The sequence below is a fragment of the Dipteris shenzhenensis genome, chromosome 18 (assembly GCF_047967505.1).
Source record: "Dipteris shenzhenensis isolate YYH24624 ecotype China chromosome 18, Dip_SZ_1.0, whole genome shotgun sequence".
Lineage (NCBI taxonomy): Eukaryota > Viridiplantae > Streptophyta > Polypodiopsida > Gleicheniales > Dipteridaceae > Dipteris > Dipteris shenzhenensis.
In genome coordinates, this window is record NC_141613.1 from 22,366,868 (window position 1) to 22,438,956 (window position 72,089).

The 72,089-nt window shown below is 42.9% G+C and overlaps 1 protein-coding gene across 1 annotated transcript; it reads right to left on the bottom strand.

The window, feature by feature from the left end:
* Nucleotides 1–16,493: 16,493 nt before the first annotated feature.
* On the bottom strand, nucleotides 16,494–56,690 carry LOC147890955 (DExH-box ATP-dependent RNA helicase DExH3-like). The gene is made up of 19 exons (XM_087389841.1): nucleotides 55,806–56,690; nucleotides 47,379–47,533; nucleotides 47,147–47,234; nucleotides 46,811–47,032; nucleotides 46,620–46,715; nucleotides 46,347–46,535; nucleotides 45,968–46,127; nucleotides 45,692–45,822; nucleotides 41,831–42,001; nucleotides 41,403–41,675; nucleotides 41,034–41,228; nucleotides 39,957–40,160; nucleotides 39,756–39,825; nucleotides 32,997–33,145; nucleotides 28,241–28,549; nucleotides 27,919–27,978; nucleotides 25,958–26,110; nucleotides 25,701–25,811; nucleotides 16,494–17,727 (listed from the first exon to the last, which is right to left on the bottom strand). Exons 1-19 carry the CDS (start codon nucleotides 56,181–56,183, stop codon nucleotides 17,356–17,358), a joined length of 3,486 nt encoding a protein of 1,161 aa, XP_087245967.1. The 5' UTR covers nucleotides 56,184–56,690; the 3' UTR covers nucleotides 16,494–17,355.
* Between the last annotated feature and the right edge of the window lie 15,399 nt (nucleotides 56,691–72,089).

The window sequence follows — 72,089 nt, forward strand, 5'->3', positions numbered from 1 at the left end:
CTTCCACTAGGTAGAAGAGGACTTCTTTCTCTTTTTTGTGTGTGTATAATGGGGTCTATGAAGAAGTCCATAATTACTAAGACAATGGTAGAGGAGGCTTCATTACATGACATCATAAGTATTGGTCTTGGTTTGTAAGCAATAATTGCATTCACAAATAGGACCCATAAAATGCATAAAGGGCATAAAGTCAAAAAAATTCCATTTGCAGAGGAATGTGCAAAGCTCTTTTGTGGAATTCAAGGGTTGATAAAAGAGGAAATAGTAGGCTTTTAAGTAAAATGAATACATTTACCTAGATGTATGTACGTTATGTTTGAGGATTAAGTGTTAGTACAAAGGTGGCACTTCCAATGGTTGCCTTTAATTTCTGGTTCAAGGTAAAGTTGACATCCTTTTAGTGTTGGCATTAATTTTAAAGCATCTCTTTATTTATGGTTCTATTAGTATTCTCTTTATGTCATTTCTTAGGGAACTATGGAAAATATTATGATGCCAATCCATGCCAGAGGTGAGCATAGAGAGTCAATTCAGCCTAATGATTGAGTAGAACATTTACATAGTTGAATGATAAATTAGTCATCCAATAATAACTTCAGCTAAATTATGTACCCATGTTGCTATTAATATTCCAAGAGATTTACCACTTTTGCAGATGATGAAAGCCAACAAATGTAGACAATCCTCTTTTTTGCAACTACTTGTTTCATGGTGTAGTATTCCAATGCATATCAACATGAACTTCTATTCTAGGAAGCCACAAAAGATAGTTTTCTTTGGTACTAACTCCAATGGTGTCTGATAATGTTTTTATGTTTCTATAAACTTCATCATACACTCTTTTCCTTTTTTTAAAATTTTGCTCTTTGGCAAATTCAAAATTGTTTTGTAGTATCTCCTCTCAGAACATCAATGGTGGGATATTTTGACCAACTTGTCATTTGTCCCTTTGTACAATTCTATGAGATCTACCTTAAGCGACATCTTTCATCCCTATTAAAAGTAGTGTCTCCTGACTCTTTTGTATTATTTTGTGAAATTGTACTCTATGAAAACATAGGGGTAGGTAAAAATGGCAGTTTCATGGGGCTCTTGCTGCAACTCGTTTGCGAAGGTTGGGCTTGGTGTAAGAGATGCTATTGTTAATCTCTAGGTCTTTATAAGAGCACCTCTTACATGAGGCTGAAGCATGTGATGAATTGGAATAAGAGCTCATGCAAATGACCATTTCTATCGATCCCCCTCTTTTCATTGAGTACAACTTTGCAAAAAGTACAACAGCATTAATTTTGAAGAGCTTCAAGTTTTGTGAGGTACTACTCAATATGGTTGGAAGGATAAGTTTATCTTGGATTTGGTAAAGTTTTGTAGATTGACAAATGAAAGCGTATTAATATTTAATCTAGATATCTCAACATTGATGCCATTAGAGGAGATAGTACAAAACAAATTTGAACTATCATTGTACAAGAAATTGGAGAAAGATAAAAATTGTACAATGAAACAAATGGTCACATAATAATATTGGTTTCTACTAGAGCATGTCCTAAAGAAATTCACCTTTAAGGGGTGTCCTAGATGTTATTTCATGTTGCCCTGCATTGTGATGTTGCACTCATGAAATAATCATTTAAGAAAGCGAAGATTTTTCATGTGTATTGTCTTCTATCATGTAGAACAACAATAAATCTCTTAAATGTATATGCAACATTCTCTTTGCTATCACAATGCCACAGTGGATGTCACCAAGTAACACTCTTTCTCTGATGAAGTGCTCTCTGACATCAATGTGCTTTGTCCTGGAGTGATATACTAGATTCTTGGCTAATGCTTGAGACGATTGATTATCATGTTATATTGTTGTCTTTGTCTCATCAAAGTAATCTATTTCTTACAATAGTCTTTTGACCGATATAATATATTCTTGCCTAATGCTTGAGATGATTGATTTGTTGTTGTCCTTGACTCATCAAAGTAATCTATTTTTGACAATAGTCTTTTGATTTATATAGACTCACATGCACCTGTTGTGAGTGCCCTATATTCTACTTCTATTGAAGACAAGGAAATAGTTGGGTGTTTGTTTGACAACCATGATATAGCACCTTTACAAAGGAAAAAAGCATGTTCTCTACCTCTAATGTATCTCAAGACTCTTTTGGCTAGCATTCTAGTGAGACTATTTTAGATTTGCCATAAATTGTGTAAGTGGATTTAGTACATAGCAAGGGATCTTTCATAAGTTTCAAACTCTATTCCATGGGAGTGGTTGCAATCTTGCAATCTGCCATATGAAACTTTTTCAAGAGACTGTCCACATATTTTAGCTGACTCATGAAGATGCTATTTGAGTCTCTCCATAACTCAATACCAAGACAATGGTGCATAAGTCCAAGATCTTTCATGTCGAACGTTGCAGATAAGTCTTGTTTTAGTTTGCTGATGAAGCTATCATTCCGTCATGTCACAATTAGATCATCTACATACAAAAGTGCAATAGTGATGTCTTCTCCTTAAATTTTGTAGTAGAGAGTATGATCTACATTGGACCTCATGTATCCCAAATTAGAAAAATACTTGTCAATTCTATTGTACCAACTTTGCGGTGCTTGTTTTAGGCCGTAGAGACTTTTCTTGAGATGGCGAACTTGATTTAGATAGAGACTTTTCTTGAGATGGCAAATCTGATTCTCTTTCCCTGGTTCAACATCACCTGCTGGTTGATGCATGTAGACTTTTGGGTAGCCATTGAGAAAAACTTTCTTAACATCTAGCTAGTACACATTCCATCTTTTGAGTGTTGCTAGTGATATTAAGAACCGTATGGAATCCATCTTTGCTTACTAAAGCATAAGTCTCATCATAATCCTAACCATATTGCTGTGCAAATCCTTTTGCAACTAGTCTGGCTTTGCATCTTTTAATGCTTACATAGAGATTATACTTCAATTTGTAAACCCATTTGTTTTCTATGGCCTTCTTTCCTGGTAAAAGGTCGCATAATTCCCAAGTGTTGTTTTTATACAAAGCTTCCATTTCTTTATTTATAGTAGTCTGCCACTCTAGCTTGTTAACTGCATCTTCGAAGTACATTGGCTCTTATGTAGCCATTATGGTAGTCATATGGTTTCAACTTGAATTGCTTTACCTTTCTGAGCATATGTCAATCTGGCTGGTGGTCTGCTTTCTCTAGTAGATTGTCTAAGTTTCTAGTCTTCTCGAGGTGTCTTTGGTAATTCTTACTCTTCTTCATCAACATTTTTGTAGGTGACTCAGTAATCAGTGTGTCTATCTCCTGTGTATTTGATGTTTTCCATTCTGATTCTTCATAAAAGATTACATCTCTAGAGATTATGACCTTTCGGTTGATGGGATCATACAACTTGTATACTTTTCTCTCTTCACTGTAGCTAGCCATGATGCATTTTCATGACTTACATCCAACTATCTGCATTGATCGTCATGTATGTGGGCATATGATATGCAACTAAAGATGTGGAGATGCCCAATGCATGGCTTGTAACTAGTGAATGCTTCATAAGGTGTCATACCTTGAATGATTTGGTTAGAAGCCAATTAAGCAAGTAGCTCACAGTGGCAATTGCTCTTGCCCAATATTGATTCGGAAGATGTTTCTCACTTAGCATTGCTCTCGCACTGTCAGCTAAAGTACCGTTCTTCCTTTCAGCTCTTGCATTCTATTGAGGAGTATCTACACAAGTGAATTTTCGTAAAGTGCCATTACTTTTGCAAAAGTTCATGAATGCTAAAGACATGTATTCACCTCCTCTGTCGGATCTCATGACTTTGATCTTCTCCCTAACCATGGCTTTGAATTCTTGAAATCTGGAAAAGACTTCAGATTTCTCCTTCAAAAAGTAGACCCAATAATATGTACCATAGTCATCGATGAAAGTTAGGTAGTAAAGTAAACCATTGATGTGTGGGTCTGTGCATAACCCCATACATCTATGGCAATCTCTTTAATAGTGTCCAAACTTTTAACAATTGCATTGAATGTTTGACACATTGGTGGTGGATGCATGCCCTAATCATTGAAATCTTCCTCTGTTGGAATGATTTCCTCTTGGATGCTGATATTGATGTTGATGCAGATGTTGATGTTGTTGATGTTGATTTTGTTGATGATGATCACTTCATTGAGATGCTCTACCTTTGCCTTTACTTCTATCTAAAGCTGTGAATTCTTGATTATTAGAATGACCTTTGCATGAGTGAATGGATTGGGTCTTGTGTTCTTCACCAGGTAATACTGACTGTAATTCTTCCAATGTTGGAGTTTGCCATTGAATGGCAATACTTTGGACTAAATTCTCATATCCCTCTCCTAGTCCATTTAGGATTACTTGAACCATTTTTGTGGGGTTCATAGCCTCTCTTGCTATTTGATTGTTGTAATTCTTCATTTTGAGTATGTAAGCATGATTAATTTCATTGCTGTTGCAAAAACCCTGGTTGATTTGGTTTCTCAATGTGAGAATCCTAGATGTATTCTTAGACTCGTAAAGAGCTGTGAACATATCCCATGCTTCTTTTCATGTCTTCACTATTTGAGCTATACATCTTCCACATTCTTCTTGATCAAATGATATGCATATTTGTCTTTCGTGTCCCATTATTCTGCTTAAGCTCGGGCAACGACAGGATCTACTACAAGTGCAGAAACTATTGGTATAGGTCTAGATCTCATTCCTGGTGTTGTGGCAATGGTGGGAGTGGATGCTAGATCGCCCAATGGTCTAGGTGTAGACCCTTTGACATACTCCCATTCATGTTGAAGTACAAGAATGGTCTACATTCGGTATTTCCATGTGCCATAGTTGGAGTTGTCTAGCTTAGTAGATGCCTCCAAATTGAGGTTCCTAGTGGTAGACATGGTTCAAGAAATGTATTCAATCTGCTATGAAAAACATTGTCTGAATCAACTACAAAACACTAGCTATATCAGGTGCAATTTGAATTGTCGGTGAAGGCTTGTGTGGAAAATGATGTCGGGAATAGCCAAGAGGCTTTACAAAGCTCAATTAAAGTGTACAATGCCAAAAAAATACTCGATAGGCTTTACAATGGTGGCATGTGAATGTAAAATGAACAAATGTGCAATTTGCCCGCTAATCAATAGGCCAATGTCTCTAAAATCTCTCAAGTCTACTCACTGAACTGATGGTGGTGGTCAGGTTTCAGGAAATGTAATGATGTGAAACCGCATGTGAGGGAAGGGACTGACTACAAGTAGGAACTATTTGCAAATTTTTGGGCATGGCTTCAATTGGTTGCTTTGGAGTTCTCTCCTCTAAAGATGAACCATGCTACTCTAATATAGATCTAGACCAACCGTCGAGCGATGAAAAAGTAGCAAATAATTCATTTATTTGTTCATTTTAGATGCTAGGTCAAATGCGTCAATGTAGAGGCTATTGTGCATGCAAGAAGTGGATTTTTCACTGAGGCTAAAATTTTTGTGATACTTGTGCCAAAATGTGTGCATGATGTGACGAGTGTCTAGAGCACAAAAAAGTGAGTGTTTTTCCTATTAGGAGCACCCTCAAGTTCTTCCTAGATCAAGGGATATTGCTTGATTGCTTGATCAAGCTGGAGTGGCAAAAAGGGTACAAATGATGATGTGGCAAGAGGGATCACATGCAAAAACAATGCATGTGAAGAGGTGTGCTAGTAGAGCATTAGATGATGTGGTAACCTAGTTCACATGTAGTGCCTAACAAGAGGTAGTGTGCTTGACAGGGGATTGCCATGTGGAAGTGCTGAGGTGGTTGTCAATGGTGATGTGGCAGTCACTGATGATGTGGTAGATGATTGGACCAGTTGATGTGGTTAGTGACATGGCATGGATGCTGTGGCAACTGATTATGTAGGGTGATGTGGCCTGATGATGTGGTGGGCTAATGTGGATGTGAGATGTGTCATTGATGATGTGTGAGTAGAGTTGGCCCTACTAATGTGGTAGATTAGCCTACGTGGTAGGATGGGATGCCATGTGGTACTTTTCTTACCAAACCCCGCTATGGGTGACCAGATGGCCACGTGTACCTTACCTTGGTGATAAGGTCACCAAAATCTTGTGAGATTCCATTCGAAATCTTAAGATTCTATTGCCGTGTTGTGGACGTCTTCACTTCTATTTGTAGCCCCGCCAATCAAGAAGGGCACATGAGTCATTGTGTCGCCGTCGTAGAGAGTCACCCATAGTGCTGGCTAGAAGTACGTTAGTGTTTGGCCATGGCTTGGCCCTTTTGGGCTTTGTGTTTTAGTAGACGGGTGTGGGTCAGTTGGTCAATTCTAGAGCCGTGCCAATGGCACTTTGCTTTGACAGAGCATTGTCACTGATGGGTCATTGGTTACGTGAGCCCATTGAATACATGGTTTGGAGAGCCTATCGTGAGGCGCAGAGCTTGGAGGTTTTTGATGAGCAAGTTGATGAAGACGAATGAGTACTACCCTTGGCATCCAAGTCAATGGAGCTAGGCTTATAGAGGATAAGGTTGCATGTAGGAAAGCTTAGAGGTGTGCCTTAGAGGTGTGCTCTATGGTTGTAAGGATGTTGCATGCACTCTGTGGCCGTCGACGTTCCTTGTAGCTACGTTAGGAGCTACTACTGAGAGGCTGCCTTAGGAGCCAGACAGCTATAGATAGTTGCATGAGCTTTGGATCATGGAAGTTAATGAAGGCAGTTGTTGCATAGCTAGGTTGTTGGCTGTCATTTGGACTTTGGCACTTTGGTTGATGGAGAGGAGCCTATTGGATCATTGTTGTAGATTTAGAGTTACAGTGTAGCTCTAATAGTTGGCCGGTCGTTTGATTGTTTTGGCTTAGTTGAAAGAGTAGTAGGCAGTGTTGATGGAGAGGCTGGTGCTTGCAGCATGTTGATGGGCTCGTTGGAGAGGCTCTTGCATGAAGGCTCATTAGCATTGCCTGTGTGTTGAGGCACAAAGCTCGTTTTGGTGGTGGCTTGCTTGCCCTTGCAGTTGGAGCCGAGTTGCACACTAAATCTCTCTCATATCTTTTTCTCTCAGAAATGAACACTCAAAAGGAAAACTCTCTCTCTCTCACACGAAATCACCCTTTCTTTCTCTTTCTCATAGATCTCTTGAAACATAATGAATGAAATCTCTTGAAGAGAAAATGGTTGGAAATGAACGGAACTTTACTCAAGAGTCTCTCTTACTCGAAACTAATAAACCAATGAATGAAAATTTCTCTATCACTCAATGGAAGTGAAAGGATGCTCACTCAATAGCTCTCAATCAATCTCTCACATGAAGGATGGCACGTTAGCAAAAGGCAGAACCATGCTCTGATACCATGAACAAATATGGAGAGAGGAGAGGAGAAGAGTGGAGATGCGGAGAGAGAGCACAGCTAGAGAGCACACCACAAATGACTAATTGTACACTAGATTTAGTTGAACATGATGAATATATACAAACCCCTTGAGGGTTAGGGTTTTTAACCCTTTCCTTTTTAGCACTCTATGTGTTAGTGCTATGCACAATATTAAACACATGATGTTGATATGAATCCTCAACACCTCCTTAGGCCTCGAATTTCTAATGTCCTTTCTGTGGACACTAGTCCCACTTTGATGTGCACCAGATCATCTTTGGAAAATGTTATGGAGGTGCACGAGCAATCCACTCCAAGTGCTTATATTGGACATGGAGTTTTGATTTTGTTTCTCTTCCTCCTATGTCTCCTCTCATCTCTTACCCGCTCTTTTGGCTCTCCCATCTTAAAACACATTATTGAGCGAGAAGGAGACTATGCACTAGCATTTCATGGGATGTAGTAGTCAAGTATTTGTGATATATTTGAGTGAAATTGACAAAGAATACAAAATGTTCTGCATACATATATCCAAATACACTGATATAGTCAATTCATATTTATAAACCATATCACATATAACTTTTATTTTTTATAAGTTATTACATGCATAATATTTCAAGTTTTATAGAATGCATAAGACCCAAGTGCATGATGTTTCAAACCTCCAATATTAGACAATATGTGGTGCATGAAATTTAATTTTTTACAAATTCTCACATGTAATATGATGCAAGATATGTCATGTGTTATAATGGAATACATCACATTTTCTCGAATCAAGGTGGGCCAAAAAATGGATTATATTACATCATGACTCATGGTTACAAATGGAGACGTCAATCCACAAGATTTAGTGCAAAACCATCATTTCAATGGGCTACATGATTGGCAATTACATATTGTGAGTCTCTAATTGATGGTTTCTCTCTTCCAAGGTTGTTTGCCATCATCTTGTCACCTATATTTTATGCAATGGAATCTAAAAGAGATTTGGCCAACCAAGCATGCACCACTTTTGAAGTTTTTGTGTGCAGTGAAGAAACTCTGCACCATTTTAGGGAATCTAAATGAGTGTGCAAAGTTAGATTACACACTACATTTGCCTCATATTGTAAAAGTGCATGACTCTAGTGGAAGCCAATGTTTTGGAGCATGGTCTTGCTTGTGCTTGAACAACCAATCTACCCAATCATCCTTGGTCTCCACATATTTTTGTTTCAACTTCCTAAGGGCTGTCTTGTGGTCCTTAGAAATGTCTTGCACCATTCCCCAATGAATGCGTCTAATTGGACATGTAACATTTGTTGTAAAATCTAATAGGATATTTCCTAAGGTGCAAGTGTATGTGGAACCATTGAGCCTTGTGCACACATGCTAATCCAAAGAGTAGAGCATGGATCAAATTGTGCATATTGGTGCAAAAGTTGATCCTCTATACCGTGTCCCCTATGATTGATGTCTTCTAGCTTGCCTTTCACCTTTGCTCTCATCTCTAGAACTCCCTTCAATGACCTATCCATATAATTCCTGAAGGATGAACAACATGAGAAAAAAATAAAGACCATTGAGGAATGGTGTGATGGTCCATATGGGCTCCTCTCAAGTCATAGCAATAACTCAAACGAGGATAGGGAAACACTGTCTACTTAGGGACTTGTCATCTACAAGCCCAAATCCAATCTTTTTAATGATACAAATATCCTTCTCTTTTTAGTGACGTGGATCTCCATCTTTGTGATGAATGTCACAAAAGTCACATTTTTTATGTGAGTACCCATTGATGTAGCTTCTATGCTTCATCTCCTTGCACATTCCCTTTCAAGGTTAGATTGACGACTTTCTCAACTTGCTAGTCCTCCCCTCAACCATCTTAAAATTTAATGTAGATTCCTTCTGACAACTCTCAACCTTGAGGGGTGTCTTGTCAGATCATAGTACTTAACTCTTATGCTCAGCCCATATTGAATTCCACCATTCCCTTTGTGATGTCTTGACATCAGTATAGTAAATCATAGTATTGCAACACATTCTTCCCAAAACCTATGTCATGACATTACCAATGTACAATTCAACCAACCCAAGGTGATGCTATTAGGTTCTCATTCCATATATTGATAATCTCATTGTTTGAGAATCTATATCTAGAAACCCCGTTGTTTCCTCTACAACCTTGGTCTTCAAATTCTCCAACCTATCACTACTTTTTATTGGTTTGTTTCTCAACATATTATATATTTGCTTTAGCGGTTACTCTCAAAGCATCTACTTAACTAGCTTGCATTGAGCTTTTATTAACATCGCACTAGAATTTCCCTTAAAGCTAACTAACTAAAACTTGACTTCATCTCATAGGACAAGTTTTTGAAAGTTTGCAAATTGCCTTTTATTTACATATGGCAAGCCATAAGATCCATGTGTTAGTCCAGCTTGTGGCCTACAAATTTGTATTTAATGGATGTCTTCCATGATGCTCAGCTACCATACCCAATGTGCATTCCCAATGTGCATTACGCATTTATTAGACAAGGTAATTCTAACACACAATGACATATAAACACGATTTCATGCATGCATGACATATGAAACATGTATGAAACATGCATGAGACATGAATGCAAAAGTGCATGCATGATGGTGGACATGTCTCAAAGAATGCAAAAGCTCATGAATGCAACATTCATTTTATAAATGTAAGAGACATGCAAGAAAATGGGAAAAAAAGAAAAACAAAAACCTTTAAGAGATCCTAGGCACTACAACTAAGAATTAATCACATCTAGACCCTTTCCTTATGAGCAAAGGAACCAAAAAACCACTCCCTAGGCTAGGCTATTTAGATTAGGAGATCCTAGGCACTACAACTAAGAATCAGTCACATCTAGACCCTTTCCTTATGAGAAAAGGAGCCCAAAAACCACTCCCTAGGCTAGACTATAGGGTGATCTTAGATTAGAGAAGAAAATTACCTTTCAAATCTAAGTAGTAGAAAAAAATCCTTATATAGTTCTATCAATAGTATCATTGTTGGTTATACTAGTACTACCATCGGAACTGTATCATTTCTTACCCAATTTACTATCAATATTTTTAAATTTATTGACAATATTAAGAATTTTTACCATCAATATTTAGCACATTACTGATAGCTGAATAATTTTGTACTAGTGGAAAGAGGAACTTTGGAAGGAGATGTGCCAAAGGGTATAGGTTGGTCAACTCTACGACACACATGAAGTCATCACAATACCCTCCTTTTAGCATCTACATCTACTTAGGATGATTATTTCTAAGATGTTCAGCCATATGTGTGCATGGAACCAACTCCATCCACTACCCTAGGAGATGATGAAAAATACATAGTAGGAGTTCAACGACCATGCAAATTTGTAGGTCAATCCCTTATCATGCAGCTCTTCCATCTACATCAGCATAGACTGATTTTAGTGATGTACAACCATCACATACAACCATCACATGATTTCATGGAGTAGGATGCAGTTAGTATGATGCCCTTCCATCTTAATTAATATGAGATTACTTTTGATTATAGGGATGAGTCTCCACATTTTAACCATGCAATATGAAAATAAGCCATCAACATGAGGCTCTTTCATCTCCATTAAATTCCAAAGGTTCATGCTGCAATGCATCGTTTATGAACTGAGCCTTCATAAGTTGTGACTAGCAGATTAGTCCTCGAGACCTCAGTTATGCCATAGTGCATCATACTTGGATTCATTTATTACCATGCTTTCATATGAGTAGATCATTCCTTAGCAAGAGTTCAATCGTTCCATTTATTATTAGGATTTGCCATAGAGCAAATTGTGGAATGACAGTGTTGAGCATTCATTCATGATTGTTTTGCATAGGCCATACATGACTATCAGTTTGTCCAACAACATTCCTTCATGTCATTTTAGCATTTGGTAGCCATGCTATTGGGACATCTCATGATTTCTATTTACAATTATGGTCATAAGTCCTTCTTAAAGTGGAGTTCCTTTATGATCTTACAATAGGTTCAATTGCATCTAATGTCAATGATTCCCTTGTAGCTTATAACATGCCCCAACAATACCCTATAAGGCACTCCAAACATGCACCTCATTGGATTCATAGCAATGGAGCATGTTCAACAGTTTAGAAAGAGAATCCTCAGCTTCTCTACATGAGGGGTTACAGAGATATCTAGAGTAAAATCATCAATGAAGACCTTGAGATCCTCTGAGAGGAGGTTCCTAAACAAATTACTAATGAAACTTTTCTAAAAAAATCATTGAGATCCTCTAAGTGGAGTTGTTTAAACACATCATTGATGAAAATTTTATATGAACCAAGAGTGTTACATAAAAGGCTATGGATATGAATCTAAGGATAGTTACCTTGTTTATACCTAGTAGTCCACATAGACTTGGACTATTATAGATCTTTTCTTGGAATGATGACCATTGGAGAGCACCACATTGATATAGCTAAGAAGATTATGTCATCTTTATAGAGTTTATTATTTTTTGCATAGCAAACTCCTTATACTGTGTCTAATAGCCATCGACATGGTTGTTAGATTGGTTTGGTGGGGCAATCTAATGCCCCACCTTCATTGGGTGGACCTATTTGAGGTCTCAATACAGGAACACCAAACATCATGGAATCTAGTGCACAGGTTTATTATATGGTCCTACATGGCAGAGTCCCAAGCCTCATAAATGTTCTTGGGGTCTTCATCTATCCTAGAATTTATGATTTGGACTGCATCTCGGACCTTTGGTTCTTTTCTCCTAAAAGATTTGATTGACATCATCAAGTCTAGACTTAGTGGAGGAGGTCTAAGAACTTTTCTCGTCTCCCTCTTTGTTACCGGTTGAATTGGATCCATTGGCTTTTGCCGACCCTATCATGTCTAGATAAGCATTTAGGACAATTCATTAATTTTCACAACCTAGGATGAGGTTTTTGGTGGGGATGTCTACTAAAATTCTACCAAGATGATCCATGGCCTTTCGAGGAGGACTGAATACTGAGCTCATCCTCCTTCCATACGAATGGAAATGAGTTAAAGTATGAAAACCTTCAATTGCAAAAATTGAGTTAGCATGCCTTTGATTGTGACACTCTAATTGTTCATCATCCTCAATGCTTAGAGAGCTTGATTGGATAGCTTCAACCCAAGCTTCACTAATGTCTCAAGGTTTATCACATTGACAACCGAGCTAGCATCCACTACCACATCTCTAATTACATATCCTTCAATTAAGATGCCGATCTGTGGACAACTTTGCTGAATTGTTGTTAGATCCATGGTGGGCAATCAAGGTGGAATAAGAGTCCCAATCCTTTGGTTCAATGTTTAGGCACAACATCATGGTGGCTGATAGCATAGTCATGGATACTTGCAATTAAGCTAGGCCACTGATGACTATATGGTTGAAAATGTGATAGATCTTTCCTTTCATACTAATGCTTGGGCATCCTATGAGTAGGCAAGACGTGATTTCAAGTAAAGGGGACTTGCTCTTGACCATATTTCCATTCAATTGAAGTTGAATGATTCCATCCATGGGTTCTCATCAAGATTCTCATATATGACTCGGGTACTAGGCCTAGTTGATTTTCTTCTGAATCTAGACTTTTGAGTAGTCGATTTTAGATTTGGGAGACTTGAATGCAGCTTCTAGAGGGGAGCTTTAGGGTCGAATTGAGAATTCTTAGTCAAGGTCTTACATCCAAACTAGGTACAATCATAAATGTAGGATCACACAAAACCTGCTTGCCCTTCCCTTTGTAGTTGAGAGTGGATTAGGTGTATACCTTAAACTCTAGGTCAAGAGCTATGAGTTCATAGGATGCAAAGTAAATTGTGGTTAAAATTTGACCACTAAAGCTCTAGTTTCAAAGTTGGCAGTGAACATACGCACCCAATTTGGCCATTGAAGCTCCAAGTCGATTGAATGTGGGCAATCTTGGAAGCAATCTTAGGGAAGGGATTACCAACTTTGGATACATGGCTTTTTAAGTTGGAGGCTTCTTCAAAGATGCTTTAGAATGTTCTTTTACTTTGGTTTGGAATTTTTTTTGCAATTCATGCTAAAAATCAATGATCCACTCTCATGCAACTACACAGGTATTGAATAACGATATTTGTAAGCCTCCCTTTACAAGGAGAAGGCATTGAGTAGGACCAAAATGCGGTAGGTTCTATTTTAGATAGTGGACATGGCTTGATGGTCAAAGGTATGAGGGTATGGTTCCTTAATTTGGGGCACTGGTTAAGTCAGCCATCAACCTAAGGTCGGCCACCAACTGGGCACCAACCAACCTCCCAACACCGGCTATAAAATGATAGCCCGTGTAAACTATTGAAATTAATTGCTCTTGATCTTGCATTTGCCTAGCATTCAAGCTTCGTCCTCTACTATTTCTAGCACACCATCAAAGCATCTGCACACCATCAAAGCATCTTCACCAAAGGACACAATGGGGAAGTGGCTGCCAGCTATTGCACCCATTCGCTTGTAGTTTTATCCTCCATAGTGTCTCTCACTCCTATCTACAAAGATCTTGTTGTCTATATTACATGCAAAAATTGTATTTTCTTACAATCCAAAGCAATAGAAAGGACTGACAAGATCTTTATATAGTTGCATGGTTTAGTATTATTTTTGATCATGGTAGCCATTAATATTATAATAGTTCTTGCCCAATATAGTGTTATTAAGATTTGGACCATTGCTATTCAGAATGTTACCGATAGTTAAATAAATTTTTATTGGTGGTATTGCACATATTTCCAGTGGTAGTGAGCAAGCTTTTAAAAATCAGAATGTTTACCCATGATTGCATCCATCATTTCATAAAAATGATATTCATACAAAAATCACGTAAAAAATGCACATGATTACATGAATATGAAATCCATGGGGAGGAGTTTATGGTTTCTAACCTTGAGATAAAAATATACTATTGGGGTGATTTCAACAATTAGGATCAACCTTCCCAATGGGATTGTTTACATGTATATGCTAGTGTGTAGATAAAATGAAATTTAACCTTTTCATTGTGTAATGTACATCAAGTTATAGGTCATAGGAACTTGGTTGAAGTGAGAGTTCCTCTCCAAGTTGTAGTGGATATTGTAATTCTTTTTTGGTTTACTATGTTCATTAAACAAAATTATTAAATATGATTGTCTTCGGTCATTCAATTGCTACTCATTTTTCTATATAAATAAATATATTTAAAATCGTTTGCCAATTTATGTTGAATAGAAGCATGCAATACAATAGCTCCTTTGATGTCAAACAAATCACAAAAATGCATACTTGTTAGTCGTCTCCTTGTTTTCAACTTCTCAAAGGCTCGAATATATGAAGAGTCCATGGCAACAAGTGAAGAGACAACTTATCATTTATATAGATGTCATTGTTGGATTTGCATTCATGGAAATGGCAATCTAAATCAAGAGACCTGTATCTTTTATGTAAATCAAGAGACCTAAATGCCACTGGTTGACCAATTTGTAAAAGCACCACCTACTACAAAATTACTAGCATCCATCTAAAAAATGAATGGTTCCTTGGGATCCACTACTTTCAACACTGGAGTAAAACCTACAGCCACTTAAAGCTTTTCAAAACTTTTTCTTTGGTTTCTTCTCAATAGTTTAGCATAATCTTTAATGAATCATGGTAGAGTCATGATACATTAAGAATATATGCAATTGCTCGAAGTTAGTGAGATGAATATGGCCTTACTTTATCAAGATCCATAGATATTCAAAGCTTGGGATATAATGTCCCAAATACTTGGTCTCACACTTGGATTCCTTGGAACGTAGTGTTTTTCTCAATAGCTATCTCAAGTGTTGAATCCAACATGGATTCCAAGCAGTCTTCAGGATGAACTTGGGAAAAGTCTAGCACTTTCTGGGCACAGAAGTACATTGGAGGGAGGATGAGAAAGATGTAAGCATTTCATGATAAGCATACTCTTAGAAGTATTTTACAAATTAAAATATAGTGATTGCAAAGCTACTGATATTCCTATGGACACCCATCCATACTCACATAAAACATTTCAAAACATCTAAGTTGACCTCGTTTTTTTTGGGTCCAAAATTTGTAAAAATATACCCAATCTATACCAAGTATACAAGGACAATGCAAGGTATACAAGACATAAATTGACCTCGTATAGCTGTCTCAAGTGTTGAATCCAAGATGGATTCCAAGCAGTCTTTAGGATGAAGAACTTGGGATAAGTCTAGCACTTTTTGGGCATGGAAGTAAATTGGAGGGAGGATGAGAAAGATATAAGCATTTCATAACAAGCTTACTCTTAGAAGTATTTTACAAATGAAAATATAGTGATTGCAAAGCTACTGATATTCCTATGGACACACACAAAACATTTCGAAACATCTAAATCGACCTCGTTTTTTTGGGTCCAAATTTTGTAAAAATATACCCAATCTATACCAAGTATACAAGGACAATGCAAGGTATACAAGATAAAATTGACCTCGTATTTTTTGGTCCAAAATTTATAAAAACATACCCAATACATATCAGGTATCCAACGACAATGTAAAACAAGGTCTAATTGCTTAGGCAACGTGTAAAATGGACAAGTTTATACTCTTAAGACATTAGCCCATCTTCTTCCTCATACATAGTCCACAATGACTTCAAGCTGTTTAGATTCTAGAATTTGCAAATTTTGGATTGCTGGTTCTCTGCTTGCCTGGTTCATAAAGTCTGCATAGCAAGTTCAAAAGATATCTTTCCACCTTGAAATTTCAAACTAATTTCATTAGCGATGAAAGGTTTCAAAGCATGGAACAAGTTTCGATCTTTACATGAAGTGGGTTTCATCATGACTATGCATCCATCTGAGCACATGTTCCAACACAAATAGTAAAGATGCATCTAATTAAAACAAGAAACTTTTGATGCGGCTTCTATTAGATTTGACTCAAACCTTTCATGATTTATAAATGAGGAAAAAAATATTGTATTCACATATTGCTAGGCCCCCAAGGCAGCATGATAATGAAGTAACTTTCCCTCCAAGAAGGCATGAGAATGGAGTAACTTTCAGAATCATCTGCATTTTATGTTGGAAGTATCTTACTAGGACCAAAAATTTAAATCAATAATAAATGGCCAATACATCAAGGACCCATGAAAGCTCATAAATTATTTGAGCAGTCTAGAGAGGCCTCAAAAGGTCCAATGTGTAATATGATAATTAGATGAACTTCTAACTGACTATTGAATGGCCAACACTTTTCATGGACCCATTCAATCGAGTTGTACAAAAGTTAACTTATAACCTTTAATAAGAGAACTTACGTTACAATAATTAGTCATCTAGCTCATAACGCTCAGCTCAACTTCCCATGGTCGATATGTTAGAGATCAGCAGGTGGTACTGCACGTCTTATAAGAGGATGGTTCGATCGAGCAGAGTTGTTTCAGACTGTTACTTGATTGACTCGTAAATTCCAATGTAGAACACACTGTAAGCCAGTCACATGGGGCACTCTCCATCTTAGAATCGGATCTCCAAGTCAACGGCTTATAACAGCGGGTATCAAAATTACTAATACAAACATTTCCATAGGATGCTCAGACACCACAGCAGTCTCCAATGCCTCACTTGCGACATGTACCCACTTCATTACCTTAAGAAATCATTTTCCGTGCTCTTTTCAGTCAACCACAGAAATTTTCTCTCTTAACACAACTCTTCCATCCAACCATTGCCACGCTCCTGACAATGCTGCAACCGAGAGCTCAGCTTTGAAGATTTCTTGCAATAATAAAGTTGCTTGGCAGGGCATACTGCAAGAGGTATCTGCAAATGCATGACCAGTTACCTGTTTGACTGGTGGACACCCATCTGCAGGCAACAAATTGGTTTTGGTAATAATTCATCACTCTTCGTGTCGCCATTCGTTTCTGAAAAAAATTTCTGAGACACGTGATCCTATCTCATTGGAACACACTCACTGTTCAGCCTTTCCAGTGCTTCTGCAGCTGCATTCCTTTCTGCCTGCTTCTTACTTGTGGCTGGCTTTCCAATAAAATACTGATTTCTGGCCTTCACCCGAGCTTGAAACAAATTCTTCTTTGGCCCTTGCACTTTATAACTTGGTGATTCCTGGCCTTGCTTTTGAAGCCAGTTGTGGAGTGTAAGCTTGACATCATTGCTACTTTTACTGATGGCTGCCTTCTCAATAATCTTTTGAGGTCTTACAAACGCAAAAGCTCCTTCATTTTTATCTCCATTAATAAGTGTCAACACAGCATCAATTAGATAACCCCCATCCTTATAGATGTCCACCTTTGGGTCCTCCATCTTTCGGGGGAAAAACATCAAGATTAATGCCAACTCTCTCTCTCTCTCTCTCTCTCAGAGCCACCATCTCAGCTATAACCATATTACAGGGAGGGGCAACAAATTTAGGGGAAGGAAAAGTGGATAATCAAGGGAAAAGAGAAAACCATACCTCAGTACAAGGGACACTGCACACACAAACGGGCGCGCACACACACACAGTCACACATTTATAGCTATGTATTTACATATCTACAAAGGTTATTCAGACAGTTAAGACACGTGTGTTTAAAGAGTAAAAAACAAAATACTATAGAAATGTATTTTATAAAACTATACATAAATATGTAACTGTGCAGATTTTATATAGATGTGTAGAGTACAGACTCTAGAAAAAACTAACATAACAATAAACAAGAGTATCGAGGTCAGAGGAGTCAAGCAACACACCAGCCATATACAAAGATGAATAGCAAATAATGAGATCATCTAATCCATACCATATGACAATACCTAGGGCCGCCCATAAACACACTAAAGTTTTTTACTTTTTCTGTAAAAAGACTTCAAAATTTTAAACAGAAAAAGGGCCATTTCACACACACACACACACATACGCACATATATGTATGTATGTGTATGTGTATGTGTATGTGTATGTGTATGTGTATGTGTATGTATGCGTATGTATGTGTATCTTGGAGACCTTCCTCAAACTTAGAAGTGTTTAACTGCTGCTTTTAGTTTTTGTGTAGTGGCTGTTCCACTTTGGGATATCTGTGAATGTACATTCTTCAAAATGGAATACTACTACTTACAAAAAAAGTATGTTTATGTGTAAGTATACGTGTATGTATATATGTATGTGCGCACACGCATATAAGTGTACATGTATGAGGGTTGCGGGAGGCGTGCATGTGTGCGTGCGTGTGTTTGGCGTTGTTATATAATGATATGTTCTGATGCTTGTAACTCGCTGTCCCTTTTTTAGGGACTGCTTTTTGTGATATAATGACAAAGAAAGAAAGAAAGATATATTAACATCCGCGGGAGGCCTCGCAGGCCTATCGGACAAAGTACAAAATCAAGTAACTCCTACAGAATATTGTGGGCCAAGGCAAAAGGGCTCGCTAAGACCCTTGCTGAGTACTAAAATGCTATACTAGTACAAAATAGCTAAAAGGTAGCAAGATAGCATGAGGGTGGCATGAGTATATCAAGTGCCCAAAGCTAGAGTCCCAAGTGCATGGACCGGCTCCATGTATCCAGGCTCCATGGTGGCTCTCTGATGAGATGCAAAGAGCTCACGTATCTGCATCTGGCGGGCTGTCTCCCGTGGTGGTGGAGGACGTGGTCTCCTCGATCTCTGGATCCGATGGGCTATGTCAAGGGTGACACCTCGTCTTGGTTGATCTCCCCTCAGGAGAGCTAAAATAGGTCGTGAACCACTATCGTGTGTGCTCTGGTCGCTTCTCGTGTCGTGTACGGTCTGTGTCCCTCATCTAGCAATCCTGTGTCGGCTCTCTCCACCGATCCATATCTCTCTCATGTCGGCTAGCTACTCCTCTACCCAAGAGTGCCCTGGAGCTGAGTCAAATGCATAGAAATCCGTGACCTGTCTATGCGCTCCGTCTACCTCAGTAGCCTGTGGTGAGGTGGTCCCATCTTGTTGCTCTTTGATATGTCATAGTAGCGTCTCCCTATGTCATCACATCTCCATCAGGTGTGCTCTGATCTCCTATCGCGTCGTTTACGATCTCTGTGTCCCTCGTCTAGCAGTCATGTGTCGGCTCTCTCCACTAATCCATATATCTCTCATGTCGGCTAGCTCCTCCTCCTCTATCCCAGAGTGCCCTGGAGCTGAGTCAAATGCATAGAATTCCGTGACCTGTCTTTGCGCTTGGTCTACCTCAGTATCTTGTGGTGCGGTGGTCCCATTATGTTGCTCTCTGATATTTCATAGTAGTGTCTCCCTGTGTCATCGCATCTCCATCAGGTAGAGCCTAATACAGACCTAGTCCTAGAAGTGGATCAGTCGTGAGAGTGGACCAAAGTCGTGTCCCTCCTAAAGAACGCAGTGGTAACGCCCTCGAATCTCATAGTAGGCTCGGCAGACACTTAGAAAGTGCTCCTTTGTCTCGACCGCCCCCATCCTGCACAACCTGCAAGTCCGCTGCTCTATGGGTATGCCTGCAGCTCTGCCTGCCTCGATCCTCAGTTGATGGGATGAGACCCGCATCTGTCCGATGGCAATCCTTAGCGCGTGTGAGACTCCTCTGTCCTCGAGATACTGAGGTCTGATGATGAGCCAATCCTGCAATACTCTCAGAAAATGGTCATAGTAGAGCTAGGTCTTGGTGGGGAACTCCTTATCCCCCCCAAAGTGCGAGATGTGTGGAGCTAGAGGAGATCTAACCGTATGATTCGGTTAATCTCATCCCATGGGATCAACTCGGGCGGTGCATCCATGCTATATTGAAACAAGAAAAGCGGATCCATCTAAATGCCGTGACTGGAAAACCATGCGGTGATGCGTGCAAACCATGCTCTACCTACCCCACTCTCTGCTAGTCGTATGGAGGACTCTAGTGCCAACCTCGGACGTCTCTTGCAAGGTAGGTCCCAAACTCTACGGAGGAAAGTCACTGTCTGCAAAATGGCATCAACCTGGAGAGGGGTCATGGAAAACTCTGCCTATACTATTTGATGGGGGACCAAGGGCTTACTCTGAATCATCCTTGAGCCCATAATCACCAGTAGCCACTCAAATCTCCTCCATTCTTCTACTGAAAGATCACACCCCCAAAAAGGTGCCGCATATATGGCAGACGGCCTCACTAGAGTGTCGAAAAGTCAACACTTTGTCGGTGGATCTTGGAAGTGCGCCTGGAAGCACTATCACTCTAGTCAGGCCAAAGCATCGTGCCCTCGTGTGAGTCGTGCTCTAGCTGCGTCGGTCATTGTGAAAATTGGCCCTATGAAAACTACACCCAAGTATGTCCAGGATTGCACAATCTCCACTGGCTGACTCAAGTATGTAAATCTATGTCGGTGAAGCACTATGTAAGAGGTGTTGAAGATCATGACCTTGGTCTTCCCAAGGTTAACCATCCAAAGACCTGATGGTTGCGTCCATGACTATTGTGGCAAGGGTGTTGGAGGCGTGGGCGAGGTCTACATCATCTCCAAGTAGTAGGACTGGAAGCCCCTTCACCAAGTTGCTCACATAGACGGGGTCCAGGGCACGATCAAAGTGAACCTGTACATGAGTGGGCGTGGGGGGGACCCTCCCTGTGACTGGCATAGTGGTAGAGATACAAAAGGCTAAGTACGAGTGATCAGCACCAAGTGGGGGAGGGGGCACTATAAAGTCGTATATCCGTGAGATAAAGGCCAAGGGATCCAATAGGTAGTCCATTGTGCTTGTCCCTCCGCCATGCAGGAAACAAGTGAGACCACCAAATGATGGCCATCTCTATAGACCATTGTAAATGATCAAATCATGGACAGCCCCCCTAGCTCAAGTAGATATCATCCATACTCTTTCACCTGTGGTGCAACTGCAGAGTGTCTCACTATCCCGAGCTCAGCTGAATCTAATTCTAGTACTATGAGGGAATCGGATGCGAAGTCCAGTAGGCCCACCTACCTGTTCCCTGTGCATGCATTGAAGTCACCAAGAAGGAGGATGTCCCCCTGCACTGGAGAATTCAGTGATATCATCCTAAATCGACTCATATGGGGGCTGTGCCCCTCTGTGGTGACCTCACATGCATAGGATGAAGTATCTTGGGGGGAATAATACACCGCTATGAGAATTAGTCGTGCATCTGGAAGTTGGACTCGTATCCACATGTGTCGTGCATGCTCCTCTCTCCGTGCCACTGATATGAGAGGTCTCATGTATGATCTAAAGAGAATAGCCACTCCCCCCCGAGCCCTGCACACCAGTGTCTCTCCTTGTCTCCTTTCTATGAGATGACTCCCATGTATATACTGCCACAGTGGGCAGTCCTCTCTAGGGCTCTCATGTGTCTCACTATAGAAGACCATGTCTCTGTCAATGTAGGTCTCCGAGAAACCACCTGGATCAGACCAGAGTGTGCCATTGCAATTCCACACTGCAATCCTCAGTCCACTTTGTGTCCCATTGGCCCGACACCGTCATAATTCAACCTCTTCTTTCTCTTCCTTTTCTTCCTTCTCGCCCTGGTCCTGATCTCCTCTCTCTCGGATGATCACCCTCACATCCTTGTATGCAGCCCATTTCCCTGCTTCTATAGCTGCAATGATGTGTACCATACGTTCCCTCGAGTGTTCCTGTTGTAGGAGGGTGAGGTCATCGTTCAAGTAGATCCGGGTTCCTTTCAAGGTCACCCTCGTGCTCATGAGGGTCTTTCATGGCTGTTCGAAGCTTCATCACAAGTGGCCTTGTGGGTGCATCGGGCTTGCCAACTCTCCAAGCTGTCTCACATGTCACGTTCACACCCATTTTAGTGAACAAAGCATTTGCATCTGCCATAGAAGTATCTCCTACTGTGAGACCTCGGACTAAAACATTTAGGGCTTTACTGTTTCTTCTTTTATCCTCCTCTAGAGCATCTAAAATGAACTCTTAGGAAGACTTCTTCATTTCTCCACTGAAACATCATGATGTAGTCTTGGGAATGCCTTGGTTTCATCGCAAGGCAGTTAAGTTGACTCTTCCTGAAAGAGTGCTGGAGTTTGTGCATAGGGGGAAAAATCAGCGTTTAGTTGCCAGGAATAAAGGAGAGACTATCCCCATTGTATCTGATGTTACATGTGGTAAAGCAATAAAGTCTGCAATTTCCACGTACATGGTTTTTGTAAAAGAAAAAAGAATGATATGCATGCTGAAATGAATGATGCAGACAAAGATAAGTTTCAGTTTCTTATAAACTTTAAAGATTGCTTTTTCGATGCTTTGCCAGGGGAGTTACCCCCAGAGAGACCAGAAGATCATCAGATAGAGTTAATGCCTAGTAGTGAACCACCAAACAGACCCCCTTATAGAGTCAGTGCGACTGAGAGAGAGGAGATTATGGCTCAGGTACAGGACTTGCTGTCCAAAGGGTTGATTCAGCCCAGCTCGTCTCCTTTTTGTTCCCCTGTACTGCTAGTACAGAAGAAAGATGGTTCATTCCGTATGTGCGTCGATTACCGCGCACTGAACAAAATGACCATCAAGAATAGATTCCATTCCGCGCATTGATGATGTGCTGATTCCGCACTACATTCGGGTCTTAGTGATGCCTTTTGGGTTGACAAATGCTCCAGCCACATTCAATAGAATGATGGATCGCATCTTCCGAAAGTACAGGCATTTCACGGGCACTTTCTTTGATGATATCCTAGTCTTTTCAAAGACAGAGGAAGAGCACAGGGAACATCTTGCTATAGTGTTTCAAGAGCTGAGAAATCATCAGCTCTATGTAAACAGCAAGAAAAGTGAATTCTTCTTGGAAGAAATCCATTATCTGGGGCATATAATATCCAAGAATGGGATACAGATGGATCCAGCAAAGATCCGTGCCATTCAGGAATGGCCAGAGCTGAAAATTGTGCATGAAGTTCAAAGTTTCCTAGGCCTGTGTTCTTACTACAGAAGGTTTATCAGGCATTTCGCTGATATCGCAACTCCATTACATGACCTTATTAAGAAAAATGCAGCCTTCACATGGGGAATATCACAGAAGAAAGCATTCAATACACTCAAGGAGAAGTTCACTACAGAGCCTATTCTTGTAGTCCCGGATCTTTATCAACCTTTTGATGTTGATTGCGATGCTTGTGGAGAGTGTGTTGGGGCTGCATTACATCAGAATGAACATGTAGTAGCCTACGAGAGCCGAAGATTGCGTGATGCAGAAAGATATCTGGGAATCTATGAGAAAGAGTTATTGGCTGTAATTCATGCCATCCATACATGGAAGCACTATCTTTTGGGTGCAGATTTTACTGTTAAAACAGATCACCAAAGTCTGAGATACTTTTTGACTCAGACCAAGCTTTCCAAGAAGCATACGAAATGGGCAAACATGCTGTCAATGTATCATTTTCAGATTGTCCATACCCCAGGAATTCGGAACAGAGTGGCAGATGCCTTGTCCCGAAGACCCCAGGTCAATAATGTGACTATTGCTTATCATCAAGACCTGGAAGGCATGAGGGAGCAATATGCTAGTGATGCAGATTTTGGTGAGATTTTACAGCAAATGCAAGAGGGGCAATCCACCAGTCACTATTCCCTGAAAGATGGGTATCAAATGAAAGATGATTGCCTATGCATCACCCAAGAGATGAGGAAAAAAGCTCCTCAATCTGTAGTGGTGTCAAATCCTCATCTATGGATAGGGTAGAATGCTCTCGTAGTGCAGCTCGACGTCGGAGTGTCGCTAATCGAGCATGTGAATCTCTGAAGGGATGACTAGGGACTGCTCTCGGTTGGGGTCTCTCCCAACATGCCATGCTCCCTCTACGCCGTGGTCGAGGACCCCCATGGTGGTGGTCACAAAGGTGATCGCCTCCTCCATGGGCGTCGTCGTGGTGCTGGTGCTGTCTCGCATGATCCCTCGTATTCGGATGTTGATGGCCTTCGAAGCCCTCTGCTGCTGCTCCTGTATGGCGGCTGAAACAGTTGCCTTTGCGGGCTCCCGTTTCGCCACATCCACCCATCTAGTCGTCTCTGCTATAGCCGACTGTATCGTGGCTACCTGTGCCTCCATCTCTGTGACTGGGCTCCCTTCAGGCGCTGCTCTTAGGGTCCCGAGCTCCTCTCGAAGCTGTGTGATGTCGTGTTTGAGCCCCTGGATAAGGGTGCCCTGCTCGTGTATAATGCGGGCCTGCTCCTGGGTGTATCGGGCATGCTCCTGAGTGTGATGTGTCAGATCTGCCTGACGGGCCCGGATGCTATGTATCTCAGCCAATAGGGAGTCCCAAGCATCTGGTGGGGGCCTAAGATATCCTCGTCCAGGTGGGAACTGGATCTCGAGAGGGGTTGGAATGAAGGTGGGCTGCTGAGGTTGTACTGAGGGTGGGGACAGCGTGACCTAGGTGGGGGAGTGGTGTGTAGGAGTAGCGAGGCCGGACGAGGCAATGAAGGGTGGCTGACTAAGGTATAGGGGATACGAGGGAAAGGTACTGTGGAGCCGTGGTTGGTGGGGCTAGTGATGGGGCTACTGGGGAGGAGGCCTGTGATGATGATGCAGGAGAAGGGGAGGAGAGAGGTGGCGTAGATGATGAGGCGGATGATGGTGGCGAAATAGTGGTGGTAATCATAAATTCCTAGTCTCGTTCCTTGGAAATGACAGTCTGAGAGAATTGGACACCTAATTTTAGCGCAAAGTTTTGATTTTGAAGCACAGAGAATAACGCTAATTCCACTCTGTATGATGGAGAAGATCAAGAGAGTCTTGATCGCGAGCATGCCAGACTTCTTTGCTGGCTGAAGTCTTCACATCAAATAGCTCGCTTCTCGTATATGCATGATGCTGACTTGTTTTGCTGACTTGGAGTTCTTCTAGGTTGACAAAAAAAGCTCACAATCAGCAGGGGAGGAGGGGGGAAGCGGAGGACACTGACACTCTAAGCGGAGATTAATCACTTGATAAAGCTCCTATTTAAAATGGGGAGGACATGGTCCCACCCCTAATCTAAATCCATCTGCACTGATGAATTCTGTGCTGTTGTTATGCTGGCATGTTTCATCCCATCTCGGGGACTTCGTGCCTTCTTAGTCATGGTATTCCATAAGTCAAACATCAGACACCAAGAAATGACAGCACCATGACACACAAGAGCAGAGTACACATCTTCTCTCCTTCAATAGGTATCACAGTCTTGCTTTCTCTCCTGTATGAAATTTATTGTGTATAGCTTTACATCTAGGAAATAAAAATTTATCAATATGAGCAAACGAATTGGAAGAATCACTTCGGTAATAGCAAATTAACTAAGCAGATGTGCCATCTCACCTTTCTGCATAAAAGATTGTTCAGCTCCTGCTTTAGCTGGAAAATTGTTTCTGCAAGCTCGGGACACATATAGAAGTCAAGCTGCCCATCTTGCATGAGCAAATGCCCAGGCTGCCAAAAAAGAATAAGGTCAGAACCAAGCAAAGAAGGTATACAAAAAAGCCAGCTGCAAATTTCTTCCAGATTTTCTATCCCACTGGTTGTGAATCAAGCGTGTTTGATGTTCTGTGAAAGATAACCAGGGTTAAGCAACAAACCTGGCGACCAGCCTCAACTTTCCCACCAAATAAAAGCAACATTGTATCAGATATGCCTGTCGAATCACGAATAATTACAATTCCTGTTTTCACTTTCTCATTGAAGACGAGCCAAGGATATGGAATAGTTCGAACTTTTGAAAGCACGGAGTTCTGCACAATGTCAGATGAGTGTAGCATCCTGTTAAACATCATATTTCTAGCTTTTTGAAGGTACAATACAACATCCATTCAATATGCAGCCATTTTTTCCAAAAAACTAGAAATAATTAGGAAAATTCATTTTAAGCCATATCATTTTGTATTAGCCTTGTGCCAAGCTACACTCCTGTATTGGCCATCACTGTTGGCTGCTTGATTGTGCCTCCAGGTGAGACCCACAAAAGGGGTCAGGGGATGACAGAGACAAATCTCAGATATGCACCAGAGACATCAAGATTCCAGCAAGGACCCTAGCCAAGCCCATTCAACAGCTCCCATCACTTACAGCAGATTCCAGACTGCGTCTACCCACCCCATGACACCAGACTACCTCATGTGCAGAATGTCTCACGGATCCTGCCGGCAAGACCCACAGGGAATACAAGAGGGCAACAGATGCAGGTCTCATATGTTTCAGAGACACCACAGGCTCCAAAGGCCCTAGCCCAGCTCCTTGACATTCCCATATCCAAGACATATTTTCAGTATTGTTTTCAATTATTTTTTCTTCAAGGAAACAATGTTGCAGTGTGCTATGACACCTCTAGTTACGCTAATTTCTTTTATTTCATTTCTAGTATTTCATGCATTGTACTATACTTCGTCTCATAAGTGGATTTGATCTTCTAAATACTTTCATAAACCTCTCTGTCGCTCTCTAAAGACTAGGAAAAGGATCTCGAACAACAAAGACAGGAATTAGTGGAAGTCTAGACAAAGGAATAGACTTCGGATACGTTGTATCCCTGTTGCACAAAATATCCACATATATCCTAGACTGAGTTGGTCAAATAGGTCTGCATAGATGAAAAAGAAACTATCATCGTTGTCGTCATCGTCATCGTCATAATAACATTCATTAAAATTTAAAATATTAAGGTAATCGGGAAGGTGTCAAAGAAATAGTGTCCGTGCAAAAGAAACCATCATCATTGTCGTCATCGTCATCGTCATCGTCATCGTCATAATAACACTTTGTTAAAAGTAATCGGGAAGGTGTCAAAGGAATAGTGAAGGGATACACCACTTCAGAAGGGTAGAGACCATTATAAGAGCAAACATGAAAAATATCAGGGGAAGATAAAAAAGGAGGCAAAAGGAGGGATAAAACTCATAGCCCACTCTAAAAGCTCACTGCACCTTCTAATGCACGTCGGAACCTGGTATGGCACCTGGCATCTATGCAGGCTTAGCTCTTGCATAAACAAACTAAAAATTGTATGACGTCTTGAAACATCATTCAAAGCTCATACTGTTAAAAGAAGTGACCACAGCACCAGATGTAGGCACACACTACTTGAGCACATAAAGACATGCAACTGAGAATTGCTTATAACAACGCACCCCACCCCACCTCATTTGCAAACATGACTGCAAGTGCACACATTGAACCACATAAGTTTAGATGTATTAAGTCAAGAATATCATTTATCCTTGAGGCTTCCTTTGGAGATTTTAACAACTGGATTTTCCTGTGATGAACCTTTGCATATCTAATGCGTGCATGTGATGTAGTCACACACCCATTGGAGCCTGTAAAGAGATGCATCAACATGCCCACGTCATGCACAAAACACAACTGCAAATGCATGGACATGCGCCCAGTAGCCCCCCCCCCCTCTCTCTCTCTCTTCCACCTGCTCGCGCACGCGTGAGAGAGAGAGAGAGAGAGACACCCCGACATACCCACCCACCCACATGCACGTGCAAAAGGGAAAAGTGACATGTATACCAAAACACTATAAGCATATAGTACTCACTTGGTACAATAATACTTCCCCATCCTCAGCTGTCTTGAAGTGTGTTACCTTCTTGCTGGGCTGCAAAACGAAAAAACACCAAATCAACAAGACAAAACCTTATCCCCCCCCCCCCAAAAAAGAGAATAAATAAATGAATGAATGAATGAAAAAAGAAGGGGGAAAACGAGATCTCTTATCATACTGTCAAGATAAGTAAAAAAGTGACCGAACACATGCAAAAATTACATCATTAGCATGCATCCCAAATTCACAAGATATAATTTATTAATTTCATGCAGTGAAGAAGTCTTATAAAGCATAAAAACATAAAACTCTTTACCAGAACAGCTGCTACCCTTGGAAATAGGCCTGAACAGATAACGCCGCCAAAAAGTCCTTGAGTAACACTACGATCATTACATTCATTATCCTCTGCGTCTATGAAGCCAGACTGCCTGATAAGATCCTTAAACTGTCTGCGGAGGGAATGCATAGCCTCCAGTGTCTGTGCAGAAAGAAAATTATCCCAACAATACTCCAATCCTGTACCCATCTTCTTTGCATTTTGCCAACCATCATAGGCATGCGCATATGCCATATGATCACTAAAATCCTTCACCCCAAATTCGAATCGCCTTTGTTCTGCCAACTGCAAACCCACACGAGCATGGAATGAACATTACTGACTGTTGGGATATAATAGAAAAGTATCATGATTCACAAATGTAGGGTGACACTATTCTATGCGAGTTCGCTGTGATCTAATTTTATAGCGAGTTTCTATGCCTTCCATCAACCTAAAGAAAATGTGGACAAGAAAAAAACTCGTAAAAACATATTGAAAGCAACATACCATATCCCTCCCTCCACCTCCCCTCCCCCACAAAAAAAGAAGTCTCACATTGCCGCCTTCCAAAGGCATTTAGCAAAAGACAGTCTCCTACAAGGGATGGGGATGAAGTATAATGGTCATGGCTGCTAAGAGTTGCCAACAAAATGTGCATCATTCAGGTATTATCCAAGTAAGGAAAGTTGTTGATCGTATTCATTAAACATATTATTCCTCATCTATATGAAAACACTGAAAGAGCTTGAAACTGTGTTTAGATTCTCAGATAAGAGAAGTGGTATTCTTTGGGGGAAAAAAGATAAGAGAAGTGGTATGGAAAGACTTATATGCACACCATCAGTAAGATCTTCCATATTTAGGTCACAAGGTATAAACTTATGGTGCAAGAATAAAGTTTCCAGAACAGATAAAGGCAGCTTCTGATTTTACAATTGCAACTACCATGAGGAAGGTCAGATCCATAATGACACGTTTCGAGATTCTTTCTAAATAGTTTTCTCTTTGATTCTAAAAGAAGAAAGAAGTATAAGGAACTTAGGAAAAAACCTACAGTGATAATAGGGCTAGAAATGGCTCCTTTCTCTGAGGGCAAGGAACACTTTCCATAACTCTGCTATATGTATTGCACACATAACCCTCTCCATATACATTTTATTGCAACTAGGAAGGTCAGATGCTTGTACGTATTGCACACATAACCCTCTCCACATACATTTTAATGCAAAAAAAGTGGGGGGCCACACATTGAGCAAACCACGGGGTTGGAACATGAACAGCAGCCAGCTGGTCTATTCAATGACCGCCTATAAAAGTAATCAAAACTTGCACCGTGAAATCATCTTCTCAATACCATAAGCCACCCACTTGGACAAGCCTTGCTTCCAAGATATGCTACTCTTTTTGTGAATGTATAACACGCTGAAAGCAAAAAGATGTCAAAGAAAAATTGGCACCCAAGACAAATAAAACGTAAACACTGACACAGTATCTGAGCCCATGCATCATAGTCTTTTTCTGGATTTTCAACCAGTGGCTCCTACTCCACAGGTCGGTTCCGCTTTCGCACAATAGTCTGGTAGACAGGTCCATCCTTGGTAGCACCTAATGGGACCACCAAATTCAGTCATAGACCCGCCTTCGAACTCGAGCTCTCCAAGTACCAGCATCATTCAACTGTCCCCCTCATGATGGATGAACAATCTGAACTCCTCCAAGCACCAAGCTCTTAGGGTCTGTTTCAACCCGTCCTCCGTTTGGCTAGGTCTACAACCAAACTACATACCTGAGACATCATATCCCAGGCACAAATACAGATTACATAGACCTTGAAGGTCCATCCTTTGACCAATTACCACCAGCTTATCCCGCACCACCTTCATCTTGGTGATGTGTTTCTGTACCGATTTACCTTCATCCATCCTCATGTTGTTGTACAGCTCTATCTCAAGGTCCGAGATTCTCGCCTCATTGTCAAGCTCATATCCCTCAATGTTGTCCAGGCCTGAAAAGAAGAGTTGGCCATCGTATATGCGGAAGCACCATATCCACCATCGTACCCACAATGATCGCCAAGGCTTCCGCATCCCAGATCTGCCATGACCTCACTAATACACGGTCTGCTAGCGTTGTCACTACTGCCGAAGTTGTTGTGGATGGGGTAGTCACGATGGTCTAAGGCATCAGCTCTGTCCCCGTCGCAATCCCCCAGGCCTCCCTCAACACCAAATGGCTCCGAACCTTCATTTTCCACAACAGGTAACTAATCCCGTCGAGCTTGCTTGTCTCTCTACTAGACCTGAGAAGCAAGCTCTATCTGCTATATTACATGATCTATCCCTCCCTGAGATGGTAGATGATGATCAGTGATGCTATGTGTGGTTATATTGAGTCAAATAAAGGTTCTCAGCCTTGAGTTGTCCCTCTAAATTGAATGTATTTGGAGTCAATAAAAGGTACTCTACCCTGGGTTGTCGCCTAAAAATGAATGTATTGTCTTTTACTGTGGTTAATGATATTGACCACCCAATTCAAAGTAAGAGGGGATTACGAGTGATGGTTTGCTCCTGCTGGTCACAAGCTGGCTGAGAAGTCACTGTCACACGGGAGGTGTTGGATAGTTGGACTTGCTCTTTGCAGTATTGCGGTAGAGGGGGGATCGGTCTACTCTTGCGTGTTGGGTCTCACACTCTTTTCTCCGAAGGGGGGTGTTGGAGATATCATAGCCAAAGAGTGTGTCGGTGTGAAGTGTTGGTGTGTAGTACTAGGTGATCTAGTACTAGTCTATGTGTGAGAGTCATGTGTGAGTGCCACATGTCATCATGGGACTTATCCCATATGCACTAGGTGCTAGTGTGTGAGTGAGTAGCCTATATAAGGCTTGTACTTCACTTGTCTTGTCATACTTGATGAATGAATGAAAGCCTTTTTTCATGTCTTCATTTGAGCATCATTTCCTCACTTCCTAACCTTCTATACATTTGAGTCAGCCACTGGACACAGTGGAGTGGAGGAGGAGGAGCTAGGCGTCTAGATGAGCAGCCGGCACAGTACCATCGAGAGAGGAGCGCAAAGGCCACATGTGCAACAGAGAGCCCCCAAAGTACACTCTATTGAGGTCAAACCTATCATAGCTTTCCTTAGGGAAGATCAACAGAGACGAGGGGTCACTCTAGACATAGCCCAGAGAGTCCAGAGAGCGAGGAGACCGCGTCCCCCACCGCAGCGCGAGACAGCTCGTTAAACACAGATACGAGACATCTTCGCAGCCCACCAGAGAGCCATCACTATACCAGGCTTCGCTTTTGTCCAGCGCCTGGATAGATTGATTGATATGGCCCACTTTGCAACTGTAGTTGACTTTTAGAACTCAGCAAGGGTCCTAGCGTACCCTTTGCTTCAGCCCACATTCTCTCTCTCTCTCTCTCTCTCTCTCTCTCTCTTTCTAACATCTCTCCCTCTTGCGATTCATGTTCCACCTCCTTTGTTGAGTTCTTCTTGCTGTACAGAGTTTCCAGCCAGTATTTGAAGTTGTTTTTGACCTGCTAAGTGCTTAGATTAGCTGGGAATTGAATATTGAAGCAATGTTTTAGTTACAGAAAGGTTTCATCAAGTCTAGACACTACTTTCAGCCACCTCCATTTAATCCACCACCATCATGGTGGTTGACTTGGGGACATTGCGAGTGTATTCCAGCCACCGCAGTGGTTGGTGTGACTTGTTTCGAGCCTATGTCCTCCACCAAGAATCTTGTTCACAGCTTCAAAGCTGCACATGCATTTGCCACATGCTTGCATCAGAACAAAATCGTGGTTGCAACCCTGAAACCAATTGCATTACCAGACTTTGGAAAAGCCCAGGCTTCAAAGGTATGAGCAATTAATCAAATTGGACAACATTATATGAATCTCTACTGATATGCTTACATTTCACTTAAATTTAACACATCTAGACATTGGTGACATCTAGACATTGACTCACGATATTGAATTTGCTATGCCAAGCTAAGCCTCATGGCAGTTCACTAGGCTGATGAAGTAGATTGATAAGAACCCAACAGAAGCATTTACTCATTGAAATTATTGGTCATTTACTCCTTCCAAGATGCTGGCTCATGTTGATGAAACTGATACTCCTCCCCCGTTTCAAGAGGAAGGGGCTTAATAGAAAACCCACATTTGGCATGTCAGGAAAAAATCAATTGAGGAGACAAAGCTCTGTAATTCTTCAATTTTGACTTGCATCACCATCATTCAGGCTTTCTAGTGTTTTAAAATGTAATATTTCTAGTTCCTTAGCAGCATATGTAACTACTTGTTTCCAAAGGTACAGCTCTAGCAGCAGGCAGAGTCTACTTCCACCTATCGAACCTAACCCACAGCATCAGGAATACAGGAATCCCATAGTCCCTAAACTAAAGCTCGAGTCAATGACACATCATGATCCTGGTAAAGATACAGCTACTAATTTGTGCCGAGTTCTGGTTTGTGGCCTGGACATTACAACATCAGTGCAATTACAACCTGTGAGAAAACAGAATATCAATCATAGTGATAAGCTGCCTTCTAACATTCCAATTTACACAGAAAGTTTATAGGCACACTTCCCCTTAGTTTTCTGTTGAATCGTACTAAAGAAAAACTGCAACGAGGAAGGGACGAGGAACCAGGTTTCACCTTCTTTCTTTCACTATTACACCAGGCATGCAATGGCTTTGTAGTTAAAAATACAAGTGTACGATAACCCTTACCTCTTTCTTATCAAAGGGTACTACAAAAGGATCTCTGAGACTAAGTCCTGCTGCAATTGTCAATACTGGTTCTAAGCACCCGAATATAGAACCCATGACCAGCATTTTGCCTATCATTGGTTCCACAGGTAGGTTTGAAAGATGGTGTCCTGTCAAACAACAGTAAAACATGAACATGAGAAAGTTAGTTTCTTAAATATCCCCCCCCCCCCCCTCTTTTCACCCGGCCCCCCACCTCTCCAGCATCCCCCCTGAAGAAGAAGAACATGAAAGGGAACTTTAACAAAGAGGAGAGATAAATAAGCAAGCAAGAATTGATCATTGCCTTAAGTAGCAATTATTCCAATAGCAGACTTGACCTATTATTGTTGAAGACTGGGCTTATATGATGCTACTTGAAATATATGCCAATTGGTGTAGATGAATGCCTCACTAATGGTTCATATGATCAAGTGACGATCCTTGGTTATGAATGTAATACATTTCATAGTGGGTTCTTGCCAAATGATGCTTTGTAGGCTCTCCAACTGGTCATAGAGGTCAGTGACATCAACAGTCCTTCTTACAGAATTCATGTTACATGCAATCTCCCCCAGACGAGGGATCTCGAGAGGAAAAGGGATTTGGAGTGGGCGAGGGAACTGGAGTCTGTGGAGATTGAGGCGAGGATGAGATAGTTCAACCTCTGAGAGTGATGCAGATTGGGGAGATTTTCTTGATCAGAGTTGCCGATGGAGGTTATCATGCCTAGAACTACTACACTGCTCGATCATCCCTTGCACACCTATCCATTTTTTACACCTTGAGCACAACATACAGCACCCTGTTAGCACCTTCACACAAAACAACAAAAGTGCATGGTCTTGGTATAGAATCCAGAATGTGCAGACATTAATGGAAGCAGACTGCCACATGAGACATGTAGCTGTGACTGTCCCGAGTGTCTTTACAAATTTGGTATTCGCTCTCTGTTTTGCAGGGCGAAGCACACCAAATAGTGGACCTACCTTACTCATTTCCCAATTTCCATTTAGAGACCCAGAGGAGCCTTATCCCAAAGAGCCAATGTAAAGGATACGCAAGCCCCTATTCACCTTTGCATCTCATTTTGAACTCCGCTAGTATGTTATGTGATGCAATTTGCAAAACATAGGTATGTTGAAAATGCAGAAGTACAAACTGTCAAAGATTGAAGGCAGTCTTACAAAAGCAAGTCACAAGTACCAACACATCTTACTACCTATGGGAATTCAACACACATTGGATTAACAAAAATCACACTATCCTTACGGGAATTGTCTATGGGTAAGTGAAAGGGGGGACCATTCTTGTCATACTGGTGGTAAGAGTGCGAGCAGAGCAAATAAAACTGATGCCATAAAATTCAATCTAGAAAGACCACAAAATCTCAAATGAACAGATACATTTCCTCTGCATCCCCTCCCACTCAATAAATCTAAAACAAACTAGGATGTTTGCTGTTACGCTCTAGCCGAGGTAGCATGACCTCGGAAGAATCAGTCGACATTTCCCTTAAAGGATCTCTGTTTGTAATATATCTGTTTGCGCTTCATGTAAATGATCGGGAGGGAATTAATGTCAAGGTCCTAGGTGAGGGTTGATAACACCAGACTAGGTGGGTCTAAGGCTAAGGGCCTAATGCAACCAATGTGCCTAGGGGCAATTGGAATTAAAGTATCCCAAGAGAGGGGTGAAAAGATGCATTGGGAAGGCCCTATGATGATGACATGTGGCATCTAGATCCATCTAGGGAGATGGGGCTTGTTGGAGTTAGTGAGAGAAGGAGAATGATTTTTACATGAATTCTGGTTTTCGACTTCTCTGAGAGCTCTCACGCTTCAGCGGGAATTGGCTGGGTGGAACTAAGTTGGTGCTACTCCCGTGATCTGCAGTAGTAGTTTAAGAAATGTATGCAATATTTGGTATCAGAGCGCAGGCGAGGTAAGAGAGGGGTTCTGTGTGATCCAACAGAACGGGAAGCGTATGGTTGACTACGGGTTCGTGAGTTGTGAAGAAACTACGAACAGACTATTGTTTGCTGAATTGAAGTGAAGTCGAAATCATCTCCTGTACTCAGGAAGTCACGTATGAAGGAGGTGCAGGCGCGGGATACGTGATGACAAAACAGCCAAGCTCCAGGCTTATAAGCTGTCGCTGGAGCGGAGGGTTCCCGTAAGGCAGGTTGACGAAAAAGACAGTTGAGGAGCGCAGGACAACTCTGCTACGCGTGACGCCAAACGGAGGAAAAGAGTCAAGGGACTCGTGACCTCCACGCGACGGACTGACTTGACGAAATACAGATAGTGAATTAGTTCGTGAATTGTGACGAAGGAATTCGACAGAACAGATGCAGTTGATGGGATGATAAGCGATAAGCGAGGTGTCAAGCGTATAAGTGGCCTTATCTACGAAGAGACTCGGCTTGGGAGAAATAGATTGACGAGGAACAGAGAGCAAGGTTCCCATAAGCCAGACGGAAGACAGGTGACGGGAGGAGTCGTCAGCGCAGCAGACTCTAGTTGAGGAGCGTATCAAATGGTGGTACCAATCTGTTCACCAAACCAGAGCCAATTGGTCCAGTTAGTGTAACCAAACAGTTATCCATCCAATTACTGTGAAAAAAAAAACAGAGAAGTTTTCTTTGGCTACCAGTTTCCACTTATCTGCTGTCAGTTAATTTCCTGTCAGAAACACAGAGTTTTACAGAAACCTAGAGACTTGCAAAGGCTTTAGCGGAAGAAGGCTTTGGGACATTTGCGCTACGTGAAGACTCCAGGGGTATTAAATCGGGTGGCAGGAGAAAGACCAAGGAGCACTTTACCCATTTTCCCCTTTGTTTTTGTCATTTCTGTTTTGTTAGAAACAGATTAGGCTTTTGTGGTTGTAGCAGACTTGGGATGGACAGTCTTTGAGACTATGCCTGAGTGCTTCAGTCACAGTTGATTTGCAGGAACTTCCCTAGTATAGGGAAAGTGGTTTGGGGTATATTGTGATATATGCTTGTGTCAAATGCCTAGTTAGTGTGAATCTGGGATTGCAGGTATTCCCTAGCATAGGAAATTGTGTCAGAGTGCCAGTATACTGAATTTTGTCAGTTTGTAAATACAGTATTCTAGCGGTGTTTTTTTTTTTAAATAAATAAGCAAAACACCCATTGACCTAAATGGAAGCAGAAGAAGGAGCTTCCAAGAGGGACCCTGGTGAGTCAGGAGTCCGGCCGACCCAACAGGTGTCGCGCCCAGTAGCTCACACCTTATCTGGCAGGATTGCATTACTTGAGGATGCCTTGCAGCAGTTATTAGCGCAACAGTTACAGGCTAATGCAGGGCAGTCTGAACTTAGAAGAGTTATACACAGTATGTCTGCCAGACCTTCTCGAGATGAAAAAGGAAAGGCTCCAATGGAACCGGAGTCTAGTGTCCATACGGTCGAGCCTAGAAAGACTAAAGTACCTAATATTGCCAATTATAGGCCGGAAAAGTATTCTGGTCGGATGAATGACCGTAGTTCTGATGTCATTGAGACCTGGTTACACAAATGGGATGAGGCGTTCGCCATTTGTGAAATCAGAAATCATATCAAGAAGATCCGCGAGGCCACCCACATGTTTAGTGAGGCAGCGGATCGGTGGTGAATTAAACAACAAAAAGATGGTATTGCATCCACTACCTAGGAGGGGTTTAAAAGCGAATTTAGGAAATACTTCTTACCTCCTGATGAAGCATCCCGAGCTTGGGATTAGTATAGAAACCTTCATCAGAGAAATTTGTCAGTGGCAGAATAAGCTTCGAGAGAGCGTAATGAAGGTTGATGAACCCCTACCTCAATCAATCCAAGTGAAAGATTTCATATTTGGATTGAATGATCGGATTAAAATGGAAGTTCGGGCTAAGTATGCGAACACGTTGGATGATGCAATAGCCATAGCCCTGAACTATGAAGATGCCAAGGGTAGCAAGCCAAGTGGGTTTGCACAGGTCGGAACCCAGTATGGGTACCAGAAGAAATCTGGGTTTAAGAAGAAGTGGATTAGTAAAGGGAGTGGTTCTCAGCCGAGTGGTCAAGCCAAGCCCGCGAAACCAGCTGAAACTCCTAAATCAAGTACCACCATTGGAGTGAAGAGGAAAGTAACACCAATGGCAGCCCGGGCTTGGTCTAAGTCTCCCTTAAACCCAGAGCAAAGAGAAAAAGCGAGGAGAGAAGGCTTGTGTTTTGGTTGCCTTCAACCTCATCAGTGGAAGGATTGTCCACGAAATAAGGATCGTCGGATGGCTGAGATGGTAGTCTCGCGACGTGGAAATGGAGGGAAGTCCCAGAGCCGAACAGATGCAGATTCAGCTAGCGGGATCTTCTCAAAGGTCAGTACCTTGTTTGTTATGTGTGTCTGTTGCTAAGCTAGTAACGAGTGCACCTGATAACATCCTATCCAAACCCGCAGCAATGGGGTATACAGCCTTTAATGATACGGAGTTAATTAAGATGAAAGGGCAAGTGACCAATCATGATGTCATTGTGTTGACTCGGTGTCAACTTGTAATGAAGGTGGGAAAAAGAAGGATTTTAAGGTGGGAGAATAGTAGGGGAACTGTAGGAACTGTGGGGGACTATATAAGTCAACCCAAAAGGATTGTAAGGGACTTTTTGATGTGACATCTAATCCTATCTACTCTCCCATCCTTGCTTAGGCCCTCAGTTCGTCAGCCGCCATAACCTGCCATGCACGGGTTTACCCAATGATCTCGATCTGCAGCCCATCCGTCGCTCAAGCCCTTAGCCCGTCAGCCGCCATAGCCTGCATCTCTGGCGTTGTTGCCCATCCGTCGCTCAGGCCCTCAGCCCGTCAGCCGCCAAAGCCCGTCACCATCCTGGCGTCGTGCCTGCAACCCGTCACCATCTTGGCGCCCACGTCGCGCTTGTGCCTTCTCCGCCCGTGCCGTTGACGTCGCCTTTCGTCGGCGCTGCTTTGCTGGAGACCTTAGCAGTTGCTAAGGTTCAGCTAGTTGGGGTTTAGGTTGGGTTGGTTAGCTACTTGGGTTTGGTTGGTTAGGTTAGTTTAGGTCTGGTTAGGTCTAGTTAGGTTAGTGATTGGATAAGGTTGGGTTTAGTCAGTTTGGTTTAGTTGAGACTACCCTAGGTGTCTTAGTTGTCCTAAGCTCCAAAAAAAAAAAAAACCCTCTTTTAGGGTACTCCTACAGCCCTATTCTGGGCCTTTCTAAGCCACCTTCGTGGCTCATTTTGAGCCCCATTTGCAGCCTCTTCACCGAGCTTTCTTCGAATCTCTTCAACGACTGCATTTGAGCCTCTTTACTGACACCTCTCGAGCCTCTACATCGAGCCTTCGACACTTGGTACATTTTCCTCGTGTCACTCATGGCACCCAAACGTGCACCCCGGTCGGATGAGTCATCTCAGCACGGTGACGATGTTGCTCAGCAGGAGCAGATGCCGGTCCCAGAGGGTGCATCTCCTTCACAGCCAGTTTCTGCTATGCCTACCAACACACAGTTTCTAGATGCATTGGCCTCGATGCTTCAGGGGGCTTTTCAGCAGATGGGTCAGTAGTTGGGGCAGCAGCTCACCACCGCTATGGCTATGCACGATACAGCTATCACCCAGATGGGTAAGAACCTTGGGCAACAGATCACTACCGCCATCAGTATGCACGATAAGGGTAAGCAGCCCGCACCCCAGCACGGGGATCAGTCGGATAGCCAGGGTGATTTTCCTGACCCACACAGGGGATTTATGGCTGATGGCCGTCGCACTTATGATGTTGGTTCTATGCATGCACCCCAGCATGGGGATTATGTTGATTTTGGTGATGCCTTGCCCGTGCCGCCGAGCACTTCTCTTATTGATTCCAGGCCTCCATTTGGCTCGCATATTTCATTGGCTGAGCCGTCCATTTTGGGCCGGCCCATTGGCACATTTTTGCCAACGGCGAGCATGCCTGGATTGGATGTTGGGTTTCAGGGCAGTTGGGAGAGGGGCCAGTCCTCTTCTCAACCTTTTTCTATGCCACCCACCCACCGAGATGTTTATGGCAGGCAGACTCAGCAGGTATTGCATGCTTCGATGACACCTCCTGTTAATACATTCAGTCAGACTCAGCCTGCGTATCAGGGAGGTAACAGTCAGACGCACTTTATGCATCAGGGGAGTGGTTCTCCTAACCAGCATGATGCTGGAAGTGGGCAGCATGCAAACATGGATGATATGCTTTCAGATGCCTTACATTCATATAGGGCTTTGCCTGAGGATGTTCGTAATGAGATGCCCTTTTCACAATATGTGAGCTTCAAGCGCGAGTATGCTGGTAGTCACTATAGGAATAACGCAGCCAAAGATGTGAAAGATAAAATCTCTGCTCCTTGTGGTTTCCCTCGGTGCATATAGATGACAGGGACAGAGGAAAACTGGGTTTGAAAGAGGCATCATGTTCTTGTCATAACCCTGTTGCCTACTGTAATACTGTGTCTTGTTGGTGCCGATCTCGAACCCCTTGAATGACCGATCAAAGGACCAGGCGCAACACCCTTAATCCAATAGATGAACTTGGACCCATGGCCAGGGATTTTGACATCCAAGCCTTGGTGCTGATATTCTGGTCGCGATCAAACTGGTGCCACCATCATGCTCCCAAATGGAAGAAATATAATGGAAAAAGATAAAAGAAAGACCATACGTCTTGCTCTAAACTAGAAAAAGGAATAGAAAACATAAGTCAGAGATACATACCGAGATGTGTAAGCTCTTCATTTTCATCTAGTGCTCCAATCATTTTCAATAAATTAATTGAGTTCTGAACCTACAATGATAAAACATGTGTAAATTAGAGAACTTTCCCCTATAAATAATTTTTTTCCCAAGCTATAATGTAAAATATGCAATTACACCCGAAAATCATAAACAGACATCAATTAGGATCTGGTTACTTACTGCGCGAGGTTCAGGTGGCTGCATAGCATTAGACAAGAAAGCTTCAATATTTCCTAATCTCAAGCTTTTGATCTGTAAACAAAGCGAATGCAATGGCACTCTATGCAGCTCAGGTAATTGATAATCAGCAAATGCATCATAAACAACTTTCGGATATAGATGGTAAGCCTCTCCAGGTTGGACTCGACCAGCCCTACCTCGCCTCTACAACCATCAAACAAAACAAACCGCAATTAAATGGAGGACAAGCACATTCACACACCCTAGAAACGAAAACTCTCTCCACAGTCAACTGACATATTCATCCATTTCATAGATCCTAATGCAATGAGCATGATGTATTTCAATCTTTTGGTCTCACAGGCTCCCCCCCCACCCCCTCCCCCCGCTTCTCTCTCTCTCTCTCTCTCTGTGCAAATCATGGGCTGGCACAGAGATGGGATGAAGTGGATTGGAATCATGGGGTATAACAGCTGCCGATCTACCAGAAGATGCATGTGAAATCAGGGAGCTAGTGACACAGAAAATGCCGCAGAGACTAAGGCGGAACCCAGGGCGAAAATGCAGCTCTACAAGCAGGAAATTAATTCAATGGACAGCTATAGAATGCAGAAATACCTTAGGGAAGACATCAATACTTAAAAGACATCTGATCTGCAAAATCAGAACTAGGTGGAGAGGGGCAGGTGGGCAAGACCCAGAGAAGAAAGGATCTCCAACATCTGCCCCACAGGGGAGGTAGAAGATTAGCAGCATGTACTCCTAAGATGCAGAGCTTACACACACATCAGAGAAATGTATGAGGGCAGCATAGACCCAGGTCCCCCAGAGAAATGTATGAGGGCAAGACAGAGCTTACACACGCATAAGAGAAAGATACGAGTGGACCATCTACGCAAGCAGACTAGAAAAATGCTCCAAAGCAAAGACCTTGACAATAAAATTACAAGGATAAGGCCTGACATCTAAGGACAGCAATTCCTAGATGGCTGGCAGAACTTCAAAATTAATATGTAAAACAGCTATAAACTTGAGCACTTCACAAGCTCATAAACAAGCACACACTCAACTACTCACTTGACGAGCAGAAGCCTTTGAGATCCATGTGGGCAATAAGCAAGGCGTATTATTTAAGGCATCATAAGAAGTTTCCTTGGCCTTTCCACAATCCACAACAAAGACAACATCATTTATTGTAATGCTTGTTTCTGCCATATTTGTTGCAAGCACTATCTTGCGGATATTTGGAGGAGCGCGCTCGAAAATCAATTTCTGCACACGAGACAATCACAAAACATCAGCTATATTTATCCACTGCAAATTAGCTCTCAAAAAACAACACAAGATAGACATTTTCTCAACAAATTGCCTTCCTCCAATGTCAAGGAAAGCTTGTCTACTCTGCAGTTTGACACCTCTGAGCAATAATCAGCAAGGTAAACGTGCCTGTTCTGCACTTGCCATGCCACCGTGGCATGGCAAGACTAAAACCTTGCTTCTATCACCCAAGAGAGGATGGCATAAAAGTTGATCCTTCAAAGCATTGATGTCTTCCCAACCCGTCATAAAGACAAGTACTGCTCCAGACCTTTCTTTTCTACAAATATGGCAGAGTAGCGCTTGAATGAGGTTGAATCCTAGGCCTTCAGGACTCCACTGAGATAAGGAGTATTGGGTTGAATTACTGTATCTTTGAAAGTCTGCATCCGCATATGCATCCTGACAGGCAACCCATAAAATAGATACATTACCATAATCTATATCCGTCATAAGCATAGGAGATATGTGATCTAACAAATTTCAAATTAAACAACCGACAACATTCACCGTAAGTCAGCAAGGATGCAATAAAATTAAAGCAGCCACAGAATTACCTCAACCAAACCATTCACTGAGTTTCTTCGTCTCCTGCTTTGTATCTGCTTTTGCATTTTCCAAGATTTGCCTTGCCCATACTGATCAATTTGATTATACTCAGTCAACCTGTAGCCTGTTAGTTCTAGCACATCCTCCAAAAATTGTGTCCTCACTGGATGAGTAAAGCCCTGCAATTAACAGACAGAAATGAGAATCATTGAGACAAAATAATGATGAACAGATTCAGAAAAGCAATTTATTGTAACTTTAAAGGTTACAGACCAAAGATAAAAATACTTTCCAATGGAAGCATAAGAGAACTACACGCATCATTTAAGGTATTGTCATGCTACCTTTGCCCCAAATTCTAAAATTAAAAAATTGTTTGTTTTTCTTTTAAATCAGCCTGTGCCACAACCAAGAAAAGAAAATACTCCACATAAAAGCAAAAGCAACTTCCAACCACACCGCTTAAGACAATTGTTGGAGTGCCTTGAGCTGGATCCTGAAACAGTACTGCTGCTCTTAGCAGCAAATGGTTAGAAAGGAGGGAAACAACATCAGCAAGTTGCTTCTACACTCAACAGTGTTAGAAGCCTTGAAAATCAAAACATTTCAAGTGAGACAGATCCAGGGGGTCGTCTGTCGGATAAGATAAAGCACTGAAAAGGATAGTGGAATATAAAGCCGAGAAGGAAAACGACTAATGAACAATGAATCTGAGACTGGCAGATACCCTTAGAGTTGATTGTTGTAACATTTCATTCATTCAAATACATGATCTGTGACAGACCATCACATTCCTCATAACATTGATAATAGATCTTCAAACGGCTTCCAGGCTACTAGTTGAGAGTCAGATTGACTTCCAAAAGAGTTGCAGGGCCACTAGTCAAAGGGTTAGTGAGCAAATCACTTGATTGCTGGTACACCTACCTCCAGCTATCGCTTTTCCTACTGCTGCTGGGACAAGAAAACTGTTTTGGAGAACATATATTTCGGATTAAGGAAGCCTTTTGACACCCTCGGTCGGCATCCTTTCTCTTCTGTGTGGTCTTAGGATGCTTCTCTATAATTTGAGCTCGGTACGCACCTTTATTATGTCTAAGCCGTTAGGAAGCATATCAGGAACCCACATGCACCTACATGTCACAGTTGAGGGACTACTGAAGTCCCCCAGACAGTATACAGAGGTTCTGACACTGATGGACAGCTGACCGTTTGGCCCACCCAGGGGGATCTTTCCCCCTCCATCCCTTTCTTGAATCTCATATGGATAGTCATATGTGTACTCTCCTGCAGAGATACCGTGATGTAGTTCTCTAGTGATATTCTCATCTCAAACAAACTCTTTCTTTCTTTCTCATGCCGTTAAAGCGAACACACTCTGAACCCACACTCAGAGAGCTGAAGCAGAAGATAGCGAAGAAGAACTCAGACATTATTTGAGCCATCTAAGGCTCCTTTTATAGGCAAACAACCCCTGACCAAGCCGACCTGGTCTGTAAACTGACCTGATCCGATCCAGGCCAACCTAGGTGTGTCGAACTCGACCCAGAAACAGGTCTGCCAAATTACATACACCGACCTGCTCCAAGGTCATGCCAGGTCTATATAGACCTGGCCCTACTGCAAATCTGCTGCAGGTGTGATACTTTCCTGCTGCAATGAATGTCACTCCGTCTCCCCCTTCCTCTCTCACCCTTCCGCCCTCCTATCCCCCTTTGCCCCTACCCCTTGTCACTCCGTCTCCCCCTTCCTCTCTCACCCTGCCGCCCTCCTATCCCCCTTTCTCTAATTTGCCCCTACCCCCTTTTCTACATTGGTATCAGAGCTCCAACCCTGGCACCTTTGTTTTCTCCTTCACACTATACACCAATCCCAAATCTATGCTAGTTGTGACCACCACCCTCAACTGGTGCACCTGACGTGATAAGTCACACCTATTTTTGCCCTCACGCACAGGGGCAAAGCGCTTCAACAAGCAGTGCAGGAATTAGACATAGAAGATCCCTGTGACCGAACCTCAATGAAACACGCCGCCACATGTGGTGAGGCAGCGCCACTTGGGAGGTCACAGCGTAACCTCCAGCACACGAACCAGCATCATCCATGCTAGCACTAGCAGCTGCCAGAGAAACACCCACAAGTTCTATGTCCACAACAACAGCAGCTGGAGCTACGGCAAAGCAGCATACAGCTCTAAAGCAGCGTGAAAACATGCAAAACGGGAAGAAACAGCAACAACATCATCAGCAAGTAGCCCCCCATTCACCAACGACCTGCAAACCAGGCTTCTAAGGATGCAAGATGATAATCACTGAGCAATATTCTCGATGGGAGATCTAACTAAGCGAGTCCCCACCGACGCTAAATCTTGGTTGCTCCTTCCTGCGTCGCCATCCCGACCAAACCCCGTGCAAGGCTTTCCCTCAGCCAACGTTTGGTCGCGCCGCTGCTTGTGCCATGCCAGCCAATTGCCTGCGCCATACTTCCGACTGGGAGCAATTTTCCACCGCCGACTCGACACCTCCTCAGCCCAAAAACCTTGCGCTAAGGTTCAATTAGTCGTCTGGTTAGTTTGAGTCGGAGTTAGCATGTTAGGCTAAGCTAGGTCAAGTTTAGTTAGTTTGGGGTTGGGCTAGGTTCGGTTAGGTTTAGTTAGTTTGGAGTTAGGTTAGGTTAACCTAATTAGGGTCATGCAAAGTCTGGTTAGGTTAAACTAACCAGTGTACTATCTATCTTAGTAGTCCTAGGGGAGTGTACTAACCATCTTAGGTGACTTCTGAACCACCACCTCCCCTCCTTTTTTTTAAGGGACAAGAAAGACAGCTTTTTTTCCCAGCCTCTTTTAAGAGCCTTCCACAGCCCAGACTAGACTGAGGTGGGCTCCGTTTGAGGCCTCTTCGCCGAGCTTCCTCTCGACTTTAGACATAGACATTTCCTGTGTGTTGCACACACAGCAGCAGGTGCTATTACAGCAGCATTTACTTCTGCCTATCTACTTCCTTTCTTGCACTACATTTGTACTTGCTTGTGGGGGCAGCATTGTCTACCAGAGTGGGACCTTTTGCCAGAACCTAGCTAAATTCGAGCTCCTTTCTCTAGTGATAGTCACCATGGCTCCCAAGCAAGCACGCCACTCGTGTTGAGGGACCACTAACATAGCCCTTTTTCCCCCTTCATTACACCTGCGCGAAGACACGCTTTCAGCTAAAAAGGTTGACATTCCAATGACCAAAGAAGAAGTTATGTTTTGACAGCAGACAATTCAACATAATGAGTATCAATCTTTTGAATGGTGGATCCATGAAGTTTTCACTGTCAAGAAAAGTCAAATCCCATGATCTAGCAGAAGGCACGAAGGGCAGGGCATACAGTGCTGCATAATTGCAGGAAGATGGCTAAAAGCCTCATAATCTCAGCACACTCATTGAAAATGCTCAACCTAAAATATACATATGAGCATGGGACAGATTGGGTTTACTAAAAACAAGGTGGCAAAACCACTCTAAACACTCTGCTATTCTTGATTGGTAACGTGATGTCATCCATTTTAACGTTTGCAAGAGTCTTTAGAACCTATAATGTCACCAAGTTCCAGTAAATTAAATGAATCCTCGAAGAGAAGAGGAGAGTGAAAAGGGTGACAAGAATGCCATTTGAAAAGACAGAAGAAAGCAATCAATGTAAGGGGAGGAGGGGCCCATTGATTAGGGAGGGGATGGTGAAATAAAAGGAGGAGCGGAGCCCTTGTCAAACATTCAATATACCCCATGTCATGCATTTAATAAAGGCCCAACAAGGCTATAAAAGGCAATTTAATCAAGGACAATTACTTGCTTGAAGTAACCACAGACAAGATTTGCAATACATACTGGTATATGACATGTAGGGGCAGAATGGAAATATTTAGAGAACAACTCTGCATTAAGAGTAGCACTCATCAACACAAGCCTGAGATCTGGGCGGCGGGGTAGAAGATCTCTTAACACAATCAGCAGAAAATCTGCAACCAAAAACATAGCAATAATGTTTTGAATAATCATTGTCCTTGAACAAACCTTGTACCAGACCCCGAATCTTAAAAAAGAAAAACCACTTCAACCTTACAAGCCAGGAGGTACTGAAAGGGCAATTAAAAACTACAATACCTTCATTCATGCCCCTTTCATGAATTTCATCGACTAATACATGGGTCACTCCTGAAAGTGAAGGATCCACCAGCAACCTCCTCAGCAAGATCCCTGTCGTGCAGAAAAGTAAATGTGTGTCCCTTCCTCTGGTACCCTCCAGTCTCACTTTGTACCCAACCTGAATTGATCAAACCCACAGAGAACTTGTACTTTTAACTCATAATGCATAATTAGCTCCACCCAAAAAAAACTTTAAAAGGCACTACAGTAATTGCATGAAAAGCCAGTCAATCACAATCAGAAAGGCGTTCATTGCAGATCACTAAAATAGCTACATGTCACAACAAAGGCTTACAATCAAAGCTATGTCCTGGTTCAAAGACATCACATCACTTACAGATTCACCAACAACCTCTCCCCTCTCTGCAGCCACTCTCTCCGCAACTGATATTGCAGATATCCGCCTTGGCTGTGTGCATATGATACTGCAGGATGCTCCCCGTCCAGCATCAGTTTCTGACTCCAAAATATACTGTGGCAGTTGTGTTGTCTTACCACAACCAGTCTCCCCTGAAACAACCAGGACCTGTAGTGTAGACTTATCAATATACTTGCAAGATATCTAATCACACACATTTGTATACGTTGTCTACAAACAGCAAATAATTACCTGGTTGTTTGCCAACGCTGAAAGTAATTCCTCTCTTTTCTTGTATGCTGGCAGTGCTGTTCGAATTGCCATCATTCTTTGCCCCTCTACTGAATCCTGCTAGACAACACATAGTTAGCAGTAGCCTCTGGGCTTCCAACCTCCCATGAACTATAAGCTCCTCATCACAAGGTACTGAAAAAGATATAGACCTGCCAAGCACGCTGCTTATCTTGAAAATGCTTGCTTCTTATCTGCAAGACCCTTTCAGATACAGGAAACCTTTCCATGGGAACATTTGAGAGTGAGCTATCACTAAGTTGGCCACTTAAAGTGCCAGAATTTGTCACGGCATTTATGGATGTCTGCTTTTGACGAAGATACTTTTCAAGAAGTCTGTTCACATCTTTGTGAATTGCTGGTGATATGGAAACCTGCAGAAAACATAACTGAAAGTTATGTATACAGGTGTAAGGACACAAGCCAGAAAAACCGTAGATGAAAGCCAAACATATGTATTATCATCAAGATTCTATGGACAAACCAACCTTTCGTACAGGCCGTTTTTCATCCAAATCTATCCTATAGTTTGGCAGTGGAACCTTACTAATGACCACAACTTTGCCATACATTTGGCTGCCAAAGAACAACTTCCAGATTAGGTTTAATGAATACAGAAGTGCTACAATTCAAATTACAAGAAGGTAAAGCATTGTGCCCTAAAAGCTGTGCCATAAGAACAAAATCATCTTTGTGTCAGCACCATCCAACATACGCTACCTGTGAAGGCCAAGTTGCCTTGCCAAGGTAGCAAGATATTGGTAATCTTTCCTGTCTTTTCGGTCCCTCGATACTATCTCTTGCTTTTGGCGGTTCCGAATAAAGATATTCAATCGTGTTCTCCACTCTCCCACATTCGCCTCTAAAGAAACATGCTGCACAACATCAGCTGCCGATTAGACTTAATTGTAAGACAATCATTGCACAATAAGGCAGCTAGCTTGTATGATGTATCAAACCGTAAATTGAGAATTCGATCATCAGAAATCCTAATAAGCTAAAACACCTACCTGTAGTGACCATGGAATGCTTTGAATAAAGCAACAAAAAAAAACTCTAGAGATTTAACCTGCCCCCGCGCCTCCCCATAGGGCAAGCAAACATTATCTTTTTATAATATTAAAAAAAAGGCGTGATGTATTTGTTTGTGCCTACGTGTATGACTATGCTAAACCTATAAGGATGTGTAGGTATACATATACGCACACGTGTGGAAGTCATTCACAAGGTTGAAAAGCATCAACTCCATCATACATAGCAAGGACTAGCTAGTATGCCATCCCCACCAACATCATCAGCGCCCAATGGTGGGTGTACACCATCGTATGCTTGCTAGGTGGCCGAATGTAGCTGCCCTAAAATAAAATGAAGGAGGATTACATTGTGGGCAGCCTGCTCAGTGTCACAAGAAACGTTTCTAGATTTTTATTGGCGTTTCGTCTAGAAATGTCTAAAAATACTATATTTTATAGAAGTTATACATACTTCATAAATAATTGTCTTCAGATTCTCTCTCTCTCTCTCAAAGGAGCTTTCAGATATCCATATTGTGCACACAATGCACACACATATTACACAGTTGAAAGAGTAAAAAGACGTGTCACGCAGCCTATAGATTGAGGTTTACAAAGACATAGATCTTACGGATTGCAAATTACTATTGACTAATTAGTTGCAAGTGCATATGGCTGCTATTATGTATTACTGTTTACATCATACATGTAACATGCCATAATGATATACTAGTAACTGTATGGTGTAAACTGTATACATAATCAAAGCCTATCGCCTACAAGCCAACTGCTAACAACTACACAGTACAGTGTACACTCTAGTCTCAACTCTCTAGAGCTAGGGACCGCTGCCCTCTCCAAGATCTGCTGCCTCATCACTATCATCAACAACATTGGAATCAGCAAATGAATTTGCATCCTCTATGGAGGAAGAGGAAGTGCCACCTTCGAATCAAGCAGGGGCTCGCAACTTATCTGAGTCCTCTGAGTCCGCACTATCTACCAATGCCGCCTCCTCCTCCTCTGGCTCATCTCTGCCTCGACGTCCTCGGGATGACGATGCAAGAACAGATACCTGCGATCCCCCTTGTGAGGCTCGTGCTCGACGTTGATAACCACGACTTTGAGGTGTCCCTGTATCCTCTGCAACAGCAGTAGCATGTACTTCTGGTGCACGAGCTCGAGCCATCGAACGTGTCTGGCATCGAAATCGAAGCATATCCTGTCGCAGGAACTCATAAGCATCGTCATTCTCTCAACTATGCTGAATGATGGACATGTCGACAGGTTTTAGCTTGCTCTTGTCAGGATTGACTTGCTTGGGCTTCCACTCGATGCTACCGGTACCATCTGCAGACCTGTACTTCTCAAGCAGACGTAGGTTGGCATTGACATATACCAACCTATTGAGCTGCTCCACGCTCAACCTGACATAGTTTACAAAGCATAAAGAAGTCAATTCTCACAACTTAAGAATTGTTTTTCAAAATGTTACAAGCTTGACGCTATAGCCTATAAATAAGAACTATAAGAAGTTAGAACTTACTTGTTTCTCTTCCTCGTATGTATGTCTGCACATATGCTCCATATCCTCTCAGCTGAACCTGATGTGCAATCTTGCAAGAGGATGCGGAGAGCTAAGTTCTGCAATGAGGGATTCAAAAACCCAAATTTCTCCCACCAAGTAAGAGCCAACAGCCTGTTGTCTCTTTCCTTGGCAATTGCACGGGAGAAATGACCCATGTCATTGCGGGACTCTAGACTCTAGAGTAGAGGGCAGAGTAGAGAGTAGAGGCTAGAGGAGAGTAGAGGGTAGAGTAGAGGGTAGAGTAGAGTAGAGGATAGGGTAGAGTAGAGGGTAGAGGGTAGAGGAGAGTAGAGGGTAGAGACTAGAGTAGAGGGTAGAGTAGAGTAGAGGGTAGAGGGTAGAGTAGAGAGTAGAGAGTAGAGGAGAGTAGAGGGTAGAGTAGAGGGTAGAGTAGATGGTAGGCACTAGGATCAAGGCAAGCAATGGAGCGGCGCAGGAGAGGAGCCAAAAAACAGAAACGGCGGCCAAATTCGGCCCTAAACCCGTTGCGGTGAATTTTTTGACAACCAGACGTTTCGCCCTAAATGGCCGTTTCGGACGTTTCTAAGAAACGTTTCTGCTAGAAACGTTTCGGTGCCCCAAAACGCGTTTTTTGGTGACACTAAGCCTGCTTGCTGCCCACATGACATTTCCAATCCATTGGCGTACATGAGCCCACCTGGCATTCGTTACATATGCCCACATGATACATTCTATGGCCATCATACCGTAAGTGTCAAGACCCTTTGTCCTCCTCATTTGAGGGCTCATAGGTGGGGCATTGACCCTGATATTCCGACACAGCAGCTCCTCCTCATTTGACAGCTCTATTGTCATGCCAAGCGTTTTTGTCTAAACATTTCTCATCTAGCATACGTCCTTGTGCTCAAGCCCCCTCCCCTTTTCCGAGGGAAAAATACCTTGTTTCAACGCTTTGAAAACAGTATAAATCAGTACTGAACCCCCAAAGCGAAGGTGTCCAACATCGAAGCGAAGACCAAAGGACGAAATGAGGCTGTAGTAAATTTCAGTTTGGTTACAAGATCTGCAAATAAAGCTGACCAAAAGTTACTTATGAAACTCCATCATTATCAGAGATAATAGGATTTTGTAACCCATGTAACCTAAATATTTTCCCTAATGAATAACCTTGCAATTCCGGGAGCAGATAATTCCTTACATGGGATAAAATGGGCTTGCTTGCTAAGCCTATCTATAACAATGAAAATTTGCTCAAATTGACCAACCTTGGGGAATCGTCACACAAAATCCATTGTAATATGTTCCCACCTTTCAGAGGAAGTAGGTAAAGGCTGCAAAACACCCGCAGTTTTTTTGTGTCAGATTTAATGCGCTGATATACGTCATTGTCGAACGAAAGCTGAAGTTCCTTGTGAAGTCTAGGCCAATGGAGATACCTCTCAATATTATCAATGGTCAGTGTATGCCTTTATGTCTAGAATATAAACTCCCACATAACTAAGTTGTGACTAGATGCTGAGATATTTTGGGTACACATATTTACGGCCAAACAGTAGGTATCTATCTCCAGTCTCATTACACAGAATCCTTCCATAAATTTCAGGGAAGTCCTCATCAGAATAAGTTTCAACCATTGCTCCAAGTGCCTTCTCCTTAATCATAGAAATGTGATTAACTTGGGGCTGTCTATTAAAAGCATCAGCTACTAAGTTCTCCTTCCCTAGCTGATATTAAATATTTGCTTGACCAAATGATTGAAAATATTCAGCCCATTTGATCTTGTCCTGAAGAGACAATGGGTTGAGAAAATAAGTGCTTGATACTTTGAAAATTAAGCAGAACCATATAGATGATGCTTCCATAACTTCAAAGCGTGTACAACTGCCGGTAATTCCTTCTCAATGTGATATATTTCAACTCTGCCCCTTGAAGCTTTCTACTCTCATATGCAATGGGATGCACTCCTTGCATCAAACCTGCTCCAATAGAGGTACCGCTCGCATCTGTACATACAAATAAAAAGTCTCCTTATCAGGGACTCCATTGGTGCCATGACCAATCTTCTCTTAAGGTCTGCAAAAGCTCCTTGGTGAACCATTCCCCACTCATACAAGGAATGCTTCTTTAACAAATCTATTAATTTAGAGATGTGTAGTTATTACTGCAGATTCATCAAGACTTTTGCACGACTTGCTTCTAGGAAGGATCTCAACCCGTGTATATTTTTGGTATTGGCCATTCAATTACAGCCTTGACCTTTTTGGGATCAACCTGATGGATACCAATTCTTAATCGTTATTCAAAGCTCGATAATCTACACACGTATGATATGATCCATTCTTCTTTTTTACAAATAAACAAGTGCTCCAAATGGAAAAATCTTGATCGAATTAGGCCTTTCTGCAACAGATCCTCAATTTGTTTTTCTACCTCCTTATTTCTATCCTATCCTATTCATCCTATAAGGGGCTCTATATGGAGGAGAAGCTCCTGGCTCCAAGTCTATGGCATGATCATCTTCTCTCCCCATAGGATTTCGAATGAGTTGTCCCTAGAAATCAATCCTCACAAGCTCTAAGAAAGTCATGTCTTACCTAATCTTCTTTTTAAATATGAAGACCCCTTGCGTCCCGTATGTACACAAGAGTACAATCTACCCCTCTTTTTTGCTTGCGCAGGAGTAATCAATGAAATGGCACACGTCTCGATCCCCTATGATCCGTATGTCTTCATCCTAATGATGAGTATGAGGATCTATAGTAGGATTGAAATCATACCACCATGGTTTACCTAGAATCATGTCAACCTCCTATAAAGGAGCTACCAAGAAATCCCTATTATCTCTATATTTTTGTATACAAAGAGGGATTTTCCATACTATGAATGTTTCTTCTTCATTATGTCCCCTAAAAGCTCTTGAGAGTGACATGTCATTTATAGGTTCTGGGTTTAAGATGGAGTAATTTCACTAGACTATCACTCACTAAGTCACAATTACATCCCCACCATCTAGGAGTACTACTATTCTCTGTCCATTCACGAGCCCATACACTATGAAAAGGTCATGAGGCCCAAAGGTATTAGCTGCATGGACAGCATTCACTACTATTGGCTCAATAGTCATGAGATGGGGAGGGAAGCCTCAGACTCCTGCTTCAATGACTTGGCTTTCCCTTTGACTGAATTTGTCTTTGCATTTAGCCAAGAGAATAGGACAATATGTCGTACACACCCTAGCCTATGTTTCTTACATTCAAAACATTTGCTTTACTTCATCACTCATGAAAAGGAACGACACCCATCCGAGACGTGATTGTCTGTTTACATTCCTCATACAGTTTTTCCCTTCCCTTATTGTTCTTGAACGTATTTTTCCTAGAGGTCAGTATGTTGTTGGTCTTGGATGTTGACCCACCATCCTTATTGAAGGATTTACCAAGATTCGACTTTCTTTCAACTGGTTCAGCCAATTTAGTGAGGTCTCTAAGAGTGGTTGGGTTGAACATTCCAACCTCATATATGTCACTTTCAAGTTTAGGGCAGCTAAATATTTCTTTCTTCTATCTTCCTCACTCTTTTCGTGTAACTTTAAAGAGGTTTTCAAAAACCCAGCTGTAAATTCAGCATTACTCTCATTATCAAATTGCCCGAACCTTTCTCAACGAAAGGTAAAGTTCCCTTCATGCCCTAGTGGCATGAAATTGACTTCATCTGTTCCACAAACTTAGCCCCTTCAAGGATAGGCTCTCTTTGTTGGAAAGGTCACCTCCCCATCTGTAAGCCCCCAAATGAGGAGAGCGTGGGGGAGGGAGACCCAGGGCAGAAGATGCCCAGAGAAGAGAAAGGGAGGGGGACTGCCACATGGGCAGCACCTCACACAAAGCAAGAAGGGTACTTGGCAAGTCGTGGAGCTCCTGATGTACGGGGCAGACACGTGGACATCAGGGACCTGCAGCAGCCTGATTGCATAGGGATTTCCAGCAAGGACAGACGGCGCTTCAGTACGGAGAAGGTACGGGATGCATACGTGGCTGTACGGGGCTGGTATAGACCTGGCAGGAGGCAAGGATGCTGCAGCAGAGAGGCGCAACCATGGCACTGCAAACAGGGCAGGCTGGAGCCTGCAGGAAGGCCCGCAATAGGGCGCATATGGCCTGGGCCAGTGGTGCAGTGCCACGTGGCAAGGCGTGAACAGATGGGCCTGCAAGTGGGCAGATCAGAGTGGCGCAGCAGAGGTGGGACAGACCAGCACATGGGTCGGCCAGGAGAGAGGCTGGTTGGGCTGCTTTGAGGCAGCCAACCAGGCCTTATATAGGGCTGACCTAGGGGCTGGGCCCTTGCCTTAATTGGAGGGCCAAAGGCCCTAGAAGTTTGGGCCAGAGGGACCCGGTTTTAGAGCCCTTAAAGGGCTGGACCAGCAGCAGACTGGTCGGCCAGTCTGGTCGGCCAGTATGAGGCAGGCTGGTTGGTTTTTTCCAGCCCCCTTGGGGGGCCTATAAAAAGAGAGGCCTCAGGCCTCATTTCATATCCAGCTTCCAGCAGATCCAGGGCAGAAAGGAGCGGCAGGAAGCCACCCTCTGGACCTACATTCAGGAGGATAGAGAGGTACTTGAAGGGCTGCAGACTTAGCCAGGAAAGGGCTGGGACCTTGGCTGTCATCTAGGGCAGCAAGGTGCTGAGATCACTATACCTTCTGGAGCAGCCATTCACGAGCAGGTTGGAGCAGTGGAACAGGGATCTGTGTGCTGCAGACAAAGCTTGGCAGGGGCTGCCCACCTAGGCTGATTCACAGGCAGTAAGGTGGAGAAGAACACACTAGACGGGAAGTCTACAGACGCTCGAGGTGGAGCACGCGGACTCTAGTCTTCTAGAGATAGCCAGCAGATACGAGGAGGACTTTTGTGTAAGATCAGAGGACCACACCATTGGTGGGACTCTGGATCTGTTCTTCCACCAAATAGTGGGAAAAACTCAGCTCAAGGTGAGCACGAGATAACCAGCAAGGGGCTGGGCAAAACTGAGACTCTCTATAGGCTACCTCCTGCTCTGCGCTACCTCTTAGGCTTCAGTGGCTGATGGAAAATGAGGGGGAAAAGGGGCCTCTTTTTTAGGGGGCTGGGAGCCCTGGCAATGGCCGACTTTTCTGGTCGGTTTGCAGGCTGACTGGCCGACTTGCCAGTCGGCCTATTTCTGCCCCAACCCACTCCCCCTGGGCAGCCTATATAAGGGGCTGCCAGGGGGTTCAGTATGGCTTGCTGTCCCTGCCCTTTGTGGCCTTCTTCCAGCCCTCTATGCTGCTGTCCTGCAGCCCAAAACAGTCCCCATTATCCCTCCCCCTCACAGTCATATGCCCCCCCCCCCCCCCCCCATGTCCTCCTCATATGGGGGCTCACAAGTGGGGGACATTGACTTCAACAGAAAGCACTTTTCTCGGAGGCAGCTGGAGTATCTTCTTCAGCATGTGGGTGTAGACCCACAGCCAGGAGTGTTGAAATGTACAGTTTAGGGCAGCACGTTTCTGTGAGCGCCATCAGGGGACATTAGGCTGGCCAAGAGACAATTTTGTGGTGTTATCATGCCCTGATTTTGGGCAGGCACCTTTTACTTGTTTTACCTGTTTTTGCAACATCAGAAGCTGCAAGGTGCCGCACAGGAGCAGCCCCCATGGTCTCAAAAAGACACCGCTCCAAGCCAGCCAGAAGCAGGTCTGCCAGCAGACGGCTGTCTGGTCAGGCAGCAGAACTGGCAGTCGTCCAGAACAGGGGCCAGACCTGCCCCTCCAAATAGCCCTCCCCCTCACTCGTTCCCTACAGTTTTCCCACATGATTCTCCATTTTAGTCTGCTATAATAAATTATAAATCACAGTTCTGTTTGCTGTGTGTATTCTCTGGGTATTTGCAGAAGTTCAATGTGTGAAGTGCTTCTGATGTGAACTCTCTATCTTGGGCCCATATTTCTCTCTGTTTTTCTAAAGGTGCAACCTCTCTTAGCTTGATATGCATGCCATAACAACTCCCTGAGGTGTGAACTTCAAATTCCGATAACTAAACATGTAATTCTTTGGGTGCTAAGCCAAAACGCAGAGAACTCCCCATGTTTTGTGGCATTTTGCACTCCAGTCCACATCCTCGTTTTGGCTACCCCATGATGAGCATCCAAGACTCAAAATGCATCCGGTAGCCATGGCAAGTTCTCTTTCCTAAGTGTCTACAAGTCAAGCACAAAAACTATGAAGATTAAACATAGAACTTTGAATACTTATTGCTGTAGCTATCAGTTGTTCCATACTTTGAACAGCACGTCATCCTTGAACTAAATAAAAATTCACAACAAAAACAGCAAAAGACACGACTAGACGGATGACCTGCATGGGTCTAAGAATCCAAACCTCCAATGTTCAGCAAGGCGCCTTCAGAAGCCCTTAGTGTCTTCTGAGCAGAGAGTGTAGGTCCTCCTTTCTGCTTATTGGCTACGCTGTTTTGATAAAGACCGAAACCGAAAAGAACAATGCACGCAGCGAACAAACCTGAAACAAACTCATCGTCTTTCTGACTTTCATATAATTGCCAAAGAAAGTAGCTTACTTTGTTCTCTTCGCAGGTGTCCTCATCAGAACTCTCCTCCTCCTCCTCCTCCTCCTCCTCCGCATAGGTTGCCGATTGGCAGAAACGAACCCCATGCCGCCGGATGAATCTCCTTGTCTTCGTGTACAATAAATCCTTAGGACTAAGGATACTTACAATGGGGTGAATTAAGGGCACGCAGGAGCAGTCCGTGTACAGACCCATTGACTGTCTCCATTTTCCCGGTGCACAAAAATGTGATTTAGATGGTCCAAAAACGGGCTGCAGGAGGCGAGAGGGACGAAGAGTGCTCCATGGGTGAAATCCACGACTAAATTCGGACATTGTTCCCTTGGAACGGCACCGAATAACTCTGAACATCGATGCCCGATTAAGCATGAAGGAATTGGGGACATGAGAGATGTGACACCATAGACACTAATGAATTGAAATGCTCTCTCTCTCTCTCTCTCTCTCTCTCTCTCTCTCTGTGGCACCTCACTATTGCTGTGATCACTCCTCAATCAGAATGGCTCTCTCTCTCTCCCTCTCTCTCTCTCTTGTTACCTCAATACTGCGGAGGCTAGAACGTCCCCTCTCTCTCTCTTCCCCTCACACAAGGGAACCTTACGTTACTCCCTTAAGATATCCCCGAGGACGTCTGTCACCGCTCAAATTATGGCAGCTTGAAGCTGAATGGCAGCAAAACAAATGCGATAGCAGAATTGACAAGCCGAAGGGGCGATGGAGAGAGTGGAATCACGGTGTGGCTGGAAGGCAAAGGGCTGGCTGTTGTTGCATTGTGGCCAACAAAATATCAGCAGGTCACAAAAAAACCATTGTCACACATTTTACTGCGAACCTCCAAAAAATACACGAAGCTCTCTCTCCTCCTTAAACCCTAGCTACCTCTACATGCTTCCTTTTAGGGGGTTTTAGGGGCAAGTCCTTGGTTCACATAAAATCTCAACACCATTTTCGTTCTCTCCTTGCAAAAATTATTTTTTTCCATAACCAACGTGTTCACATGAAATCCCTTCTCTTAGCCTACCACATTTTCGTCCTCTCCTTGCAACTAGATTGCTTGGCCAGCTGGGCTCTTGATGAATACTTCTCTCTTTTGCTATCTTGTTGAGGTTCACATGAGTCACGTTGATGTTCAATTGCATGCAACCTACTTGATGTTGTTCATGTCGACAGTAAAACGTAGTTTTTATTTTTTTCGGAGGAAGACTAATTCCTATTCTTTTCACTGTAAGCAAATCTATTGTCATTCCACTTCGAGCGAACGACGGGGAGATGTATTTCAGAAATGTATACATAATAAATCAAAACCAAATTGAGACAGAAGCATGCAACTGTGACAGGAATAATCCAAACCCAAAGCTGCATTGCATGTACGACAAAAGTTCCAGCACCATTTGCAACTTCATTGGATCCCTTTTTTCGAAGGCACAAATGTTTATTTTTTGGGTCAAATTATGTTCCTACGCTTTAGAAAATAGTACTTCCGCGCTCTAGCCGGATGGCCCTCGAGCGTGTTGTAACCTAATGGACCTACTGTGTTGTGGCTCCTTATGTAGTACTGCTCTAAAGTTCGTGCTTTTTCTACAGTGTCTGTTGTTTCCAAAACTTTGATTTTGAAATTTTCTTTGAAGGGCTTGTAACGCTGCAAGTCCTCTTTCATTTTCGCCAGTGGTTTTTTATTGTGCTGTTTGATCCTCCGCGGCAGGTCCGTCGTGCTCCCTATGTATTTTCTGTTGTTGGGCTTGAACGTGATGCAGTAGACGACGAGGCTCGCACGATTCCCTTGCGCGGGCGCTTCAGTGGAGGCTCCTCCTTCATCTCGAGGCTCGCGTCTTTCAATGTCGTACCTGCGTAAACATTGACAATTACATTAGTCATCGAGGTTTTCGGTCTTTTTTTTTTCGTTTGACGTCCATAATAGAATGCATTTATTTACTTGCCCTGGTTTTTCTCTGTTGGCGTTAAAGGATCGTTTCCAATACCGAAGCGCTCCTCGTATAAGTCCCTGTCGAAAATATACGTAAGCTTCTCCATTGTCGTCACCGGGTGCGTCGCATCGTGCGTCCCTCCAAATTGTTCGAGTATAGTCGTTCCTTGATCACGCGTCGTGTCCCTCAGCAACTCCAAGGATACATTGTACCCGTAATGCAGCAGCTCGCACGTAATACGCTGTGATCCCTTTCGTCTTCGTGTCTAGTAGCTTCTGCCCCTCCAAACTTTCCATCATCCTATCGGTCTCATCGAACTCAATGTCAAGCTCGACAAGGATCTCTTTGAGGAGTCCTGCAGGAGAAGTGCAATCCATGATGAGTTTGTTGTTCTTGCAACTCGTTAATTCTTTTTCTCAATTGTTGCGGTTTTTTTAAATTTTCGGAAGCATTACGTACCATTTGCGAATCTCAAGCCTCCTGGCTCTCTTTTAGCTGGCAAACGCCTATTGCAGTTGTCAATGAAGTCGCGTAGTTCCGCATACGTGTTGAAGCCGTTGATGTAAGCTCCCGGATGTTCTCCTGCATTGTTTGCTAGCCGGAATTGCTTTGTGGTTAGGAAGAACCTCCTCTTTGCTGGTGGAGGTTTTGTTGCCTTCGCGTTGCTTTTGTATAGCTCAAATAGCTGCTTGCAGGCATGACTTATTACACCATCTTTTCAAATGAGCCGTCTTTTTAAATCTTCAAGAAAAAAAGATTCTTTCATGTTGGTGGAATTTACCTTGTCTGTGTCCATGTCTTATGCTGCAATGTCCCGAGCTTTCTGATTCTCTGCACCTGTTCTCGACAACAGACAAGATATTAAAACCATTTTCCTTGCATGCATGTTTGACGTAACATATTCATGACTTGCCTCTACCTTTTTCAATCTCTGGTAGTGAATACCTTTATGCGCGTGGTTGTGTTGTCGGCTGTGAGAACTCTCGTGGAATTGGTCTGAATATGTTTGGATGTGGGCAATGTAGTATGCGCAGCCTCGTTCTCTCAGTCACTCTGGACAACATCACGTATGCTAGGCCAGGGGCAAACACTCCTCGAAATATGAGCAGCGCTTTGTTGGATATGGTTGCGCCTTGGGATTTGTGTCCCGTGATAGCGTATGCTAGGGTTAGTGTGTGGACTTGTGGAACCATTTTCCATTTATTGCCTTTCGCTGATGCTTCGAGCGTCGTAATGTGAGCACGGCCGCTGTTGTGTCCACGACGACAGTGATACCGTTGATTTCTCCCCTGCTAGTTGCATTGATGCTCTTGATTTTGCACATTGCTCCATTTGTGGCACCTATTGCGAGGTCGATGTTTTCCGTTATCATTGCCTTTGCCCCCACGTAAATTTTTCCTATCTCGTTGAAGCTTTTGTCCTCCAACCATTCTTTGAGAGCTGGTTCGCTCGCGGCATTACTGTGTATTTGAACATGCACAATCATCTCGGGAGTGTTGAATTTCTCCACAAGCTCATCGTTGAAGGTAGCGACATCGATTCTGTGCGTGCAAATGATGGTTGTTTCGGCATCCATGAAGTGGCATGCACCTTCCTTGTCGACAATGCACTGCCCCAAACAGTCGGAAATCTCGTCAGTTGTGGGCGACCTGAGTCTTATGGTATGCAAGAATGCCAGGAACGGCATGTCTCGTGCATGTCGTACCGAGAATTGCATGTGGTACATTTTCGCTTGAGCCCAGTGCGTGGAGGACGTGATGTGGCACGGCTCGCAGAGATCCTCGCGGTGTTTGCAGACTGGCGGTAATTGCGCCAGGTCACCAAAAATTATGAGCATTTTGTGTCTGAATGGCTCATGCAATGTGCCATTAGTCACATTGACGATTTGTCTTACCACGAGATCGAAAGTCATCCTTGTTAGCATGGACATCTCGTCAATGATGATCGCGTTGGCTTCCTTGATTGCGAGGTGTCGCTCATCCATCTCATGGATGTTCAGTGGGTACTGATTGCTGCGCACAGGGATCTTGAATTGGTAGTGTACAGTGGTTGCAATCCCGCTCAGCCGCGTCGCAACCGCCCCTGTTGATGCACAGAGTATTGCCGTTTTGTTTTGCGCTACCAGATGCGAAACATAGTACCGTATCAAGAAGCTTTTGCCACTACCTGGTGTTCCACAGACAACGTGCAGCCCCGAGCTTGTTGAAGCTAGGCTTTCGAAGACTCTTTGTTGTTCTACTGTCAATGCAGCATTGGCGACGGTGCGAAACTCGGCCATTTTTTCCAACATCCTCGCGCGTGTTGGCCCTTCGACGGTTTGCTGGTCAATGTTAGGCGCTTCCATCGGGCAGTCTCGGATGATCGCAACCTTTTGCAATATCATATTGATCAACTGGTCCGTGTGGTCAGTCGCTAGCAAGTTCCTTTGCGTGTATTCGGTCACATACATCTTGAGGTCCTCGTCGCTCAATATGAGGCCGCGCATTTGGCATTCGACAAAGTAGGATCCAGCAGTGGTGGCAGGTGATATGAGCTCCGTTTCATTCTTGAAGCTGAGTTTTCGCAAGAGCACGTTGTAGAAGTACCCCTCTGGTTGATGTCCAGGGTGGTAGTCAGTGAATCTGACTACTCGCTCACATTTTGCGATCCTGTTGCCTAAGAGGTCAAGACCGACCGTTCCATGTTGCGTTTCCTTGGGCTTTCGAATCACATATTGCCTATGGTAATCGTAGAACGTGCTATCCTCGATGACGCTCGGTCTCCCGCAATATATGTCGATCGGGTGCGGAGTGATGTTGTTGTTTCGCGAGACGATGCGTTGTCTTAGAGATGGTGGCGAGGAGTCGACATAGTGAACGGTCTCGCTCCTTGTGATTGTTGGTATCTGCATGCAGTTTAGCGCGGCCTCTGTTGGAGAGGTTGGTTTTGATAGGAGGCTCGCGGCGATGAGTTTCAGCTTTACTTCGTCGAGATGTTGCAACCCCAAACGTGAGGCGTCTTTTGAACGGATGTTCAGTTTGCCCATTGGTTCAGATTTCATCGCGTACTTGAGGAGGTAGTGAGAGATTGAAGAGTTTGTCACCCACTGTATGTTCATGTGTGCACCCCACAACAGTAACACGGAAGGGTGGTAAGGGACGACGTTTCGGTGCTCATGTCCCGGCCGGTAATACAACCAACGTTGCGTCAGAGGGTCGAGGATGGGTTCATATTCTGGCTGTGTTGCAAAAGGGAAGCCGTGCTTGCAACTGTGGTGTGACGGTCCGACGTAGCACGCTTTCCTGCATACGTGCAACTGCTTCCTGAGAACTAGTTCTCGCAGCCTTGTGTTTCGAGGATCCAGGGCCTCGTCCCTGGGGACGTAAGCCGCAATCTCATTTGCAATTCGCTGACGGTCATCATGGTGGACCCACAATATGACATGGGCGTGTAGGGAGCCCCTGTTTTGTATCTCATAACGAACGACATGGTGTTGTATTCGGCCAAGCAGACCGTCGGATGAAAGCAAATGCTTGCGCATGAACATGTGGAAGCGTGCGTGGAAAAGTGCCACGCATTCAACAGGACAGTCCTTCCAAGTGAATTGCGCATTATAATGTGTTGCGATGCTCTCGATCACATTAATTTCTTGCCACCGTGTATCGGTGACCTCATCTGTAGTGAATGTCAGAAAGAAATCTGGGAGGCCCCAAGCATCGACCATCGTTATGAGGTCCTTCAGTTGCCGTTGATGCCACGATGGGGACCCCGGCATTGTTGATGGCATGCTGTAGCGAAGCACCTGTCTCATTGCGTCTTCATCGGTCATGGCAGGGTTGGCTTTCCTATATTGGTCGATGTCTCGTTGCAAGCATGTAGAGTTGCTTGAATTGGCAATCATCACTGCCTGTTTTAACTGGAACATGATCAACAAGTACGGCTTGTAGAGCGTGTAGATAGAGAATAAGGTGCATATTCTCATTTTCACATAGTTGCTGAACTATATGCAGCCATCATAGTAGCCCCGTCCGAAAGGGAATAGGAAGGGGAACACTGCTGACTCCATGGTTATGTCAACGCACGCACTGCCAGCTGCTGCTACTCCGTCGACGTGGAATGAAGCGACCCTCTCTGAAAGCATTTCTGTACCCCGTAGCTGTATGGAGGCAAACTCATGCTTGTCCCTTGCATCAAAGGCGCGACGGTTCGCGGGGTCCACCATGTTTTGCAAAAGCAGGAGCTCAGGCTGAGATTCCGCTATTGACATTAACTCGAAGGGAGCTGTCTCATCGTGTAGTTCCAAGATACTTGCAATGGTTTGAGGACTCAAGATGCACATACCCATCTTGATGTCCGCACGCTCTGCTAAAGAATTGTACTTGCGCAATATTGGATTGTTCTCGATGTTGTATGCGAGCACAGTTGACAGCTCATTCGTCACGATTTCTTGAGCCGAGCTTAGTGGGACGTTTCGCCAAGATATCAGAGGATTGTCTAGAAGTGACCTTCGATCGAGTGTGCCACGAGCAATCGCATTTGCAGTTGTGGTAACTGAAATGGATATATCTATGATGCTTAGCAGTTGCGTGTGGAGGTGGTTTGTTTTAAGCAACTGCCGAGAGTACTGTGGCATCAACCGCACAATGTATCTGCTCCGCTGGGCATCTCGTGTGCAGCTTTGGCATTTCCAGTAAGTCACTTGCATGCCCATATTCTCGCAAGCATCCAAAAGTATCATGTTTCTGAGTGCGACGCTGTGGCTCGAGATGCCTATGCCTTGCGAAGAAACGATCCTTTGGTTTGCAGACAGAAGCCTGGTTATGCCACAAACACCATAGATTTGAAGGCTAGAGAAAATAGCCGTGCAATTACTAACCCATTGCTTGTATCTATCTGCGATGGTCAACCACGATGACGTAGCTGGCCTCAAGGACATCTTTCTTGATGTTATATCAAGTTGAATAGCTTGACCTCTGGCTGCTCTGAGCGTTGACGAATGGTCATGTTCGAAGGAGTTTTCCGGTGGTGATTTCTACATCGTGACATGAATCGATGTCTTATGTTCGGGTTTAAACACCTACAGGGATTAATAATAAAAACCATCCGAAACTTTGCTACAATTTCACTCACGTGGTTTTGTCTAAACGCAACAGGAAAAACAAAATGGACTGAACCTCTATTTTTAGAAGGTGAAAGAATTGATAAAATAACTTGAATCAAGCAAATACATTTTGTTGTGTGTACCTTTAGGAGAAGACACTCGTTTGGAGGCTGCAAACATCTCGAAAACAGAAGTGTTGCAGACATGATTAGTATGTTGGTCGAACCAAGCAAATGTAATGTTCCCTTGCGGAAACAGAATGTGCGAAGAAGTGTACGTGCTCAAGATGAGGTGTTAAAAAAAAAAAACCATATGTAATGTATGGTGGAGAGCCGGCACATGTCTCTCCAAAAATTATATATCATAGGGGAACGTGCCATCCCCCTGTTTCGAATAGTCACCTCCAGTGTTGGAGGTGTAGCGCATTAATGCGGACCAGAGCAACAGACGGTGTAGAAACATTTCAGAATTGAAATGACCGTACATTCTACTTACGTGGAGTATCCTTTGTGACGTCCACAGCTCGACGAGAAGTCGCCTATTTCTTTGCTGGAATGTTGGAATCTGAAAAACAATCATGATTAGTCAATATGCATTCCTCATGTTCTGCATGTTTGGATATGTTGGTTAGCATATGTGCAATTTCCTAAACATGATAAATTCAAGCACAAAAGCTATACACAATCCAACGATCAAAGATGTAGACTATGGTCGTGTATGATGATGCCGACTATGTAGACATGGTACCTATGCATAGTAGAGAATGCATGCGCAACTCGAATTAAGGAATGAAAGCACTGCAATTCAATGCACTTCATCATCAGCTAGACGGGGTGCCTATGCACAAAAGAGACTAATGCCTAAATCCTCGCGGTTGACTACGATTTAGTGTAGAGCACCAGAAACAACGTCACAAATTATGGGAGCTATTGAGAAAGGATCGCAGAGACTTTTGGCAAGCTTATAGCTGCAATTAGTTACTGGAGCATTGGCAGTATATAGTAAGCTAGATATAGAGAGATTCAACCATTTATTCAGGCCTGGGCGAATGCCTCCTTTCACACTGTAACTAGCCTTGAACCTTCATCTCCTCCATCGCCAACCTTCCAAGCTTCATCTCCGCCATAGCCTAACATGTCTCTCTATTCCATCTCAAAGATTTTGTTGAAAACGTGTCTTGAGGAATGGATCCAATTTCGAACTCTTAAATTAGAATCGCAAAGTATGCCGAGAAGATTCGACTCGCCAGAGTCACCACCTGACTAATTGAAGCCAGCACTTACACATCAGTACTGCCGCAAGATATTGGGCAGCATAACCTATCCATTAATGATCATAGCGATCGGCATTTCTTCGACATCGTTTCAAGAACTATAAGTTATTACAGGTCATCGATAGACCTCAACACAAGCAGCAGTAGAAATACAATGTGCAGCCACATAGAAACCTCAAGAGACAAAAGGTGACGGGGAAAGGAGAGACTAACACTAAAACATGGACAAGCGGCGAAAGGAGCTGATCATACGTAGATCCGTCTTCCATCGGAGCCATAAAAGACTATACAAATCGATTCGCGTCAATTACTTGGCCCTGAGTACATCATCATAACTAGTGAAATAAGGTATCTTGGAGGACGAACTGGGTTCCCCGTCCGTGGCAACAGAATGTCTGTTTCCATAAATCGCTTGTTTATTCTCAATCATCGGCACATAAAGCCCGAGAAGCATGTCCTGGAGAACTTTCCTTACGTAACTTCCTGGAGAACTTTCTGTATAATTGATTCTTTCTTCCGAATCATATTCTTAGCAGCTCGCAGGTTACGAGCGACGCGTCGTCCAATTGAATTACGAATTACGAAGGCTTGGGAAGGCTCTATTGACGGTTCTCGGGGTGATCCACATTGATGTAACGAGGGAGACGGACCTACCATGGTAATGAAACGACCCAGATAATCAACCCGCTTTCCAAGCGAATTCTCACGGAGTCGTTGAAATTGTCATCCTCTTGTTGATGGGTCCCAGAAAAACCTTGAACTACACGACCTCGTTTGGATGAGGAAGAGAAACGGGATTTAGAGCATGCAGGGAGGAGGAAGGCGAGTGAATGAAAGATTCCTAAGAGAAGGGAGGCGACCAAGGTAGCAATAAGAGGGATGATCTGAGTGGACAGTTTCACCTATATTTATAGGTTTTGCCTTGGCTTTTTACGCAGCTTTTCAAAAGATTTCAAAGCTTTTGGCTTTCAAAATTTAAAAAATCTAAGGGTGTATATTGTGCCATGTGGAAGCACAGGATTTCAGAATTTGAAAAAACGTCCTAGTGCTGGCCAAGTAAGGATTTAGAGCATGCAGGGAGGAGGGAGGTGAGTGAATGAAAGATTCCTAAGAGAAGGGAGGCGACCAAGGTAGCAATAAGAGGGATGATCTGAGTGGACAGTTTCACCTATATTTATAGGTTTTGCCTTGGCTTTTTACGCAGTTGGCTTTTTATGCAGCTTTTCAAAAGCTTTCAAAGCTTTTGGACTTTTAGAATTTAAAAAATCTAAGGGTGTATATTGTGCCATGTGGAAGCACAAGATTTCAGAATTTGAAAAAACATCCTAGTGCTGGCCAAGTAAAAATTATCTTTTCCATAACACCTGCAAAATTTTAGGCAACTTGAGAAAATCTTCACATTTTCGAAGCGTTGACTTTTGTGATCTATTGTGACAAAATTGTTTTCTGTGACCACTCACTGTTCAGGGCGCACTTGGTTGGAACCTTGACAATTCCACGTTCTTATGCATCGGGTTTTTCCCAAAAGCAAAACCTAAATGAAAAAATAAAACAAAAACACCTATAATTTAAACAGAAACATCTATAACTTTAACTGAGTGGCAAAACCACTATGGTCGTGCTTTTAATGAAGCTTTTAATGAGTAGATGGATAGGAAGAAGACTATAAGCTAGTCATTAATTGGCTCCTTAACAACATCAACTTGACCAAATACAAACTTAAAACATGGAAAGTCCTTTGGACCAAAAAATCGACGTCTTCCCTTAGTCCCTTAAAATAGGCCAAGAAGGCGGCAAAACCACTATGGCCCTCCTTTAATGAAAGGACAAGTACTAAAGAAAGGCAACCTTTAATGCCCATTAATAAAATGTTCGATGGCCTTGCTTTGAGAGTAGTCGAGGTAGTACTAAACATAGACAACCTTTAATGCCCATTAACAACTCATAATAGGTTAGGCTAAACAAACTAATAATACTTGACACTAACCTCAATTTCAAAATAGTCATGTTGACCAAAATATGCAGGACAACATACCATAGGCCTAGAGTAACTTAAAAATCCCCAACTTTTTCGTAGATCCCTACAGGGCCAAAAGTAAGTCTTCTTACATGCCCTAACTCTCAGTTATGGAGGACCTTTTAAGAGTTAACAATGGGCTATTGCATTGGAATGCCTACCATAGGACAAGTTAAGATTATTAACAAAACTGTGCTATCATTAGAAAGAGGGGGCAATACCTTGGTAAAGGACGTGAATTCAACCCCTCTAAAGATGTGTTGGTGGTCAAGCTTATTTTGGATTGTTTCCTTATAGTATGGGAGTACCTTGGATTGCCCATTCCACCTTGCAGTATCTATGACTTGTGGCCCAATACAGAGGTGCTTCCTTTGTCGGATTGTGTATATTTGCATTCGACTTATGCCAGTGGTATTGTACCAAATTTATCTTTAAGGAAGCTAGCGCTATGAGGTACTCTCTCGCACACCTTTCTTTGAACAACTTTGGTCTCCTTCAATCAGCCTGTGGCTCCAATTCGTTTCACAAAGCTTGAGTGCTTTGCTTTGGTATACAGTCCTAGGCATCCTCCTCTTGACTTCATATCTAGGTATTTCTCCCAAAAGTCTCTAGTGGGATTATTGGGCAGTGGTATTCTTTTTGTTTTCAAGACATCAATCTTTCCCTATCCATTTATTACATGTTCAAATTTCCCACCATTGCACCTCATCAGAGTTGGGCTCTATCACCTCTAATGTGCCCTTTTCTTCTTGAACATATGCAATAAAAATTCTAGCTAAAATTGAAATAGCATGTTGATTAGATTGTTAGAGGTTATTTTATGAAAGATTTAAAATAGGTCCCCCCAATTGGTAAGAATTCAAAAATGCATTAATTAGTGGTGCAAAAGGGAGGAGGGGAGGGGAGAAAAGGCAATGGGAGGGGTAAGGAGAAGAGTGATTAATCCCTCTATTTATGATTGGAGGAGGCCCTACCCTCTTATTTGTCAAGGTATCTAAAACCCTTTTATTCTATCTCTTTTGCAACATCATCATGTAGGTGATACATTTGTGAGTGGGTGATGGATGTCTTGAGTTCAAGTCCCCGCTTTGCATTTTAAAGCTATCCCTTTTACCTTAGCTTAATTTGGTTCCACCTTTACACCTAAGAAATCAAATGAATTTCTCATTTGAAAAATAAAGGCCTTTCAAATCCATTTCTCCTTAGGTTAAGTTATACGTGTGGAATTATTTTGTTTGAGATTAAGGGCATTGGAATAGGTAGATGGGAGCAAACTAATGGAGGAATCTTGCCGCTTGAGGCCTTCTATTCTTGCCCCTTGGAAGGAAATGAAATGCATTAGAATCATTTCATCTAACCCTATGCTCAAGCAAGAACCCAAAATTTTATCTATAGAGCATCCTCAAAAGCATGTTGTTGAAAAACTCTAAACACTATCCCAAAGTTTGCAAAATGATCAAAAGCCAAATCGAACATTCACCCCTCCTACCCATGTCCCCGACCTAATGCGGGAACAATGATTTCAAGTAATGAGTGGGAGGTTTGGGATGATCTCTGTGGCATTAGGACTACTACATGCTCGAGTAATCATGCAAAAAGGTCTCTAAGAATGCGCTTGGAACAACCGAAGGAAAGGTGTTGTATTCACAGTCGGAAGGCTCAACCGATCCTACTTAACGGAGGAAGGCTGGTGGCTTAGGAGCCCCATACATGGCGGTTGCGTATCAATCATTCACTTTTAACACTAATGAGTCTTCTCTCCTCTAAAGACTTTTGCAGGAAAATTTGATGCTCATCGATTTGAGGCAGCGACAAGATCCCTAAACCCAATTCAAAGATGGGATTCGACCATACATAGTGTAATGGAAGTGTCGAAGGACGCTGATAGGGAATGGCGAAGCAAGTATGAGAACCTCACTACTATTAGAGAAGCATTGCGTGATGCTAATCAGGCCACCCCAAAAGATCCAATAGTGAGTACTTTGTTGGTGGAGGCTGATGTAGCATTATAGGAAAAGGAGTTGTAAATCTAATGAGGGAGAAGATATATAAATTCAAGGATTCCCAAGGGCACGTTGCTACGGATAGAGGTGGAAGATTTGGTCGAGTCGGATCAGGTCAAGGTGGAAGGAGTGTTCATAGCTTTGTTCCGTGTTTTCCTTTGGATGGTGATGTTGAGAGAGATTGAGGAATGTGTGGGGGGAAGTAAAAGACGGAGACGTGGGCTAGGAGGCGTTTTGATTTGTGGCGTATGTCGAATGGTATTGATACATCTGTGTTGATTGAGGATCTTGATCTGCATGTGTTTGATGAGATGCTTAAGGAGTTTGTTGTCCTGATTACTAAGGATGATGGGAGTTTCTATCCACCTGGTACAATTATGGCTTTGTTTAAAGCTTTCGATCAGATTTTGAGGCACTAGCAAGAATGTAGGATCGCTCGAACGGGCATCCATGAAATTCTGTTTATATTTTGAAGAATCTAATTTTTAAAAGGAGCCAGGTCGCTTTGGGCATAGCTATGAATCAAAGTGTGAGAGAGATGGGTTGCAAGATACGAGGAAGTCACAGGTCATGGGATTGAGAGATGAAGTTATGGTTCTAAGTGATCTAGATTTCTCTTGTTTTCATCCGAGGGGACTTCATAAAAGGTTTGCGTTTCAATGTTTGTTTTGATTTGCGGTTCTGAGCTACATGGAGTGCAGTGTCCTCAGTTTGCTCGAGGGGACGATTCCTTTGGTGCTTTTGTCGAGTAAGCTCTTAGGTTCTTTGTGTTTGTTTTGAGTGTTTCTTGTTTGTGTGATTTTTGTGTTTGTTTTTTGATTTTGGTTTGTGTTTTGCTTTATAGGTCTTCAATAAGTGGTTGTCAAAGAATCATAAGCTGACTCTAAAGCACTATACTACTGAACATTTACAAAAATCTGTAAAGTCTTTTGAATCTGATGTGGTGTTTACTTATGATCAGCTCTATAGGCATATGCCTCCGATTATACCTGGGGATGATAACTTGTTGTACATGTTTCTTTAGCCTATCGACAATCCTCGTACTATGGTAGGTATTTTTCTTAGTTGTGTATTTTGTTTTTTTAAGTTTGTTTTGTGTAGTTTTGTGCTTGCAAGTGTGGTATAATCATAATAGAGTTGGTGAGAAGACGCTAAAAGGTTTGGTGTCAACTATGGTGGATACTACTATCGGTGGGTCTTCTGGCAAGTTTACCAACAAGAGTTTGAGTTCGACGGCTGTTATTACAATATTGTCTGTGGCTGGAGTTCCAAGTGACGTGGCTATACTCTTCACTGGGCATAAGTGCGCTAGTAGTCTTCAGAATTATGACGCTAGTGGGAGTTTGAGAATTGCCGCATGTCAATTTATCGTTTCGCGTCCTTATAATGAAGATGAGAGTCGAAGAATGTGGGATGATGTTCTTTCAGAGTGTTCAGAAGGTTATGCTGCTTAGGTTGATGGTGTGTCTGTTTCAGTTTCAGCTTCGACTAGTTTTGCTGGTTTATCTTCTGGATCTAGTGTTGTGTGTTCTTCAGAGTCTTCTACTGGAGGTATTTCATCTGTGGAGAAAGTTTTCCCAATAGGTGGTGGTTGATCTTTGGGTGTTCCTATTGGAGGTGGTTCAGAGTTTCAAAGATGTTACCGATTTTGGTGTTGTATTTCAGGAGGATGAAGGGTTTCTAAAATCTTTGGCAGAGTGTGTGGCAACTGGTACGTTGAAGAGACATCGTTTGAGTGATGGGTGTGAGGGCCTGAATGTTGAAAGATCATTCTCGAATTGTGTTTTTAATTTCTACGGTGGTGATGGTGGCCAGTTTCCGAGTTCACCTGGCTCTTGGAAATTTTCTATGAAATTTGGTGGAGGTTCCGGTTCCGGTTCCGGTTCCGGTTCTGGTGTAGGAGTTTTTGTTCCAGTTCTAATGTGACAGAATTATGTTCCGTTGGGTTATGGCAACTTTTTAATCTGAACATTTAATTATAAATGTAAATATGTTATATGCATCTGGTTATCGATTTTTGATGTTATATGCATTTGATTATCGGTTTATTAATAAAATGCATCCGGTTTATTGGTTTATGATGTTCAGATAATTTTACTTTTACTGTGTATCTGGGTAGTTTTTGACATGTGTCTTGTTGTAATTTTGTTTATGGTCGTTTTCAGTTGTGTGGAATGCTGAGGTGTCCGGTTTTGGTTTGTCCTGATGATGAGTTTTAATCGGTCGCATAGGTTGTACTTTAATCTAATGGTGTAGATTAAAGTTCCAGTGACATCGGTCCTTGACGGCTTTCTGGGATGTGATGGGTTAGCATGTTGTGGAGATGGCTAATGGCGTAGTTGCAAAAGGTTCTCTGTTCACCGTCAATGTCAAATCTGGGCTCATAAAACTTTTTCCCAAACAACAATTGAGAATGTGAGTAGGGGATTAAAGGCCCATAACTATGCTCAATACCTTGTATAAGGTTCTATCCAAGGCTCTGGTGATTCACATCCGTGCAATATTCTCATAGCTGTGATCAACACGGAGTAGACGAGCTTCATCAACGGAAGGGATATTTATGAAAACATCTTGAATGTAGGTATAGCTCTTGATCACACTGTCTCCATGGGTTAGGAGGTAGTTATGTTTGGCATAGATCTAGATAAGGCTTATGATTGAATCAAGTGGGACTTCATCCTGGGGACTCTGGACCACCTGGGGTTTGGTGTAGGGTTTGTGAAGAAGGTCAAATTCTTGGTTGGCAATGTCGGTCCGGTACTATGTGTCAATGGGGGAGGGGTTGGGCACTTCAAGCTTAGGAGATCCATTCGCCAAGTCTTCCCACTCGCACTACTACTATTTGCACTATGTACCGTGTCGCTTATGGCAATGATAAAGAAACAAGTCATGGCAAGATCGATCAATGGGGTCACACTCCCTCGGGTAAGCAAATATGTAATTAGCTATTTGCCGATGATACGGTGTCCTTCACCCAAGAAGATCAAGAATGTGTTGCTCGTCTCCTAGCCATCATCGAAGTTGTCTAGATCTAGGTGCAGCTGGTCAAAAACATTCGCCATCAGGTCTAGCAGCATAGAAGCAACCCCTTAGTGGATGCCCAGTGGTGGATGAAGTACTTGGGGGTACATATTGTCCTCATAGGTGAGATTATCAAGTATCTCTGATAGGGCTTGGGGCAACCCTACATCAAGGATTTGAGTGGTTTAAGGATAAAGTGAAGTCTAAGCTCCGCGCCTTGAATGGAATCTGTTCATTTGCTATCTTGTGGTACAGCACATCCTAGCCGAATCGGTCACATATGTGGCCTTGATCTGGCACTTCAAAAAGACACAATTGTTGGAAATTAAAGCATTTTTTAGAGGGGTTCTATGGGCCAAGGAGGGAGGGAGGAGGAAGATACACTACATCCCTTGGGAGCTTTTAAAAGCTCCAAAATTGTAGGGTGGGATTGGCCTTCTAGATGTGAGACTCAGGAATGTCACCTTGATCAGGAAATTGATCGCCTGATATGTTCGACGACCAAGTGTCATGGGTTGATGTGGTAAATACCTTCATAGAGAATGCTAAGGGTAAGGGAACGTGTAGGTGTCTGGGTCTTAATTGGTACAATAGGTTGCTCTCTGCCTTTCCTTTACACACAGTGGGATGGAATTTGATGGGTTGGTCAATGGTTGGAAGTCCTACAAATCGTTGCCAGCGTGGAAGGGCAGAAAGGGACTGAGGGGAGATGGGAGTCTTCTTGAGAGCATTTGGTGGAGGGAAGCCATGCTGAGGGAGGGAGAGGCTTTTTCTTTGAAAAATATCAGAAGAGCAAGGAGCCTCCATAAGAAAGGTCTCCAGTGCTCGAAGGACCTGGTGGGATTAGCAAAAGGTAGATTAGAAGACCCTTGAAGAACTAATGACAGAAACTCCCATGTCAGAGGGCAAAGCCAACTTGCTCAGAGCACCTTGGAGTGGGGCTTTCAAAGAGTTGG

Coding starts and splice junctions, on each gene's coding strand:
- LOC147890955 (XM_087389841.1), bottom strand. CDS start 56,183: ATGCTTAATCGGGCATCGATGTTCAGAGTTATTCGGTGCCGTTCCAAG. Junction 33,146..39,755: donor TGAAGAGCTTACACATCTCG/GTATGTATCTCT, acceptor GTTGTTTGACAG/GACACCATCTTTCAAACCTA. Junction 27,979..28,240: donor CAAGGGTAGCAGCTGTTCTG/GTAAAGAGTTTT, acceptor TTCGTTTTGCAG/CCCAGCAAGAAGGTAACACA.